Below are 66,618 nucleotides of genomic sequence, written 5' to 3' on the forward strand. Positions count from 1 at the left end.
TCACTCTCCAATATAGTAGATCCCCAAATCTCCACTCGCCGGTAAGTGGATAGGCAAACACCCTAGGTCGCTTGCTAGCCGCACTCATCGGATAGCCGATGGGCCTAGTGCATGTAAAGTGCTCAAATATCCACACCTGCAGAAGTGTGCATGTCATCAAGCTACAACACTGTCCAAACGCATACTCCTCGAGGTCGTGATAGAGATGTGCAAGCATACTCCGACCCCAAGCATATACTCTCCTATGTCTCTCCATAGCTCTGATGCACCATGTGAGACCCCCATGCATGTGCGTACCTCGCCCATTAGGGAAGACGGCTAGTGCAATGATGACAATCATAAGACATCTCACAAGGGGCACCTCTCCTGTAGGATGTAAGAGCCAACTGATCATGATGCGACCTCTCGTCTCACTCGGCATGACTCTCCCTATGTAGTAAATCTGCTCCCTTTGATAGTCCTCCGCTGATCGATCGGTCGTGTATGTCACGGTGGCTCCTCTGATAGGTAGGTGAAGTATGCGGTACACATCCTCAAGTGTAACCATCATCTCTCCTACTGGGAGATGGAATGTACATGCGTCAGGATCCCATCGCTCCATAAGTGCCATCAACATCGCAGGATGGAATTGAATGGCCGGCATGAGGATCGCATACCATAAACCCACTATCAATAACGTATCCCTCTCTGCCTGAGTCAGCCAAGGAATCTGATCTTGCAGACTGCGAAGAATCTCCCCCGCAGTGTGCTCTCTCATGTATGGGAGACCCTGCAATGCAAAAACATTAGTGTAATCAGTACTCAATCATCAAAATCATCTATGCGAAAAATGAAAACTATCGAACATCGAAAGCTAACCTTGACACCCCTTGCCAAGTCCTGATTGGGACCATGGCGCTCTGTCAGGGACCATGGCGCCCTACGAGGACCATGGTGCCCTTCAGGGACCATGGCGCCCTGAGAGGACCATGGCGCCCTTCAGGGACCATGGTGCTCTGATAGGACCATGGCGCCCTGGGTGGGACCTAGGGTCAGATTCTAGGGCTCGCATTCGATCACAGAAACTCAAAGTCAACACAAATACAGAAAGTCAAAGTCAAAGTTCAATCAACTCACCTCGTCTAGTGGCTCGTCACCGATCACGGCCTGTTGCATGATCTCCATCCTCATGGGACGCTCCGGTCGTCATGAAGGCATGATGATGGCTATGTGGGCTCCGCTACAATGAACAATACTCAGAAATCAACAAAGTGACAAATGCAATAGTCACTTTCGAGGTATATATTTTCATTCCTTTACCTTTGATTTCAAAACCCTAATTTTCCTCTATCACTCATTTCATCATAACTTGAGTTTGGGAGATGCGATTTTCGAACCGTTTGTTGTGTAGGAATCATATTTTCGTTCCCTTACTCCCTGGATGTTCCAAAATGTGCTCTGATGAAGCCTCTTCAGTGAACATTTCTCATCAATAATCTCTCACACAATTTGTCGTAAGTAAACATGCTATCCTGTTTCACCTCCCTAATAAGCAAGCCGAAACAGGGGGCATATAGCTACTCACAAATTTCATCACTTTCCTTAGTAAGAATTAGGTGATTTTGTGATCTAACGTGTGTTTTGTAGGGTGCAGTTCCTAACTGTGTATTGCAGATACCGCTGGGGGGCTTCGTTCGACTGACTTATGGATATATCCTTTTTCAAATAATGTTTACTATCTTGTACTTTAGCTTGCATATGCACGTAGTACTCATATGACGGCTAAAGTGGGGGCTAAATGTAGCGTCAAAAATTGTACGCACTTGCTAAAGTGGTACAATTTCACACTTGGTTTAGCTCCCGCCTTGGTGCATCTTGCACTTTGCATCGCATTTTCCTTTAGCACTTAATTAATCAAATTAATTAGGTCTAAGGTCTTATTTCATCATCTTCCAGTTGGGCCCTTTCATTAAAGTGTGCCCCTTTCATTTTATTCCTCCAATACATCATTTAATCAAAAACCCTAATTAGGTCCTATTTTGAACTTGGGGGCTTGATTTCGGGGGTCAAAACATCTCGAAATCACCTATAACTTCGGGATTCTCTCTAAAATTATCATATCCGACGACCCTGAAAATTTGGTGAAAAGTTGTCGGGACCATGGCGCCCGGAGTGCACATGGTCCCCGACATTTTTCCCGAAATTTTAGGAGCGCAATTCAATCATAAAATAAAGCTTAACCCCAAGAAATTGGCTGGAGATTCAATCTCTAGGTCGGCCAAAAGGTGAAATTAAGACCTATGGTTTCATATATAAGAGCTCTCTTTCTTCATTTGAAAGGATCCGAATTTTGGTTTGAGGGACCTTCTATGCAGTGAAAGAGCAGATCTTTGAAGACTTCAACAACATTCAACATCCACCCATCAAGCATGCATCAATTTCATTCATCCATTTAGGGCTTTGAAGACATTGAAGAGCAATAGGGGATCACCAACTGAAAATTGGCTTGTACCCCTCCCTTGGGGTTGGGTATGATTTCATGTTGTTTTCATGTCTTTGCATAAGCCTTATTATATCATTTGTATTCATGCTTTATATCACTTTGCATCTTGATTTGGAGCATTTACATTATCATTTACAAGCAGTTAGGGTTTACTTTCTAGGTTGCTCTAGTTTGCTTACTTGCATTTTAGGATCTTGCACACACACAAGGTCTGCACACACACTACTTTTCAATACAACTTGGCTATTCGTGGAGGTGGAAATCACCAAAGCGGGGTTTTGACTAAGGCAAAACCCTATATAGCCGCCCAACGTACCTTTTCAGATATAAGTGCAGATTTCGGGATTCGGACAACGCCGCAAACTGCAGATCCAGCAGAAGCAGACAAAAACTGAGCTACACACCAAATTTCAGGGCAAAAGACCAAGACAGAGGCATGGGGCACTTTGGTCCTGATAGGACAGGGGCGCTAGGTGCCCTGGTCCTTGGGACAGTGGTGCTGGGCGGCCTGGTCCCTCTGTTAGACAGCAAGTTTCAGCATTTCTGACAGCTTTTCAGGTTGCAAAACAGCAGTTCCAGGAGTAGAATCAGGACAGTGACGCCTGCGCCCCCATCCCGAACATTTTCACTCAGATTTTAACTCCGGGTACGCATCTGCATTCTTGTCTTGTCCTTGTGTTTACAGCTTTCCATTGTTTAATCTCAATTCTGCAATCTTGTTATTAGTTCATACTTGCACTTTGGGGTTAGGAATTGAACTTGCATCATTTTATCTTTCAATTACAACAAAGGAATATAAACCCTAATAGGTAGCTCGTGGCTCTCTCTTCAAAAAGAAGTAGCCAATTGTGTGATACCTCTAGGCTCTTTCGTATTCCACAATGTGTGTCAAAAGGTAGGATTAGGGCATGTTAGCCTAGTCTCGCTTTTTCCCCTACACAATTATGTAGTGCAAAAGTGACAAAGAATTGATTATAACTTAAGATCAGAATATGGGATGAAGTTGTGCACCTGGATCTGGCAGTAATATGTCGAGACAAAGTCGCCCTGCGAATTTGAGGAAAAGTTGCTCGGACTGTGGTGGGAATGTACATGATCCTCCTAAAAATACGCAAAACAAACATGGTTTTTTCACCTTTGCAAATGGAGCCCAAATCTGAAAGTACAGTTGCGCACCTACAACCTACACATAGAAAAGAGAGTAAAATGGGTTGAGATTGGGGGCTTGCCTTTAGGTCAAACCCTAGTTTTGGAATTAACCAAGTAATGAAAGAAAGTACTTGCAAGTAGATGTAAATGAAAGACTGAATTATAAATCACCTCAAGGGAGGCTACAATAATAATGTTGATAGAAATGCTTGTGTGGAATTGAATGTTGGAACCAATCTACTCTTCAATGGTTGAATCCTTGACTTGAATGCAACACCTAGCCTGAAGGGAGACTTGAGAATGCTCGATGTTGGAAAAGAATGTTTGAATTCTCTTGAATGCTCGATCACTTATGCAACTTGACCAACTCCCCCTTATGAAAATGAGAGGACAAATTCCCCTTAAATACATGTTAATGGATTTGATTTTCATCATAGGCTGACATCGAGGGAGTTTCCTGCTCACTGCACAACCTACAATGCATGCTCTAGGAAAGATCCTGCCCCAAAACAGGGCAGGGACAGGGGCGCCATGTCCGCAGAGTGCATATAGGGTGGTGCAGAGGCCAAGGGAGAAGCAGATTCCAAGGGTTGAGTAGTCTTTGGTCTCTGATCAGGCTAGAGGATTTGATCTCGCATGCGTGAGGACCCTAATATAGTCAAAAATTGCTAGGGTCAATGACACTACATTGACATATCATTCACCCTTTTGTATGCTCCATTATTATGGAGAACCTGCTCCTCTATACATCCCTGCAAAGCCCAATGGTCAAATTGTTACAGGTGGAATGGTTGATCCTTCATTCAGAGTTGATGTTATCGCAGAGGAAACTTTGTTTGTAAATGGATAACATAGGCTGAGATATGATGAGTGTCATGCTACTTTGAGAATGCATAATGGGTTGTCTCTTCCCCCTTTGGTCAATATTACCTTGATGATTCTTGTGGGACCCAAGGCCGTTTCAACTACGTTTGTCATCTTTCTTGAATCAAAGCTATTTAATGATAAAATAGGTATTCCCTAGTTGGTATCTATGGATGCAGTCCCTTCAATAATCTATAAGTGTTTAAATTTCCTCATGAGAGTTTGGTGCATGTCATTCAATATATTGGATATCAACCACTGGTAACTTGTGGGGATTTTTCACTAGATTATTTTTGGCTTGCTCCAATTGGGCCTATGCTTCCTCATGGTGAGTAAATATATAGAGCTTATTATCAATATAAAACAAGGGAGTTGACTCCTAAATCAGTTTAGCCTGGTTATTCATTGCCTCTTCTTGCATCAACTTTTTCTCCATCTATTCTTGTGTTGCAGTAGGTCGTACCTTTTGTCCCTTCTTCATTGGGGGATGAAGTTAAACCTACTCCTCCTAGTAGACCTCCTCATCTGCCTAGAACTACACAACCTTCAATAGTGTCTTCCATTCCTATGACTGTATCAAGTGCAGACAAGGGAAAGGCACCCACTGTCAAAGTCTGAGACTCACACTCCCTTTCATCTCTTGATCTTGGTAGATATCTCCCATCCTAATCAATATGAGAAGGGTAAGTTCTCCCCTCATGCTTGTTCCTCACCATTGGCTCCTAATTCATAGCCTCTAAAGGAACCCCCTATTCCTCTAGTTGCTTCTCGAGTAAAGTGAGAAATGACACCTGTGGTCGTGAATGTAGTACCTATCTCAAGGGAACCTCTTGCTTCATCAGTGGGGCCTTCTCTTGTGTCAGACAGTCTTGGAGGCCTTCTCCTATGGAGCACAATACTCCAGAATCTTTTCAGGCTTCAACCCCTGGCCCCCATCTTCATTGCAATCAACATGCACATGAGTGTAAGCACCATTGTCGAGAGATGGCTAGAGAACGTGACACTGCCTTGGAATCTGAATATGCACCTTCAAAATCCATTCTTATTGCCTCCATTCTTGTTCCTTCCTAAGTTCCAACATCTATATCATCTTTGGTGTTGTTACTGACCATTTTTGGGACTCTTGATGAACCTCCCCCCAAGAGGGTGCAGGTCTTCATTACTTCATCCCTAGAACCACTTCTCATCAGCTCGTTAGTTGAGGTACCTCCGTTATCTCAACCATTGGATATGTTGCACACATAGGTGGTCTCTAGTGTTTCTTTGCTTGGTCCTCCTATTTCATAGCCACTTCTTCATCAAAGCTTTCTTGGGATCCTCCAACCTACTAAGGTTGACTTCACAACCTAAATGCAAGTTTGAGCAAGACTCCATTCGAGAGTTTCGTCGATGCAAATTGGCTTAGGTATGTTACTCAACTATATCTTTTATTGCTTCAGTGTTTGTTTCTTTGCCTATTTCTATTTGCATTGTTGAGAAGGCCCTACCTTCTCTCGAGTTCGTCACTGCCCCTCTCATGGAGGTCAATAGATCAACTCTTGTGTCGCCTCCTCGACATGCATCACCTACTTCCTCTACAAAGGCATGCTTGTTCGACTCCTTAAAGGATATCTTGACGCTATTTATGATCTTCACCCAATCATTGACTCTTCCCTCTTTTGAGCTTCTAGACGCAGATGTTGAAGTTGCCTCATCCCTAGCTCTAGCTACCGATGAGGTGCTTGGAGTAGCCCTTGCAGTTGTTCCTCTATGGGCTCGTCCTCCCTCCCCATATGATCTAGATTGGGAGGACGATGATAACCTAAGGGATAACCTTCATGACAATACCTTTCTTATCTTGTAGCTTAGAGGGTGTGCATTTTTTTGTTCCCGCTTACTTTACATGTTTGATCCCTCTCTAGGGACCCAAGTTACTCTGTTGGTGCTTGGAAATGGGAGGTTGAGTGTCTTTCTATGTTGTGCTCTCCTAGAGGACCCTAGCTACTTTGTAGATGCTAAAAAATAGGAGATTTTATGTTGTGCAACTTCTTCTATTTGTTAATCTCTTTCTTCTCTTTGTCGTGTATTGCTTTTCGACATTCGAAGATGATGCAAAGTATTGGGGGCATTTAGGCCTTCTTCCATGTTGACTTGAATGTTTATTTTTTAATTTTCATGTCTCCTTCAAATCCAAGAACTTTGGCATTGTGATCTGAAACACCCATTTGTAGCTACACCATTTTATTTTATCTTACGACTATGGGTTCTAAAGCCAAATACTTAGATCCCCCTATGCTCTTGCATTTTTGTTCATGTTGTGGGTCTTATGTGTCATCCATTGAAGATGAAATTCCACATAAACATCTCACTATGTTGACGTGCCACAATATTTCTTCTCCTTAGAATTACATGCCTTTCATGCATACCATTCTAAGGGGGGGCTATTATATCTACATTTGCATCTATTTATCTTGGCATCATGTTTGCCTTGGTGGGGAACAAACCAATTGATCTATTTATCTTTTTGCCTTAGTGGGGGCCAAACCACTTGATCTACCTATCTTTTTGCCTTGGTAGGGGCCAAACCACTTGATCTATTTATCTTTTTTTCTTGGTGGGGGCCACACCATTTGATTTATTTATCTTGACACCTTTTGTAAGGGCTAATTCACTACTTATCAAATCAATCTATGGTTGCCCTATTGTATGTCTATCTAGCATAACACAACTTGCTACCCATACCGACGAAATCTTGTAAATCATCCTATCGTATGGCTATATAACATAACACAACTTGCTACCCATATTGGTGCTATCTTGTATCTTTCGTAATAGGGGTTCTCCTCCATTAAGCAGGGTCTACTTCTACTACACTATCTTATTTGCTTCATCACTTTATTTTTGATTTCTCATCCAACACATTTGTCTGCAGTGAACGTATTTGTGATGAAACAACCTAGAAAAATCTAATGCAATTTCAAGTGTATCGCACTGGGGCAACTTCATTCGATTGACAGATTCTGCTTCCCCTGCATAGTCTTGGTAACATATCTCTACTTTATCTTCACATCTTTTGATAATGATATGCTTGTTAAAGTGGGGGCAAATTGTAACATTATAAATTGCACCCCATGCAATTCCACGTCACATAAGCGCCTTCGCTTTAAGGCGATTGGATTCTTTTGTCTCTTTGTCCATTTATTTGCATAGACTGCCTTGTCAGCTTAGCATCTGACGTTTTCCCGACCATGATGACCATTTGACTTATGAACACTAGCACGTCGCAGAAACGTCCACACATCGTGCAAGTGTCCCGCGAATATGTTAGCTTGCAAGTGGTCATTTGAGCGTTATGCCTACATCTAGAAGAGTTTGTAACACCTTTGTCCATGACCACCAACGTCGAGATTCTTCCCTGGGCTCTATATATCTTTTTCATTTGAGCCTTTTTAGGCCTTCTTGATCATTTTGGGAATTCTTGCGCTCTTGGTATTCTATTCTTCATCTTTCACAGGTTCTCCAAAATTCAACATGGACCATTATCATAGTTTTGGAGAGTTCTTGGTGCTCAAATTCATTCCTTCGATTGATAGCTCCTCAAGTATTGAAGGGGATTTCCCTCTCTCTTTGTTCATTTACACGTCCATTGTTTTCTATCAAGTATATCTGTCATTTTTATTATTTATTTGTTTCTTTATCATTTTTCCTTTATCCATGACTATTATCTTGGTTGTCTGTGGAGGTGGAAACATCGAAGCGGGGGTTTGACTAAGGCAGACCTCTTAACACAACCCCAACATTTTTTATTTTGCTTATGTGGAGGTCAGTTATCGAGAGAGGAAGATTGCTTTGTTGGAGGCTTCAATTGTGGACTACTTGTGATCTTTCTCTATCTTTCCTTGTCTCTCTTTAGCTGTTATCATTTCGTATAATTTATTTTACTCAACATAGTATCTTTAGTTCAATAGTTTTATTATATTCACATTCGTTGTATGACTTCTATACTCTGTCTGTACATGACATTAGCGCGCTGCATTGGTGTCCCAAATCTGTGCACTCGTCTTGAGAACAAAGGATTAGTAGAGATCGTTCAGATGTCTCTATAGCTTGCCTATTAAGTATTATAGTTTGTATCCCTTGGCTCACTATAGTGCCAGTAAAGTGAGGTAGAGCGAATGTGGGTTTTCTCTTTGAAGTTCATCACTTCGAGAGTAGAAAATCCCATCCTTTACAAGATTAACATAGACACAAACCCTCTTCAAGGAAAACATAGTTTGAAAAAAAAACTTTTGTTCAATATAAACAACCTACCTTAGAATTCTAACAATGTAGTTCAAGAAAGGCCATAAAGTCAAGGGAAAACTAAAGAATTCAACTTAGATTTGAGAATGAAGATATTGTTCCATAAAGACAACAAAGTTTCAAGTTAAAGGGGAGAAGATGAACAAGGAAGATGAATTGTACTAGTGACCATGCTTGAAAATGGCCTTAGCAAACTTGACCTTAATAAAATGAAAAAGGAAAAGTTTCTTAGCAAGTTTTTGGATGGCCTCTATGTGGACCCCATGTAGGACCCAAGTAGAGTTGGCCCAACTATGCAATATGCTCAAATTCATGAGTTTCCCACAATTTATGATGATGATAATATTGTGCTTCTATATTTCACTATGTGTTTTATGTTGCCAACATTTCAGGTCAAACTCTATGATCCATCATCAAGGTTGTAAACAAAGCAAGAGAAGATAATTGATATGATGCACAAAATATCCAATAAGAGTATAAATTTTTAGCCATTTATATGCATTCTTAAAATCATGAGCAACTAAGAGAACATTAGGATTGATGACATTACATCATGCAATACCTTCAATATGAACTTTTATGACCATTTGGAAGCCAATTTCCTACACAACGTACCCTAAAGTAGCTCCAATATCAAATGTGAGTCCTTGTTTGAACTAATTACCGTATATTAAAAAAAATCAAATATGAAAAAATTTAAAATCCACAATAAATACAAAGTTTTCCTTCTTTAATATATAATGTGTAACAACAACAAAAAGACAAACATGTACATACCAAGCCTATCCATAAACCCTAAGAGAGCAAAATTGTCATCTCTTTCCTTATTTTTAGATAGCCAAAGTATAGTTTTTAATATTGAAAATCTATTCCACTTCAGATTTGTTGAGTTACAAGTCTTGTTGAATTCGAAAGGACAAAACTCACAAATTTAGAAAAAGAAGTTCAACATAGGGGAAAAGCACTAGTTACCACCCATGTTTCAATTACCATTCACTCTTTGCTCACCTAACCCCTCAATTACCAACTTAAAAGAAACCATAAAACATGATAACTAAAGCCCACTAATAAATTTCATATGTACCAATAGCCGCCCACTTTGCCTTTGTAGTTACAATTTTTGGATTTTAATTGGAGGAGTTTAATTAAAGTTTTTATGCCTTTTTTGACATCACGTGCCAATTTGAAATTACCACTTTTTGACTTTTGTGTGGATAATGGATCCCACGACATACTTATTCTATCCAAAAGTACATATAAAAATAAAGAACAAAAAATGATCCAAAATGATTCAAAATCTGGAAGGCGGCTAAACTGGCTCCAAAAAAATTTATAAAACTCATATTAACTTTTCCATAAATTTTTGAAAAATCAAAGCAGCTGTTAAATCTACTGATCACGATGATCTTAATTTTTGAAAAATTTCATGTTATTAAAGTTTTCGTGTGCGATCTTAGAGCTAGTTTAACCGCAGCCTAAAATCTGTAGGTATGCCACGTTAGCTAATGAATAATGGCACTTCCCCTATAACTAGACATCCATTACTGAAATACCTAAACCCGAGTGGAAAAAAAATCGTGCAATACATAGATTCCCACTTTGTTATTTTTTGATTCTCTACAGCTGCGTTTTGGCCGTTTCTGTAATGAAGCCATCAGATTTGTGGAAGATGTTTATGTCGAGGTACAGGCAAGTGTTCATAAGAATTTTAAATACTATCTTTTATCTTTCTTAAATCGACTAATCCCAAATCCCATCTGATTAAACCGAAGTGTTACGGGGTTATTCTTCAACATTCATAGCGAAGGAGGGTTTCAGTATCTGGCAATGGAAATTGATGATTATAGTTTCTGTTGAAATGTCCTTGTACACGCTTCCGAAGCCTCCTTCCTCTTGCTCTTTTATTTCCCTTCAATTTATTTCTTTGTTTGATTGATGCAAAGATCAATTAAATTTTTAGGGCAATGAAAACCTTAGATGAGGATGCTTCGAAGTCTGTATAAAGACATTTAACAGAAATCGGGGAAAAGAAGGATTTGGGTTTCACGAAAGGGTATGTGAAAGCCTTTCAGTCACCGGCACGGATCTGTTAGATAAAGCGCCTGAGCGGAATGCAGCAGAATGGTAAAGGTATGCTATCTGTTTGACAAAATGTGCTTAGTTTCTTAGAGGACAATAATGGAAATTTGTTATGAAACAATTTCTTGCATTAGGCGAATGGTTTTGTTTTTGTCTTTTTGAACAATTTAGTTTATGCTATCCTTTTGCAGTCATATAATAAGAGGGATATGGATAATCTTGTCAATACGGTGATTGTTGATTGCAACTTTCCTGGAACGGTACACAGAATTTTACCGTCTTTCTTAGAATTTATTTTGACTGAAATTGTGTCTCTAAATTTTGATGACTGAACATAAACATATTATCTAAGTTTGTTTAATCAAAGAGATGACTGAATGCACCCACCTTCTTTTAAGTGATGATTTATTGGGATTCAGTTGTATTGAATAGTGATATCAGTTTTTAACAATTCATTATATTTTTTTATTGTTTTTAGATTCAATTGTGTGTTTATTTGTTTCAACATTTCAGAATGTGATTCATGATCAACATGTTAGAAAGTTCAGAAATGGAAAAATTATTTAAGATAATCTGATCTATCTGAATGGTGGTTTATATGAATCCATTTCTTATAATCATGAATATCTGGCACTCATAACATCTAAATAATGTTCAATTGTAAAACACTATAATGACTTCATACCACATTACTATGTTTAAAACATGTTTGACTATAGAATTTCCTCACGATCGATCATGCCTAGCTTGCTACCTCATTTTGCTACCCACCTTGGGTAAATATAATGAACATAACGAAACAGATAATTTAAACAGGCAAATTTGATTGTCAGACTTGCAGCATAAAATGTTCTAGCTCCTTAGACCCCTTTTGTGTTATATGATGTTCTATTGGGTAAGAAGGAACAACCCTCATCACAGACCGATATTATATGCATTCACCACATTTCTCATATGTTTGTTATAAGGGGATTGGAGAATCCTTTTCGTTTAAGAAGTCTTACTTCTTTGAGCTTCAAACCTTGTTCTATCTTGATCAAAAATAAAATGAGATTTGATATGCTTTTCATTTTATATAGACTTGAAATATTGATCTGGTAATTCATTTGGAAGTTCAAATGGTTTGATGTTTTTCGTTGACTATGTAATGGCAAACAAACCTTGATTTGATTTATTTTTCTGGGAAGTGTTATTAGTTCCTGCCTTTCAAGGAACTATTGTCGAGGGCATTCGTTATCTTTCCAATAGTTCCTATTATCTCCTGCCAATCACATTGCAGATATAAAATGTTTAGTTCCTGCAGTTTCTTAATTTGCAATGTTTAAGTTGTTTGATTTAAACAATTTTTAACCGAAATGCATAAATGAATGAATTCTATGGCTTCTCATTGGATTAAATTTTTAGAGCGATATACTTGCCTTCACATGGACGAGGCGGGCTTTGGCTGGTGCCTGTAGGGCTGGAGTGTTTGGCATTGTGTAGATGGCGGAGACGGACAAAGTGCAGAGCCCAATGCAAGAGAACTGTAAAGTAGTGCCGTCAAAACAGGGCAAGCAGTTGGCATTTGGAGCTGAGGCCATACGGCGTGGAGGTGAGTCTGCAGACAGATGGCTATGGAGGCTTTCGTTTTGGGCATGCAGGTGAGAGCAACTGTTGCTGTGCAGGTGGGAGATGGTAGTGTAAAATAATATTTATAAACACATGATGCAGTATTTTATTAGCATTGGCATTTACGACTGCACATGTAGCTTTGGCGGGGTTTTGTGGCGAGGAACAAGGGCTGTAGACAGATGGCTCTTAGGGTTTCTGTTTGCATGCAGGCCAGAGAACACGTTGCTACGCAGGTGGAAGATGATAGTGAAAGAATATTGATAAACGTATAATGCAACATTTTTAGCGTTCAGCTGTCCTGGAGCTCGACGTCGCCTTTTTACCTTCAGTGATTCTTCAGCGAAATCTTCTCTGTTCTGGTATTTGCGAAACCTGTTGAGCAAAACGTGTGTATAGATTATTTTTCTCTTTGTAGGCATCGATTCGATTGTTGAATATTTTATAAAGGGTTGTTGTTTGTTTGGCGGGTTGGGGTTTCAAATTCTTAATCATATTTGTGATACCCACTGCATATATTCAAGTTTTGGCCATCTGTGTTGTATGTTTGTGACGATATAGTTGGCATTTCAATTTATTTTTTTAATCAATCTGCTAAGTTGTTTTTAAAACCCTTTTCTCGAATCCATTCAAACATGAAATCCTTTTTTTGGGTTAAAATGATGCTCTCTTTCTGCAGCTTCTTTGGGGTCGCTTGCTTGAATAATAGCAATATTCTCAATCTTATCTAGGTTCAATGCAGATTCTAGTTGTTGAATCATCCTAGTTGAAAACAATTATCTGAAATTGCAGAGTCTGGTTATTCTAGTTTTTGAACAGTTTCAACCGTATCTTCTAGTTGTTTTAACTGTCTCTAGTTTCGAATGATTATCTGAAATTGCAGATTCTAGTTTATGGTAATGCAAAAACAACTAGGCTAAAATATGCGGCTCTGATTTAGAAGTCCGACTCGACCGTTAGTTTGCTCATTCTTAAGCCCCTGTAGAGTGATCTCTCTGCATACAGAGCCCCATTTGCATAAATAACAGGGGGTCATTAGAATGACAAGCATTAAAGGGTTTTTGACAAATTTTGACTTGACAATTATGAAGACATGTAATTCTGAGAAGTACTGTCCTATTGGATTAGAGACTACCAAGATGCCCATAATTCACAAGGGATTTGTAACAAAATCTTCACCAGGCAAGTCTTTGAAACAGTTGCAAGAACAAGGGTAGAAGAAGAATTCATAAACATAGGTGGGTTGAATATTTTTTTATCAACAGGCTAAAATTGGCAGGTTCAAGTTGCATGATTTGAGTATTAGTATCTTTTGGAGTGCTGAGGCTTGTGGAATTTTCTCCACCCGTGATGGAGTAGATCACGATCCTGGTTTCATTCGAGGAAAGAACTGATTTTAGTTGGTTAACAATATCCAGATCCCTTGTTGTTTGATCCAGATCATGCATAATATGGATAGAGTTATACTTTGTCTTCCCAATATGAACAAGATGATGTAGATAGGCTTCTGCCCCTGCAACAATCACCAAATAAAAGTAAACAAATAATTTGCCCTGCAAATCAACTAATCAAAAGTACCCTGTCCAATGATTCATATTCAAGACCGTAAACATTTTTATTAGGACTTGCAGAAAACTAAATCAAAATAAAACATGTTCACGTTATGCCCAAAGAAGATACAGATATATTCCTGTTATTCAAAAGCAAAATCAACATTGAAATGGAGTACATAGCACAACACACGTAGGATGGTAGAAATGTCTCCAACACTACTTAAATCATCATATCTAAATAAATGTAAGTCTCTACCAAAGCTTTTTTTCTAGCCCACTGATTCTCAACTTGCAGACAAGAGAAACGCCTTTGTTTATGTTTATGTTGATCATTCTTTATGATTTCAAGAAAAGGCAATTCAGTAGACTGACAATCTGGATGATAGCAAGATAAGCCTTCGATTTAGTGGTTTAACATATACCAATTAATTGTCATCATGCACTACACAGAAGCAGTATGAATGCTCTACCCAAATATATGAAAATTTGAGCCAGAGAAAATATGTGATAGATATAAATTTATGTATAATTCATCAAGCACATTATATGGCATTTGCACATGCAATGTCACTGTAAAGTGTGACTTTTGAATGTAACATTAAGCTCCAGCGGACGCTTGTAGTCAATAAGCTGTCAAAAAGTTAGACATTAGAGTAGTTGAAATAGAAAACCTGACCAGAAACTTAGCCACCTCTTATATTATTTCCAAGATTTATGAAATTTTGATTAAAGGATGGAACTTATGTTTGAGTAGCTAGACTGAGTGTTTATAACTAAAAGCGTCAACTTGAATCTGCATAAAGAAATATGCTAAAGTGGCTGATGCACGTAAAATGATTTTTTGTAGATACCAGAAGCAGGAGCAAGATTGAATCAAAATGAAACCACAACTTGAAAAAAAATAACACATACAACTTGTATATCATTAAATTCTGGTAAGGCTAATCTAATTAGCATTGTCAACTAATGCAAGTTCAAGGAAGTCTAACGAAATAAACTAAATATGTTACATGCAAAATCAATTTGACAGTTTCAACTCTGACTGTAAAAGTCCTGTGAAAGTTATTGAAACTTCACTAGAGTGAAACTTAAAGAGAGTCTGTTTTGACTGACATGCCGGTTTCAAACCAAAGAATAGTATTTAACTTCATCTAATTGATGATGGACAAGAGACATTAACTCTACATGGTGGTTGCAGTCCTTGGATACAAGAAAAATAATTAGGTGGATGAAACCTAGTTGAATATATTTGATGCCATTCATAGGTGCAGGCTACAGCCTTAGTCCTATTAATATTGCAAGTTATTTTTTATTGCTAGATCTAATTTGGGGACCTTAAAATTTCTTCTTTTTCTCTCCTAGCATTTCACTATGAAATATATTCTACTTGTTCTTGACTGTGGTGTATTCTAAAATAGCTAGAAAAGTGTTTTTGGTTTAAAGAGTCCTGTTGCAAGCTCATTTGCAAGCCTTATATTTTACTTACACTTTTAATAGAATTTTGAAATTGGTTAAACTTTTACTTGAAGTGGAAGAATTGAAAAGATTGTTATCATTTACTTCAGAAAGGAAAATAAAATGGATTCAAACACTTAATGAATCTCCTAGCTTTTTATGTATGTGATCTATTTTGTTATTCTACATGTGGTCTAGTTTCTCATTCAGCATAATGGATTCAACTACGTTAAATTTGGTTTCCACCATTTGCTGGTTATTGCAATTGAATAAATAATCTTAAGCTATCATAGCAGCTTGTACATCTCTCATTACTAGCTAAGTTATTCACATTTATGTTTTCCATTTTAACAATTTATACATATCTTGTGTTAGAGAAGAGACGGATATAGTTGATTATCAATTAACTACCAACATTCTTGCCTACATTTTTATTTCTAAGGTTGATATTTCTTAAATGGGCGTCCATAGTCTTTTCTAAGACTCCCCTGTAAACAGAAGAAAGGAGAATGATAGTAACAATTGTGGTATTTATCTTTTTCACCTACCAATTGCCTCTTACTTCCCTCACACGATTCCACAACCCTTAAACATGGAGATGAAGAGTGGCACCAGGTAAAACCATTGGTATTTATGCACGTGTTTGTATTGATTCTCTAAGAGCCAAGTAGTCAGGGTAGCATTATGTTTTCTTTTCTGTTGATGTTCTAGATGGTAATAATAATTTTGTGTTTGCTAATCCCTCTTGATAGTACAGAAGCATGTGGGGAAATTGAAAGAACTGATAGTTACCATTGCTGGAATTTTTTGTGGATTGTGTTCTGACCTCTCCTAAATGGTATTTGGGCAGATATACTTGGCAAATTACAGCCACAGTGAGTTGGACGAATCATTTCTCTGGAGCCTAAGTCCAAATGTTGGGTATGGGTATCGATGCCTTAGTCCGCTGAACAGCATCCATGTAAATATGGATGCAAAACAAACTGACAGTGAAGCTGATGGAATCTATGATGGAAATGATCTCATTCTCTTATCTTAAAATTTATATACTAGTCTTTAAAAAAATGGAATTTACCTAACTATTATCACATAGCCATTAGAACTATATCAATTCCCCTGTTTTCTAAACTAAAACTGCACTGCCAGCATTTGGCAGGAACTTCGCTGCACTACAGCTCTTGTTTATTTGTTTGTTTGGGAACTTCAATAGTAAGCCCTTTTTCTGTAAGAATTGATCGATTCTGCCTCTGCAAATTGCCCATTTGTGAAAATAAAAGTGAACCCAATGTAGACGGGTATACAAGGATCACTGTGAGATCAAGTTGTGTCCCAGCCTATTCAGACAACTTTTAGTTGTCAGCTTTTGCTAAGCAATATTTCCATAAAGTGATATTCTTTGGAGCTCAAAGTAGAAAGAAATGTGGTAGAATAAAGGCCATTTTTTGACAAGAGCTCTGATACAGCAAGACTACAGGCTTAAAACCGGCTATAAAATTAAAAAAAAAAAAGTGGGGACATGCCTGTGATAATAATTTATAATCTGATACGTTCCAAGTATCGCTAATAATATAAAGGAAAATGCCAAAATTTAAATGACTCTTGACTACTGTATATAATGCAATAGCATTTGCTGCTCTATATGCTCCAAATTCGTTCGGAGCAGTGGTAAATGTTCACATTAATTCAGGAAACTCTCCATAATCATATGTATAGCTATGTATAACTATAAATTTACAATATGCATACAGCCATCTGATACTATAGTAAATTTACAATATGCATACAGCCATCTGATACTATAGTTCTTTTTGCGTATGAAAGTTTATACTTATAAAATTTATTATTTAATAATTAAATGAGAGTTTTTTAAAAGATCCTTTAGTAATTATTGTTCATCTTTTACATTGGTCTTGCTTGTCAAAACGCTAACTGTATCTTACTATCTTGCGATGTCAATTTGTCATCTACTTTGTTCTACTGCACCATCCTCCAAATTCGCAACACCCTGTCAAATGAACATAAATATTCTGCATTAGACCAACTTATTTACGAAAAAATAAGAGTTACTCATTGAATAGACTAAAAATGCATTTTCACTTGAAAATAAGCTCACATGATTGTTCTTTTCATTTTGAGGCTTCACAGAGGACCATTTCTTCAATTTATTTTCTATATTTTTTGCCTACAAATGAAGAAAACATGTTAGTTGAAAGAGATAATTTCTCAAATATTAACCTTGGTTTTATGAAGGAAATATAAATAAAATTCAGTGAACTATTATCGTCTAATAAATAGTTAAAAAAAGTGACTTACTTCCATATCCCAATCTACTCGCCATGTGATAAACATTAATGCTAAGGTTTGGACTCCAGTCCCACATATCATTCCCAACCATATTCCCTAAAAATAAATAATAAATATTATAACAAGTTATTACATAGATCCACAATTAATTTTACCATGAATTCCTACTCACCGTGACTCCAAAATTAAATAGATAACCAAGAATCATGCCTAGAGGAACACCGATTATATAGTAGCATCCAATGTTTATATATGCTACAAAAGCTTGCCAACCCAATCCCACAGCAACACCTGAAATAATCCAACAAATAAAATGATGCTGAGTTATTAGAAAAAAAATGGTCTTTTCTTGAAGATAATGAAGACAAACTATAAAAAAAAATTGGAACATAGATGAAGATATATAAGATTTTGACATTTCTCACCTAGAAGAACTGGTTGTATGCTATTTAGTAGAATAGTGAATGCTAGTAATATTAGTAATTTATAAACAGCCTTTTGTATGATAATAGTGTCTGTGAAAACTTGAGCCAAATCACTACGCAAGGCCAAAATAAGAACTAGGAGCACAAGTCCTATAATTGTGGAGTTTATGACAGAGACAATCACTGCAAATTTGGCCTCCTCAGGCCTCCCTGCTCCAAGTTCATTTGCAACTCTCACACTACATATACAAAACACTTTGTTAGATTAAAGAAGAATAAGTTTTATCATACAATATTGTGATTAAAATTGTATATACACCTGATTGAAGCAAGAAAACCAAGTGGAATGGCCATCTCCCATGAATTGATGTTTAAGCTACACCAAAAAAAAAATATTAGTAGATTTAAAGAAATTCAAAGAAGTGTTCAAACATGTATACATGTCTAAACATTTAAAGAAATTCAAAGAAGTGTTCAAACATGTATACATGTTTAGAGATTATCTATTGACCAAGTTTCTAGTAAAGTAAATCATTTACAATCAAGAATTATGTAGTTGCAATGTTATATACTTTTTGTTTTCAAATAATTTATATTTCTACATCTTACCAAATAGAAAGCGAATCAACAGCAACTTCTACATCTTTTATATTTCCTGTGAGTAGAACTAGTAATCTATAATACCAAATCTCTAACCTGTCAAGGAAAAGCATTCAAAATTTTAATGGTTATAATCAAAACTTATTGAGAAATTAAAAATTAAAAATAAAAGAAAACTCACCAAATCATGACACCAGAAGCCACAGATAGCTTTAGAAAGGGCCAAATATCTTCAAATGCTTCCATTGAGTATCCAGTCCATGCATCCGGACACCACCCACATGTAACATATACATATTGAACAATCACAGGAGTCCACCATCCTACATTTAAGGAAATAAGAGCGCCCTCAAGGCCCATACTCCATTTGGACACAAAGAGCCAACATGAGAGAACATTGAATACAACCCCAAGTGCTGATGACCATGCAGTTACAAAATTCTTTGATTGTGATTGCAAAAATCTATTAAGAGTGAAAAATAATACGAAACAGAAGAGCATAGGAATACACCACAAAGATACTTTGCCCGATAACTTTGCAATATCATCAGGTTGGCCACATAACTTTAAGATAGGTGTGGTAAAGAAATAGAAGGGTGTAAGAGCCACTGTGCTACTAGAGAGAATAATCCAAGAGCGTTGCATATAAATTCCAAGTATCTCTTGTCTTTGTGCACCATAAGCTTGTCCACATAATGTACCAAGAGCTGTACCCATTCCTATCTACACCAAAAAAATGTCAAGTGATGACTAAAACTAAAGAAAATGTATTTGGATAAATTAGTTTTCAAATTCAATATTATATCTCATAATTGAAGAGTTATAATTTTTTTTTTATAATAGTGTCTATATTACAATTCATAAAATAGTGTTGCATGTATTCACAAAAACAAGGTGGGTGCAAAAATGTCGCATATTTAACTATTACAACATATATACAAAATTATTTGAAAGTTATAAAATCTAAGGAACCATCACTTGGATATGGACATGAGTTCATTGTAGAACCGAGAGGAGACTATTCTTGGAGAGTCATTATGACTTGGTGTATCCTAATGAGAAATCTCTTTCCCCATTCTTTTGTCTAATTTAAATGAAGAATCATTTGAGAGCTATTCCCAATTTATTTTCAAATGCACTATTTTTCATGCTTTTTCTTTGTATGGATATGCATGGATCTTGAGCTATGCTTGTTAGTTTTGGAGGGTTAATTTGAGGAGTGTTTGGCATATTTATCTCCTTGTGCATATAATTTTTATTTATAATGTCATTTATAAGGATTTTTGGAGATGTTATTGCTAGGATAATTTCTTAGTTTAGAAAATGGATTTATGTTTGATCTTACATGGTCTAAGAGAGGCTTACATTCATGTTGGCTACATGAGATACACATGTTTTTAAGGGCTTTTAGTTTTGAAGGAAGTATAACTTGGCATAGCCTAGCACTTTGAGGTGTTGGTAGGATATGTTATGTAATATGATTTGCATGTTCTATCTCTTTATTCTATGGATACTTCTTGGAGGTTTAGGTTCACATGGTTTGGTGCAAAGAACTTGGGAGACTTAAGGTAACTAGTTGCGAGGGAGTATGTGGTAGTTTTTATTGCATGATTTGTGATTGTTCTTTGTTAGTACATGGTCTTGATTATTAGCTACACCTTAGTTTTAGTGTTGATTGGTAGACTTGGATATGTCTTGCTCTATTTTTATATTTGACATTACTCACGCAATGGGAGTTTCTAGTTATGCATGTTCTCCATTAATAAGTTTTATATAAGGATCTTGTAATTCTAGTTTATGGGCTGGATATGTCAATGGTATGAGTTATACTAATAGTTTTGAATGCCTTTAGAGGTATGGAAAGTTGAATGTATTAGCATTTACTGTGATTTCTATTATGTTCATGTGAGTTGTTTCCTTGTAAATAACTTAAAGCTTTTGTTATCACTCATATTTTATGTTTGTGTTCTTTGGATTTGTGTATCTTCACCTTAGCTTGAACTCCTTTCTTTCATATATGACATGTTGGAGGATGAGAGGTGTTCTTTATTAATATGACGACCACCTTGGATGTTTTTTATTAAGCCTTGGATGTTAGGTATCTTGATAGAGTATGAGAGCATATTGGATATTCATGTTTTATGGATGACTAACATAATTTATTATATCGATTGAATCTTATGCAATTTATACAAAAATAGAAAAATGTTAGGAAAAAGGGTGTTGTACACCTTGCTCAAGAAAATAATTATTTTAACCATATTTGTGGTGCATATTTGAAAATGTGTTTAGACACATTAAATATTTATTTGGGTTCACTTGTAAGTTGCACATATAATTTTTTTTAATATTGGTGAAACTTACCAAAAAGTAAATATTGGGGTCAATAGTTTTGTGCTCAACATGGTTTTGAGACACAAGGTCCAACCAATACCACTAAGTGGCTTTGCGTGAGCTTGAATCTATAAAATCAAGCACATGTTTGGTGGTAAAGCTTGGTTGTCACTTGTATTGAGCTCTCTATAGAGTACATATTTAATCATATAATGGGATGTGTGGTTATATGGTTACTTATTATGACTAGACACATGTAGGATGCATCAAGGAGTTTAATGTGTTAAAAGTATTCATGCAAGCTTTGTAAGTGTATTGTAATATTTCATTGTTGAATAAAAAATTGTATGTGGATGCTTCTAGAGGTTTAATTTCTCCATAATGAGAGGATTTTATACGGAATATCTTCTGTAATATTGTGGCATATATATATATATATATCTTTTTATCTTTGATGTTTGTGTTTTCCCTTGCTTTACCTTACCCAAAAAACTCAAAATGCAAATGTCCAAACTCTGGCTTAGTATCTAGATCTTTTAAGCGCTCTACCTTGTAAATCACCTAAATGGGTATTTATTATTCAAATTTGGTAAATATTGGATCAAAACCAGCCAAGTTATGTCCAGTCAAATCTTTCAATTGTTCTAGGAACTACTATCGATATTAACAATGATTCCTAGAATAGTCAAAATTACCAACAATGCTTCTTATTCCTAGTGGAGACCTGATCACCAACAAAGGAAGAATTTAGATTTTGAGGGCAAAAATGACCAAGGAAAATTGGTCTACAATTCAAGTAGTTCAAGGAATTGCTACCATGGATAACTTTAAGAAACCCGACCTCAAAAAACCATATAAAACTAGGCAAATATTTCATTTTTTTCAAAAACTTTCAAACAAATATTAATTTCTATTGACGAATCTCTCCATTTTTTTGAAAAAAATATTCATTTTATTGGCAATTTTTTTAAAATAAAAATTATTTGTAGAAAATATTTGCAAATCTCATACAACAATAAGAAAATGCATTAACCATTATGATGAATCCTTCCATTAAAAAAAAATAAAAATTCTTATAGAAAATTATTGGCCTAAAGGTGGAAATCATTGATGGTTTAAGGGGTAGACACTAATATTTAGTTGCTACCATTAATTTAGATTATAATATAGCAACTCTCATTATATTTTATGAGATAAGTGTACTTATATTTTGTAATTATAATAGGGCCAAAATTTTCTTGAAGACCATTGATTTCCATTGAGATCAACAATCCAAAAAATATTTCAGCCCCCATAAGCATTATAAATCAAATAGGTACATCTTTACCTCATTAAATACAATTAGGATCAGTAGATTATATTTTAAATTAATGGCGACAACTAAAGATTGGTGATATGATAGTAAAGTAACTAATAATTATGATATATTACTGGTGAATTAATTTAGATATCTACATAACTTGTAAAATCTAGGCAAATCTAATCTAATAATGTATTGAATATTGTGGCTAATCTTTGAGTTAATTTTTTTAATAAAATAATTTATTTGGCGATTTAAGTAATACTGAAATAAATTTTGTTCAAATATGGTAATTTAGGTTTCCTTAAATCTTGAATTATTAGCCAAATTTGGATTCCCAAAATTCAATTATTGGCCACTAAAAAAATCACTCATTGCTAGAACTATTGACATGGTTTTGAGATTTGTGTAAGGGTTTGACTGTGAAAAAATAAGCAAGAGGAATAAAAAGCTGCAAAGGAGAGTTCATACCATGATGACATCAACTTTCAATTTCTGCTATCATCATTTGTACATGCTGGCATCTTCTCATCCAAGCCATTTTTGCTTTATAGTAACATCATGCTACAATCATCATTAGTATGTGTTGATGTCAACACTAGGTTTCATGTGAGCAAGGGTAAAAATTATAAGACAAAGATGACATTAGAATGTTCTTCCCAACCACATATTAGATTTGTTCTCTGCAAGTGTCAAATTTTGTAGGTGGTGGATAGGGTTTTCCTTTCAGTATGTTTCTCTCTCCTTCTAGAGTGGACCATTGTGTTTTATATTCTTTATAATTGTAACTATATTTCAAGCCTTAGATTCATTAAAATTTACTAGCTTGACCTTTCCTTGTATCTATCACTAAATAAAGTATTTACCTTTGTGCATAAATAGGCGTTTGTTGTTATTGTTAGTTTATATGATGTGTTAGAATTATTTGTAGATTTTACCATGAATTATTCTCCTTCCTCTTAGTATTAATCCTTAACCTACGTTCAAATCATGAGCAAGGTTGCAATAAGGGACTATGTAAGCCTTTAGAAATTTTATTAATTCTTTGTGGTGTAATAAGCAAGAAGAACCAATCTAATCTTGGTGCATCACCTCTTTTCATTTCTATTCTCCTTCTCCATTTCCCTAGTAAGTCTAAATAGGCTTATTTGCAGAATTTCCATTGTTGGGTTGGACCAACACTACTACACATAGATTAGACAAGGAACCCACCCTTAATTTGAAAACTTGGCTTCGTTTAACAAGGTCTCACACCATGAAGCCATTCCCATGTTTCACTGGGAAAATGGATTTGGTAAATAGATAAGGGTGCATTTTAAAATGACAACATACACTATCTCTATTTTTCCAATATAAGTCACCATTTGAAATAACATACTCGATGGCCTAGAGTTTTAGAGTCTTTTTTAGGTTCTCAATCAAATTCTATATACAAATCATATGTTGCATGTATTGTATTATATCCTATACCAAGGAGAATTATTCAAATTACACTCTTGCAGATGGTTTTCCTCTTCCAAAGAGTTGACTTAAATAACCTCCAAATTAGATTCATCCATGAATTTAGCTAGTCTTTGTCCTGTAGCCAACTTAGTGATTTTGATATCAATATTAAACTCCTAAGTATTTCAACAAATCCCTCCAATTCGAAAAAAACTAGTATGAATCCATGGAGAAATGAGTGTATGCTCTAGTTAAAATAGTAAAGAATTTTAGACCTTACTTGGCAGGGGCTAGGATTATTACATGCATTCCTCATGCCCATGAAAATATATATTTACACAATAGGTTATTGAAAGAAGATGAATCTCTATTAAAAAATTTTAGGAGTTCAATATTGATATCAAAACCACTAAGTTGGTTATAGGACAAAGAATAGCTAAAGTAATGGATGAATCTAATTTGGAGGCTATTTAAGTCAACTCTTTTTATACAACAAAATAACAACAATTGCATGGAATGATTTAAAAGAAATAAATGAAATGGCTTGGAAAAATCAAGTGATTTCAACACAAGTCTATTTAATTTCCTCTTTTATGCTTGGAAAGCTTCAATAGGCTACTTAATCCAAGATATGGTTTTTGAACCTTCTTTAGAATTTTGGAAATAGCCCTAGTCTTCTTTGCAAAATTAGCAACAAATCTTTTGACAAATTTAATCTATCTAAAATATAATCGTATACCTTTAACATCCTTTTGCTATGGTATCTTGTCTATTGCAACTACTCTTTCAAGGTAAATTATAATATCTTCCTTAGAGATAATATTACCCAATATTTTGTATAGCCTGAGTTGGCTTTGTGGTGGAGAACTTGTGCTCTTGAAAGAGAGGTCATAAGTTCAAACCCAACAAGGGGGTAGGGTATGTACACCTGAATGACTTTGGCCGATTACCAATCAAAAAAATATTACCCAATATTTTTTCCTTTGTTTATCTAAACATATATTTATTTGGGTTGAGAGAGATTCCAAACTTTAAGAGTTTAGAGAAAATCTTTTCCAAGTACATCAATCATTTTCCTCCTTAATTAAGGTAGTCAATTCATCTTGATAAAAATCATTATATCAATTAGATCTGATAAGACAACATCCATGGCTCTTTGGAAATTGGTGCTGGCATTTGTTAAGGAAAAATTCATCTGGACATAAAAGTATGAGCCCAAAGGTGAGAAAGTTGTCTTATACTATTTTGTTTCTTTATCTTTCATCTGGTTATAACTTGAAAAACCATCCATTATAGATAGCAGGTCAACTAGTCACCTTCGATAACATAGCTTCCATTTTTGGTAGAGGATAATTATCCTTTAGGGATGACACATTCAAATTCTTGAAATCCACACATAGTCTAATGTCTCCATTCTTCTTCCTAATATGAACTAGATGAGAAACCCAAGTATAATGTGTAATTGGCATTATTATTCTACCATCCTTGAGTTATATCAACTCTTGCTACATTTTTGATGTTAGGGTAGGGCTTATAGGTCTCTATTTATGTCTAAATGGCTTGGCTTCATGCTTAAGAAAAATCTCATGCTAGAATAAATTCTCTATACTTTTAAATCATCATAATATCACACAAAAACACTTATATTTTCTTAACAAAGAAATGAGCATATATCTTACCTTAGGGTTGATCTTCTCAATAAATAGAGATTCTATGGCTATGCACTTGTGCCAAGATTGATATATTCTAGGTCCATTTTATGCATAGTGTCTAGTTTAGTTATATTTCTATTAGAACCATTAAAAGTTATTTCTAATGCTACTAGTCCCTTTGGAAGTTTGTTTTGATCTATATAACCTCATTTCCAAAGACAATAGATTTTCCACAAATAACTTCAACAATTTTTTGTAAATTAATCTCCTAGTTATGATATTTAACTACACAATATAAGAACTTAATCATGTCTTGACCATCATAAAAAAAACTTTCCAATAACACACATTTTATAGGAATAGAAGGTCTAGTTACTAGTCCCTCCTTGGAGATCCTAGATAAAGTGATATCTTTTGACCTTATGGCCATGTTAGCAAGAAATTAAACCATGAATGAAGTGGGAGGTAGGAGAGAAAGGAGGTGGGGAATGATCCATTAATATTCTATTTGTTGATTGAGCTTAGATGGGTAGGAGAAAAGTAATCAAATAATTAATTGGTGTCCTACATAGTATCTTTATATTGTTTAAGCCTTTTATTCCTAGAAGCATATTTTTCTATAACCTAGGAGGTAAGAAAATTTGAATCCCCTAGAACCTTAAGATTTTTTATACCAAGATTTAAATCCATAATAATCCTAATGGTAAGGTTTCATGCTCAAGTATATTGTTGATACATTACAATAGTATTGAGAAATAAAATTTGAAGGACTTACCAGTTGGTGAAACAAGTATCACCCCAACCCTTGATCCTTCTTTAGAACATGCACCATCAAAGTGCATTGACCATATACCATTTTCATCATTGATCACTTGAACATATTTGGATAGAGAAATTTTTTTCTCTTGTTCAGGTCAGGAAACCTCAACCCCAAAGTTGTCAATGTCAGTGTCAATAAAGCAAACATATTCAACAAGCTCTAGATATTTTACAAGGGTGAAATATCCTTTCTCTCTATCTAACTATACATATTATCCATTAATGGAGATAAGAGACTATGATGAATCCATTTTTTATGTTCCCTCCAATCACTGTAGACCATCTTCTAGATTATAGGATCCCATAATGAGGTGGGATGCCAACAACTATCATGTTCATGCTATATATCAACCAAATTGAATTAAACATATTCTAGAATTTCAATAATAGGAACCTCCCTTGAATCCATAATTTTCTTTCCATATACTTTAATGACTTGTAAACCAAGTTGTTTCATAATTGACTTTGAGTTCATTACATTGTTTGAAGCCCTAGAGTCAATCATGCAATTTTAAACCAACATGCCATTTATCAAAATACTTACATAAAAAGGATTCACTTGGGATGAAAATTTGGTTGGTACAGTTCCCAAGTAAACTTTAAGAATTTCAAGATTGGTATCCTTTATATTAGTGCTAAATACATAATTCTTGGTCTTCATAGGTTAATCAATATCATTTACAACAATTGAAGAACTATAAATATCACATATCAGTGCCAAAGCCCTACCTTTATGGTCTTCAATCATAATTATTTCAAGTAAAGGCACTAAAACTTTGATTAGAGTCAACATTTGGGTGATATCCATTGAAATACATTTTGGTAAAGTGAAAATGGGAGCATTAGTCTAAATCGGTGGATTTAATTTCTCTTGTTGTTTTCACTATGACTTTTATAAATAGCTTTTAGAGACAGATGGATCATCTTTACAATTTTGAATCTTGCCTTTATTTTTTAGATGAGATGTCTCAACATGAGGTGCTTTGTATTTCCAACCCTTTCCTTTTACCTCATCACTTTTGGATTGGGTTGGATTATTTGTTTCATTTTGTTTCTCTTTGATGAAGATAGTACTTGTGTTACCTTGACTAGGAGTGCTCCCTTTACTTATAAAATTATAGTTGTTATTCACTTGAGTAGTTGTAGTAGCTATCAAGGCTCCGATTTATTCACATAACAATATTCTTAATTGAATTATGGGCTAATGGATTGAAAATAATGCACATGGTGAGATTCATCTTCACCATAAGAAAGTGTTTCTTATGATAATTATCTATGATATATCTTTTATCATCGATATTTGATTCCATACCACACTCATTTTATGAAGAATAATTATCAATCCTTGAGTACAATCCAATAGACATCATGGTGCTCATTATCTTGACCCATACCATTATTAATATCATTAAATTCATTAGCTGTATTAATTTAATCTTTAAGAGATTGAGCTACCATACATTGCAAAGGAGAATGAGGCAACTGCCAAGCAAGATACTACATATTTTCCTCTACAACGTTAGTACTAGGATGTTTAAGAGGATCAAGTGTTTCTTTGTTTGAAGACACTTTTCTATTATTATGCACAAGCTTTGCATTGTGTCATGTTGTATTATATGGTTGATCAAATAATTTTGGCATTTTTCCTTGCCTATTGTGACGTGACTCATTATGAGATAAGCCTTTCTCATTCTTATCTATTTTTTGCTCAATTAGTTTAAGTCACCCACGACCTTGTTTGATTTATCCTTTGATGTAGATATTTTTTTTTGTTGTTTTTCTTTATCACAAGTTAGAATATTTATGTACATTAGTTCTTTTGTGTAGTTTTCCTAATGCTCTTTGATTTCTTTCAATATGTATAACTACCTTGAATGCATCCCTCAAGGTTTGGGGATTTTATCCCTTATCAAATAACCCAAATTAACATCACATGCATTACAATATAGTATTAACCACAAAAAATAATTAGGTCTCAAATATGAAGGGATTTTATTCGCGACTTTAGCAAATTTAGTACTGAAATTAGAAATGGAGTCACTTGGCCATTTAATAATATTATTAGACTAATATATAGTAGATCTATGCAATTTTATCTCCATACTATTCTTTGAAAATATTTTTGAATTCATCCCAAGAAGATACCCAAGAAGATATACTTGCATCAAGCAAGATTTTGTACCAATATCTAGCATCATTAGTCAAATATTACATAAAATTTTCATGAGGACATCTTCATACTAAGTTTTAAAATCATCAATCAAATTTATAAAATCTTTTAAATGATCCTCCCCAAACAATGCATTATTTCCAAAAAATTTCACTAAGGTAGTTATTAAGTGCAATTGAAGTAGGGTGGCTATATCATGGAATATTAATGAAGTCCAACTATTTGTATCTTTCTAGATTTATAGGAAATCAAGTAGTGCATTCTACCTCCTCCAATTGGATTTTTTTTTCCAACAAGAATAAATCTTTGATCATTTTCTTTCAACCCCTATTGTAGTACTAAAATTCAAACATTTATAATTAGAATATTCTAAGATCAAATCCCTCGATTAAAAAAATTACAAGGCTTATCCAAATTTCTCAAAACATGAGTTCTTCTTTCCAGATCACCTCTTATCCTCTTAGCCTCCATTCTAGTCAATTCTTCTTTAACACATTCACTTATTCCAAGAGACCTTGGTCTTTTGAATCCTTTACATTTTTATTTCTATATTTGTATGGCTTTGGTGAATTATCATCTTGCACCACCTTGTTGATATTTTAACCTAGAGGAAACAATATCCTTGCACATATATGGAAGATAGAACAAGAGAATCAAATGTAGCATCTCTAAGATTAGACTTAGGTGAAGTAACTTCAAACAATAAATTTTCTCTAATATCAACTTTTATTTGTAACTTATCAGTCCTTTTCTAAATTACTAGGGATATCTTGATACTTTGGAGCCATTGAAATATTATCATATTTATCCAAATTTACTCTACTTGTATACTTATTAACATTTTCACTAGAATATGTATTTTTATCATCAACGTTTTCATTTTGTTTTGAAGAACTAGTATTGGGTGTTATAGGCCTTAGATTTAATTGTTAGCTCTCTAGGTTTTCTTATCTTTTTGTAAATGTTTAGCCAACTTCTTGTGAGGATTATTCAAGAAAAATGATCTTCTCCCATCCATTTTGAATTATTTTTTCAAATAAGTATAAAAATTGGCTTGGAAATATAAAATAATTTCACCTTTGGAGGGAAATAGACTTGAAAGATCACTCAAAAGTTTGACACAATGATTAGACTTTACAAATTTTTGACAAAAGACAACAAATAGCATAATAATTTGTGAACTCTACTCAAAGGAAACCAATAGACTTAAGAATATTTAGGTTCTAATAGAATTAATCAATTTTTTCCTAGAGAAGAAGCCAATATGTTGGTTCCTCCAATTGATTCGTCAATATCCTTTGAAAATTAGCCAAATCTTATACTTAAGGATATTAGGAGATTTTAAAATGAATAGGAAACTCACTTTAAAGATAAATTTCCTCTACACTTTGTTGCAAATATGATTTTGTGTTCTCATTGATGTCAACCAAGGTCCGGAAGTTGGTCCGAAAGTATGTGTTTAGTGGTCTTGTATTAGGTTTTTGCTCCTATGTTCGTATTGATGTATGGAGCTTAATGGTGATGAAAATAGATGGTATATCCAATTGTCTTATGGCTATTTTAGAGCATTAAAGATTTATTCAAATGTTTTTGTTCTATTGAACAGTCTATCAAATTAGGTTTAATTTTCTAGTTTGTATTGATTCATCTTCGTTTGGAGTTGCAATATGATGTTGGTGGATGCAAGAGAATGTTATATCCAAGGTTTCATGTTCTCATTTGATTCACAACTGATTTGGTGCCAGTCTGAGTGTCGGTTCTACAATGATAGTGCACCTATTTGTAGGAATGTTTTGCATTCCTTCACCTTCTAATGTTTCTAGTGTTGTAGTTCTTTGATATAGTATTGTTAATTTCAGGTGATGCTATGTTGTGCATCCAAACGTGTTGTGCAGGTCCACACCATATTTTGAGTATGTTTGACTTGGTTGCACTATCGCTTCTATCCTCTGGAGCCGACTTGAGTATTTTTGGTCCATGCGATAGCGTGTGGAGGTGAAGGCAATGATTTGGTGGTGGGTGGAAGGTTTTTCGACATGGTGTGATGATTCGCACATCTTCTTTCTCTTCCACATTACTTTGGAAAGTATTTGGGTCTGACTATTTATACTCTACATTTTATCTCTGATTAGTCCGACCTAATTGATGTATCATTTTGTTGCGAATGATATATAAAGGATGTGATCTTTTGGAGCAGTGTATGTGATTGTACATGAGTTGTATGATAAGTTGTGTATGGTGTATGGTGTAAGTGTGAAGGTGTTCAATTACAGAAGAGTAATGGTGAAGTTAGTATCAGATGTTTAGAACAATGAACTATAATCAACGTTTAAGAGGATGCGCTTCTACTCAGTTCAACAATAATTATGCTTTGTAATCAGATCTATTGTATCTTTCAATAAAGAGGTAATCTTTAGTGTTTTGCAAGTCCATTTTATCTTTCCCTAAGGTTGTGTGCCTTATCCTACAAGTCCAAATCAAGAGCAATGAGCTTCCTTGGTCTAGAGCCTAAAACTTTGTAATCAATTTTCATATAGTGAGATAGTTCTCACTGTAGTTTTTCCATGTAAAATGTCACTGTCCTTATGTGATTGATCAGTTGTTTGCTTCTGCACATATGATAATTGGAATGAATGATAAATGAATGATATATGTTGATTCACCCCCCTTCCCCTCCCCCTCCCCCCCACAACATTTGGAAGTGTTCAACACACTTTAGGCTATGTAACTCCTAGGTGGATTTCCCTTGTGGAATTTCTAAAAGATATACACTATGACTAGAAAGTGATACTTAACAAACAATATTTCACACATAATGAAAAAGATTCACACATTGTAGTATAAAAACATCCATAATCTTTGTATAATTACATATCCTTGGATGAGAAGATAAAATAATTATAAATAATTAATAATTATATTTTTGTTTATCATTTTGAAAATATTCTAAGAGATGAGAAAATATTTCAGCCAAACTAGCATGCCTAATAAGGGCTATAGAATCATCCAATATTGCAAATGTTATTTCACAATAATCTAAACATGTTGTGATACTTTATTAGACATCATTAACTTGTAATAATGAAACCTCTCAAAGGATAACAATATGATCCTACTTGTGATACTTTATTAGACATCATTAACTTGTATTGATATCTAAAAAAAGATGGCTCTCCCACTTCTCCCCAATGAATCTCCAGCCTCTCTCAATTTGAATGTTGTTGTCGGTGCCTTTGGTTCAACGATGGTTTCTATTGCTATGGTGTTATCTATTACGAACGTATGTGACGTTCCCTCATCTTTGGACTTCCCCCCTCTTCCTCCTCTCATGGGGGTTTTTGCTCCTATCATTCACGATCTGTTTGATGCCGCCGCTATTGTTTGGTCTGATGCTCCTCAGGTGGTTGTTGTTGCAGATCCCCTTTCTCCCCATGGGATTTTTCCTAGTGCAACAACCACGCCTCCTGGTTCTCCGGCTGGGGATCCTATTGCTATTGGCCTATGGATTATGGGGTTGCAGCTTTGGTGACTGTTGCTGATGTTGTTGGTTCTTTGCCCAAACCTGTTGGCAAGCATAACTTTTCTCGTGTGGCCAGATCTTCCACCCAACCCTCGAAGGGGGTCCGTCCTCTTCCCTATGCTAAATCCTCCCCTGTGGTGGTTTGTGGACAAGATTTCGTGGAAAACATTGGGTTCTACCAATGCTGTGCTCTTGTGTACAGATTCTCTAGGCTTTGGCCTTCGCTACTGGACCTTCATCGCTGGGTAAGTGACTCTTGGCAGCCTTTGGTTGCTTTCAATATTAAGCTTTTCCTTTTTGCTAAAGTCTTTTTTGTTGCTTCCTTCACATCTTTCGTTGATCGGGATTTGGTCTTGGGAAAGCTGTGGGCTTGGGGAGTGCACTCCCTCTCTATTAATCCTTGGAAAAATTCTTTAAACCCTCTCACTGAACCACTTAATGTGCATCTAGTTTGGGTTTGACTCATCAATCTCCCTCTTCATTTTTGGGAGCACTCTTGTTATGAGGCTATCGATAACTCTATCGGTCATTTCCTGAAGGTCGATGAAGCTACGTCCTCAATGGACCACACTAACTTTGCCTGCATTCTTGTGGACATTGAAATCTCCTCTCCTCTCCCGAGAGATGTGGTTCTTATGGTGGGAGATAGGCCTTGGTTGCAACTATTGTATTTTGAGGGCCTCCCCTTCTGCTGCAAGAGATGCTTCTCTACAGGTCATCTTGCTTCAGATTGCTCTATTTCTTGCCACAAAGGTGTTTCTACCTGATGGAAGAATTCTATTGATGATCATTTAATAGTCAATGCCCTTGACTCTGCGTCTACTGGCTCCTCTTATGAGGATGATGTCGATGTCGTACCCCTCATGGCTACCAATGCTCCTGTTGCTCCTTTTGTGGCCTCATCACCTGAGGTCCCTACCTCTGCTTCTCCTATTCTGCAACCATGATCCCTTGCTGTTGGATCTGCTTCTACTGCTGTTGTTTCATCATAGCTTATTGCTGCTTTATAACAACCTCTTGTTGTTCTATTGCAAAACCCTGTTGACACCACTATTTGTAACCCTATGGGGTCCCTTCTGATTGATATCTCTTTTGATGGACATATTGACAACATCACTTGGACTGTGGTTGCTCACAGGCAGAAGGGGAAGTCTTCTCCCCTGCCCCAAACCCCCCCTTTTTGGGGTTTGGGTGGCTTCCCCCACCTTGAGTGGGATCTTTTTGGTTCTCCGGTTGGATAGGATTCCTTGCCTGTCTGACTATGTTTGTTTCTAATTGTCTTTGGGCTGTTGTTCTTTTTGCCAACATCATCTCTCTTGATGTTGCTTGTTGTCTGTTGATGGTTTTTGACTTTGTTAAGGGTTAGTGCCCTAGTTAATTCTACTTTACTAATAAAAAACAATATGATCCTACTAAAAAATGCAATTGTAACAATAACATCCTTATCATTCTTGTGAATTTACCCTGCTAATTAAATGGTTATCAATGAAAACAACATAATGCAAGAAATCTATAGTAATGAACTTAATAATCCTTGATTATTTTATTCAAAATAATGTTGAATTATAATATGAAGATGATGACATGTTGAATTATAAAAGGGAGATGATGACATATACCTTTTGACAGTAGATCCTAAAATAATTTAAATAATAAGCATCCCACCCAGAATTACATTTATTAGAATCCTTTACAAGAGTAATAGCTCTCTCTTTTAAAGAAAAGAAAAATCATGTAGGTTTGAGGAGAATATTGGTACTTGTCATATTTTATAAACCAAAATATATTAATATTGAATGATATAACAACCTGTTATTAAAATAGTTTCCTTATCTATAACTAAAACCAAAAGAATGTCATTGAATCCAATGGAGGACCATATAATTCAAACTATTAATGGAGATAAAATTTGGAACCCAATGTAGAAAACTAGTGACCTCAAAATGATGAAAGAGGAAAAACATAATGATGATTGCTAACAAGGAAAGATGACTCATCTATTGTATTTGTCTAGCCAATAAGCATACATATCTTTACAAGTCAATTAAAATTCAACCACCTTTGCAACATTGTTGATATGAGAATCATATCTTGCATCTAAAGTTGCTTTCATTTCCTTATTGAATCTATCTAAACTTGATTCTAGCTTTATCAATTTATCCATGCTATTGTTTATAATAACTTAATTAGGCTCCATTGATCATAATATTTGATGTCACCATTTTTATCTAAGATCTTTGGAATAAATTCCTCTTCTAGTGCTTTGAATTAATTCAGCTTACCCTTGAGATGTATATCCAATATGGTTTGATAAGTTGAATATTACCTAACAATTCCATCGTTTTATTAGTACTTCCTTATTGTATAGAGAAACTAGAGTCATACCTTTTATGCATACATATTCCACCCATTGTGGATACTCTAGGAATTCAAGTAATTGATATTTATTTCAATATCTCTTCTTGTTGCAAGTAATTGGAATTAATGGATTCCTCAAATTATTGTATCATTCAATTTGTGCATAATACATGACAATCTTGGGCCCCAATAGGTCATGTATAAGACTGATCATATTCTTCTTTCCTTCCTCCTCTACTAGGTTGGTTTACTTTAACTATTACTTTATATCCTTTATTATCAAGGATAAAGTCTCCCTATCTTGAATTGCAACCTCAATTGATATTGGTTGAGGAGAAGTAGGTTGCATGATAATGCTTTGAGGTCAAGGAAGTTGTGATTACACCTTGTTATATTCCTACAACAATATGATATGATCCTTATATAATTTTTCAAAGTCATCCTACAACATTTTCATTGTTGATTTACTAAATGGAGTAGTTCCAACAACCAAGGATGTTTCTTGGGGGTAAATTGTGTCTACAAGTATTCTCACAATAAAATTACCTATGAGGTCATTAATATATCTAGTCACCTAAGGCTTATTTTTTTTTGGGAAACTTCTCATATTGCTAAAGTTTTATACTTATAGATCATAAAAATGGCTATGGAAATATACCGACTTGAAAATTTAAAACATCCACTCTCTTGCATAATTTTTCTTTCTTCCTTAGTAGTTTGACATGAAAATCAACTTTTTCTACTAATTTATTTGTTACCTCCTCAAGCTCTTGAGCTGAAGTCATTTTTGTCACCTCTTTCTTTCTCAGAAAGAAGTGTTCCATTTAGTTCTTTGTCAAAAAGCCATTGAAATATTTAGACTTAAAAAATTGGCCATCAAACACAAACACTATACATGCAGGGTTGCAGATGTCACTAACTTCATTTCCACCCATTTTGAGGTCAATGATCATTATATATTGTGGTGTATCATCAATATAAACCCTTGTGGAGATGGTAAGACTTGTTTCACCCCTTCTATGTCTGATGTGTTCTTCCAGCCTCCTCTATATCTTCATAATCTATTAAATAATTAACTAGGGGTTGAGAACCACTTGGATTAATTGGAGGTGCCATTAAATGAACCTATGATGTTGGTGGTAACTTAAGCTATTATATAGGCTGATCAACTTCTTCTTCTACCTATTGTACCTCTTTTCTAACTATTTAATTGGGGATAGAATTGAAATATTTTTCAACTTGGTTTGTATCCTAATAATAGGATCCCGTATCTCCTTATATGCTCCACCTTAACTAGGTTTAATCCATTTTCTTTTCTTTTCCCCTTTCATAATTGTACAATGTTGACTATTATTTTATTTCTCTCAATTATACATTATAAATAGAGTTCCTTATTATATTTAATTTATTTAATTGATGATAAATATTGGATCACTTTGCACCCAACCAGATCTGGTTAATATAATGCTCAAGGTTACAATTCCTACTTGAACATCCACCTTCATTCTATATGATTGCACTAGAGGATATAACAATTCTAATCCTTCTTTGGCTATGATAAAAAAGTCATCAAAAGGAATGAAAACTAACATAAATGATCCCTTCTTATGTGTCCTTGAATGAAATTTGTTTTCTTCATCTAGCTACCACATAATTTCTAAAAATGCAACCTTGTCAAGTACACTCCTTGGTATTGCATGGGGTTGTACTGGGGCATCATAAACCTTGATAAAAGTGGTAATGGAGTGAAGAAACGATTCTCCCAAATTATATTTTTTTCCAAGCTTTGGCTCCATATCCTTTGGCCTTACAAACTTCATCTCTTTCTCAAACAACTTGTTTTTTTAGAATCCTAGATTCCTCAAAAATACTCGCAAAAACTATTCTTCAAACACCACATAATTATAATATTGCCAATACATATCCCACATGTGATTCCACCTAAAACCTTGACTACCATGCAAAATTTCAAATTGGCCTTGTACTATAAATAGGAGGTGACAAAGAAAAAAAGACCATTTGAAATGAATTGTTCTATCATCACCCTTTGTAGCCATCAAATCCCAATGTATCCCATCTACAATAAATGTAACAAAATCAAATTCCCTATTTAAATATTTATGTTGTACATCAGCTATCATCACCAAATGCACTATCATTTGTGTTGTAACATCAACTCCCCAAACTTGGCATAGTGCATAGTAATTTTTTATTTCAAAATATTCCTCAAAGAGGTCTACATCAAATGACTCTATTTGCACCCTTTAGGTCATGTTGTGTGGAAGCCAAACAAATCTATAGTGATGTTTATCCATTCCATATTCTCTATATAATGATTTAAAATTGATGGGAACATTTGCAGCCACATTTAGGATGAAAACCTCACATATGTATCTCTTGTCTAGCCTCACTAGAAGACCATCTTTGTTGTTTAGTATTGCTCTAGATTCTGAATAATATATTTTTACAATAGCTTTGATTAGGTACATGTTTATTATGCTGAAATAGAAAATCTAAGATTGAAAAGAAATCATCTTAACCATTGATTTGTGTAAAGCTGTATTAAATAGGGGTCACTTCTAGCATGCATAGTGGGATTATGTCTCCTCCTAAACATGGACCCTGCCTAAAAAATGTCATTATCTTTGCCCAAAATAGAGCTATAATGGCACTGGCACTACTACGTAATATGTTTTGACAAATTCTCATGTAGCCCAGATGGGGGGGCTATAGTGGGCATCAGATCGAATTGAGTGTGGTTTCCTCTTCGGCTCTACTGACCCAACATATCTCCTTTGAGTTGAACAGAATCATGTAGGCTCCTCCACCCTAGCATCTTATTTGTTGAATCTGGTCGTACGTTAGATATTAGGGGGATGATGGGTGGAACAGAGAATTAATCCATTCCTTAGTTCCTTGATCCATTCCGTCAGACGAAATTATCTAACTCAAACTCATAATCGACAGAATCAAACTCAAGAACGACTGAGCTTTATTTTAATTTATACAATATTTATTCAGTTCATTTTGGATATGTAGTAAGAAAAAAATGGTAGACAAAGATTGCAAATCTCCTTAATGAATTATATAAACAATTCAATGTTTATAGTCTATGATCTAATAGAATCAACAACTGAAGGGATGTGAAAAACTAATCCATCACAAAGAGAGCTCTCTTTAAACTTGCACTCTCATTTGAATTAGACTATTGTGATTGATATTCCACTTACCAACAACCTCTTAATTCTGCACTTTACTTGGGTAGAGAATCATTCAAAAAGTATTTCATATCACCACTGTTCGTACTAGAATCATTTCCCATTTCTATGTCACCTTCTTTTTCTCTCGCCCATGTCTCCTCTATGTCTATCTCACTATATCCACCTCCTCTCAATCTATATCTCCACATCTCTTTCTTATTAACTCGATCAATCTTGCTCTATATCTCTATCTCACTACTATCTCTCACTCCTTTCTATCTCTTTCTATCCATATCTCTCTAGCTCTGCCTACCTCTCTCTATCTCTCTATATCTTCATTTTTATATATCACTCCCTCCCTCTCTAATTAAATTTATCTCTCCCTTCATCTTCCCTACTCTATATATTTCTCTCTCTCTCTCTCTCTCTCTCTCTCTCTCTCTCTCTCTATATATATATATATATATATATATATATATATATATCATGCTTCCTTTATATATCTCTATCTCCCTATCTCTCTCTATCTTTATCTCCCCATATAACTCTCCCTACATTTCCATCTATTTTATCGCTCCCCCGGTCTCTATCTTTATAAATTTATCTCTTCCAATTCTATCTATTCCTCTCTCCTCCATCTCAATCTTTATCTTCTTAGACCATCTCTCTCTTACTCTTCCCAACTTCGTTTCTCCCTCTCTATCTCTATTACAAACATAACATAAGCTCGATTATCATTTTAGTCATCTTTGGATCCCTGTAAGTGGACCCATAGTTGATTTGAATCTATCATTTCTCCATTGAAACCTTTCTTGCACAAACAACATCATTTGCTAAAGGGCCTACTAATTGACCTCATGTACTACACACATGTATGGAAAACATAGATCCTTTTTTTCCTAATTAATCTTCCAAACCTTTTCGACGTACCTATTGCACACCACAAGTGCAATTTCTAGTATCAAAATATTTGGGACCACCAATCTCCCAAGATCCAAATTCCAAATATTTGAAATAGGTCGGACAACATTACTCCTGATAAGTAGGAGGTTCATAAGGCACAACACTTGTTGAAGGTTTTGCAAATGGGGTTGCAAGCTAAGTGGGTTTAACATTGTAGGGAACTCTGTGGTTAAGAGCGCTTGAGTTGGAGTAGTATTGGGATGGGTGACCTCTCGGGAAGTCCTAATGCTTCACCCCTATGAGCATCACCTAGATGCAATGAGTGCTAAATGGACCATTCATTCTCATGAGAGATGGGTTGTTGTGAGCCACTACTCATGAAACATGGGTCAATGTCTTTGACTCAAAAAAACTACACAATTGAACATTGATAACAATATCATAACATTACTCCTTATAAAGTATAAATCAAATAAATCTCATCCTTGTGTAGGGGTAACTACATATCCCATGACTTCTTCCCTATGAATTAGTCTATTAGATAGGATTTCAAACCTTTGGGCATGATTTCCCCTCTTCGAGGTGCCAGGAACTTGGATTATAATGTCCTATTCTAATCCCCTCTTTGTTCTTGCAGGTTACAAGGTTGTTTTGCTCATTTAAAAGTTTTTGTAACAAGTAGGAATTTTTAAGATTGGATACAACTTAGGAATGAATCTAGACAATTTGAAAGTATTTCAAATCTCTAGCACATGTGTATTAATTCACAATTGAAAAAAATCATAGTGTTGAGTGGAAAGTTACACTTACCAATTCTCTATGTTATGAAACCCTAGGTCACTACTGCAACTTCTAAAATAGCTTTAATTACTAAAATTATTCGTTCAAGTTGCCTTTGAATGTTTTTAAAGAACAAAAGAAATGTATTTTATGTAGAGTCCTCAAAGAATTTGGTATATATTGGTCTCCTTTTGTAGTAACATTTCTCACTTGAGAGAATAAGGTGTTCATAAAGAATTGTTTCTCAAATTTAGATTTGGTTTGTAAATCTTACATGGCATGGGATGATTGTTAGTTGCCATATCTTTAATTATATAATCCAAAAGACATTTAAAAATTTTCGGTCAAAATTGCAATGAACTAAAAAAATGTGATCTAATAAAAAATTATTACTTGAAAATATGATTACAAGTCATGGTGGCACCCCCAAACATGTCATCAAGCCTTCATACAAGGATGTGAATCGCTCCTATTTGCAGATGGCATGCATTAGCAGGGTGCATGAGCACAACTTAGAATGGCTCTCACTTGGATTAGTTAATATCTCACATGTCCACTATATAGTTGGTCACCTAACTTTCAACTTAATTATTGTTAATTGTATTCCTTCTTTGTTTGATTTCAATTCAAAAATATTTACATGGTACATTAGTCTTAAAAATTTTGACACATTAAATTAACAACCATTTAATAAATATTACATTTCTTAAAAACCATAAAATGGCTTTTGGATATGCTACTATTATATTTAAAATATATTAAAAGATTTTTTTCCTTGTGTTAAAAAGTCAAGAGGGAAATCCTAGACATATTTTTTTTTTAAATATCATTTATTTAATCATAATGAAGAGAGAGAAAAATTTATCTTGCATTTATTTGTTTTAAAGATCATTTATTTTTCTTATTTATTTTAAAATAATATTATTTATTTAATCATAAATAAAAGAGACATAATTATTAACCTTAATTTTTGTCTTAAAAATCATTCACTTTTGTTTGTTAGATCCTTTCAAAATAATATTCTTTATATAAAATAGTTTACATATCCCTATCATTATTTTTTCCAATATTCAAACATACACTTATTTAATATTTATTTACACATCTATCACTTATTTATATCTCCTTATTATTTATTCAACTTCTTATCTTCTTTATACATATGGAAATTTTAAACTATAAATGAATACATATTTAAATCAAAAGTGGTCCTTGATAAGAAATTATATTATTATATGAGGGAACATATATTCAAATCAAAAGTTGTCTTATATAGCTAAAGTGTTATATGAAGGGGGATCTAATCTGTCAAAGTTACCTAAAATTCAAACTTAATTCAATCATGCTTAAATATTTTTTTTTTGACAACATAATCAATGAATATATTGTTCACTTGAAATTAAGAATTAAATTTGATATTTTTATAATTATATTCAAATATTTTTCTAATGAAAATTAAAAACTTAAAAAGATCATATCACATGAAAGTGAAGAGTATGAATTTTTATTTACACATCTATCACTTATTTATATCTTCTTATTATTTATTCAACTTCTTCTCTTCTTTATACATATGCAAATTTTAAACTATAAATGAATACATATTTAAATCAAAAGTGGTCCTTAATAAGAAATTTATATTATTATATGAGGGAACATATATCCAAATCAAAAGTTGTCTTATATAGCTAAATTGTTATATGAAGGGGGGTCTAATCCGTCAAAGTCACCTAAAATTCAAACTTAATTCAATCATGCTTAAATATTTAAACTTTTATTGACAACATAATCAATGAATATATTATTCACTTGAAATTAAGAATTAAATTTCATGATTTTATAATTATATTCAAATATTTTTCTAATGAAAATTAAAAACTTAAAAAGATCATATTACATGAAAGTGAAGAGTATGAATAAATTATCAAAGATTATATAAAATATTACATATATACTATTTTTTTATTAAAAAACTTGAAAGACAACTTTAAATAAAAAACATCACACAAGCACTATGTAAAAACAAGAGAGGCAATGCGTCAAAGCTCCTGCCAATAATTGGATAGGAAGGTAGAAAGAGATATGTTTAGAGGGTGAAAGCATACATTTAAAAATGTAAGTTTGAATGATTTGAAATATTTTTTTAATAAATTATCTTTTATAAAATCTTTTCCTGAGCCATCAGAAGAACAACTTTGGCGGAGCTCTGCAACCAAGGACGCACACGAACGGTCCTTGGCAGCAGGTCAGCTCTCCACCCGGGGGCTCCCAGACCTAGTGGGAAGCCCCCACATTTAGTCCTGCTCGTGCCTCCATTAATGGAGAAGGAACCCGACGGCGCTGGGATTAATACCCACAAAGTCACCAACAATGGAAGAAAAACGTTTAGCCAAGCCATCCAAGGGCTCTGCACGACCTTCCCAGACGAGGCAAGGTTCAAACTAGAGGCGGCCCAAGATGCAGCAACAACCCAAAACCGCGAAGAAGGTGAGGTTGCCTCAGCCCCAAGAGTCATCATTAAACCTAATTCTTCTATGACTGAATGCATTTCTAAAGAGATTGCTAGGCTTAGGGATTCTGTGATTTTTTTAGCAGCCCTTGATGTAGATAAAATACCACCTAGACAATATTTGAATAAATGGTTTCAAGATACTTGGTGTATTAAATTTGGAATTCAGTTTTTGTTCTATAGAATGTTGCAAAAAGGACTATTTCTTATTTTTTTTAATGATAAAGAAATGCAGAGGAAGGTTGTCGAGAAACAATTTTGGAGTATAGGTAACGCCTGTTTTAGGGCCGTTCCCTAGACCCTTCTTGCATGTAACGAGGAAATAATGGCACTCTCCAACCCTAAATGGGTAGTTATTAAAAATGTCCCCCCATTTTTATGGAACTATATTACTAAAATCACGAAACCTCTCGGCAAAGTAATTAAAATTGACTCCTCGGCTGCTTTACTACCCCATATGGATGCAAGGGTTCTCATTGCTTTCAACCCTGGATTAACTTTTCCCTCTGGAATAGATATATGTATTGAAAACCAGTTATTCTCATGCCCCTTATAATATTTGGGAGGGATGAATGCATGCCATAGATGTAGAAGAAGTGGACACTTCCTTAAAAACTGCCCACTGATGGTGAAGAAAAATGGTACCTCCTCCAAGAAGACCTCCGTTCGAAACCACCTTCACCCGGATTTAGAAGAATCTAAAAAGAATGATCCTACTCCTCACCCAGTGCACTCTGCATCTCCACCTCTTGACCCATCTTCCCAGCCTATTGAATCACTACCCCCATCTGAACTTACCCCCCCAACTTCTCAACTACAAACCCACCCCTGTCCTGCCAGTACTCCTCCCTTAATTGCTGAATCTTTACTCAAGTACCAGTTGGCCTTGAAAAAAGCTAATTTGGCTGCCAGTGAACCTAAATCAATGGAACCACATGTAGTTAAAAACTCCACTAATACAGGTGGACCCAGGAAGCAAAATGCTCAGCAAATTGTCTTTGAAAAGTTGAAAATGGATGCAGAACGTAGAAAACAACTTGAAATAACATTAAATAACCAAAAAAAGAAGATTGAATCATGTACCATACTCTTCCTCCAAGAGTTGATCGAAGGGGAAGATGGTGGTACTCATGTTACCACCAGTGCTACCGAGGTGGTTAGTCACTCCCCTCATGGACCTAAAGATAGTAAAAATGACCCTTCCAGGGATATGAGCACCCCTCAAATTGAAAATACTCCATTGGAGACTAAGGATGGAGGGGATACATCACCACACCCCAACAATCATCCTGAAATGACCTCTGATAACACTGATGGAGAGGTGGGGCCTACCACTTCTCCTTCTGACCAGCCCCTAGAGAAAGGGCATAGTACTGAACCTGGGTTGCAGTTTGATGAAATTGTGACCAACAACAATGAGAGGGAGACTTCATTTTCCCCCGATCCTAGAACCTTTGAGGTTGGAGCTAATAATGGGGGAGAAGACCTAGCTGGTAATAAAACAAAAACAAAAAGCAGGAAAAGGTCTCCTAAGGTAAATAAAGACAATACAACTAGGAAAGAATCATTGGGACCTGAGCAGCTCTCTGAACTCAGGAAGAAGAGAGGCATACCACTCTCAACTATTGCCTTTGATGCCAACCATCTTTCTAAACCTGAGGAATGGACCAAATATTTTGAAGAGTTTAAATCCCTAGTGGATACTCCTGAAGCAGCTTCCTAATGATGAAAACCATCTCATGGAACATCAGGGGATTAGAGGCCCCTGACAGAAAATATATGGTCAAAAGATTTCTAAATATGCACAAGGAAATTGATTGCCTTATGTTCCAAGAACTAAAATCAGTGGGATTTTCTCTAGAAATTGGGCTAAAACCCATCTGGACGGAGGCCACCCCCTTCTTCACCAATCACCCTAAAGGAAAGGGTGGAGCTGCAATATTGTTAAACCCTAAATGGGCGAATAAAGTTGTCAAATGGGGACAATCCCCCTGTGATAAAGCAATATGGGCTATCATATAGAATGGAAATTCTACATTTGGTCTCTGCTCAATCTATGCATCAAATGATTACCGAGAAAGGGGGGAGATGTGGGCATGGATTGCAAAATTAGCAGACATCCCTTGGCTCTTGGGAGGAGACCTTAACATGGTAATCAATGCACAAGATAAACAGGGAGGGAACATGGTGGAATGGAAAGGTGCTGAGAGAATACACTAGGAAAGGATGGTTAACAAAATGAGATTGACTCACCCAATAGCAGGAAAGAAGGGAGAACATAATTCAATATGGTACACCTGGTGTAACCACCAACAATACAGTAAGAGGGTCTATTGCAGATTAGATAGATTTTACTTCAATAAAGATTTTTTTGAAATTAAAAATAAGGAGGGTGTTCAGTATGCTATCATACCATATACATTATCTGATCATCACCCTATTATGATTGGGCTAAAGGTAACTAATAGTAGAATGGCCCTACCAAGCCCTAGCTTGAACTTTAGAATGAACACTAGTTTGCTAAAGGATGGTGATCTAAAATGTGCACTGTGCCTGGTCAGAATGTATAATAAATATGGAAACAACCAATTGACAAACATTGATAGATGGAATCAAAATATTACAACCTAGACCTCACTTTGTCAGGTGGTGGGTAAAAAGAAAGCTAAAGATACCAGAGCATCTGAGATGCAATTGCACAGTGCCCTACAAATGACAAAGTTTGAACTTCAAGGGGATCCGAAGAATGTAACACTCACCAGTCAACTAATTAAGGCCAAAAATGACCTTAGAAGGCTGCAAAACCAGAAAATAAAAGGTTGGAGAACTAGGGCTAAGCTAAATTGGTTAGATACTGGGGATCGAGGATCTAAATTTTTCTTCTAGATGCTTAAAATAAAACAAGCAAGAGAGAAAATAGACACCACATGGGAAGAGAATAAAAACCTCTCTGAGCCAAATGAGATTTTGGAGTGCTTTGCTCAATTCTACAACCAATTGTTCTTTGCAGAACCAGTTAGGGAGGAGCAGGAAAATGCAAGAAAATTAGTCATGTCTTTGGTCCCCAAACTTCTTGATGAGGAAGATAGAAGGATGCTTGAAAGAACTATTTCTAAAGAAGAAATAAAGGAAGCTATATTGGCCCTCAATAATGACAAATCCCCTGACCCTGATGGATTCCTGATAGAATTCTACAAAGAAAATATTGAATGGGTTGTGGATGATCTTCACGCCCTGTATACTGAGGCTATTCACATTGGGTCCCTGGGAGCAAACATTAACCAAGGTCTAATCAAGATCATCCCTAAAGAGGGTGACATAACCCTAGTTAAAAATTGGAGACCCATTACATTGTTAAATGTGTCATATAAAATCTTAGCGAAATTGACAACAAGCAGATTGGAAAAAATCTTACCTAAGATTATCAGTACTACACAAACAAGGTTTGTCAAAGGATGGTATATACTAGAGAACCTAATCACATGTTGGGAATCACTCCATTGGGCAAAGGAATCAGGGTAGAATGGAGCTATGTTACTCATAGACTTTGAGAAAGCTTATGACAAAATAGAATGGGAATATATCATTCAGATGCTTCAATCACTAGGTTTCCCCCCTGGGTTTTGCAAACTGGTCAAGGCACTATTATGTGATGCCAATGCCTCCGTTGAAGTGAATGGGATAAGATCCCCCAATTTTACACTGACCAGATCTATCAAGAAAGGATGCCCCTTAGCCCCAGCCCTATTTGTTCTAGTTGTTGATGCAATGCTCTACCTACTCAAAGACTCCTCTATTACTCCTCCTGTCAAGGGCATATCCTTACCTAATAAAAAGGAAATCTGTAATGTCCAATTTGCTAATGATACTGCAATTTTAATTAAACTTGAGGAAGAGAACCTTGCTACTCTGCTGAAAAATATAGATATATTTTGCCTAGCCTTTGGCAGTAAGATAGCTATGCACAAATCCAACCTACTTGGCTAGGATGACAACCCCCTGAACTGGTTTTCAAAATTTTCTCTCAACTAGCTGGGCCCTACTCATATTGTAAAATATCTAGGCATCCCCTTCTCTGTCCTTCCAAATTTAAAAGAAATGTGGGAATGGGTAAGAAATAAGATAGAGAAGAAGCTCTCTAAATGGAACATGAACTATCTATCTTTGGTTGGAAGATTTCAGGTTTGTCAAAAGATCTTGGCATCATATAACATTTACTTCTCCTCCGCTTGGCTCTTCAAAAACTATCAATTCAATCATATCCAAAAACAGATTAGGGAATTCCTATGGTCAGATAGAAAAGGTACCAGGAAGCAACATGCAGTGAAATGGGAGTGGTGCACTATGCATAAGCTCTATGGTGGGATGGGTCTAAAAGATCTCAAACTACAGGGCATTGCCGACGCATCCAAATGGATCCTCAAGGCCATGGATGGAGATGAGCCATGGAAAATCCTAATAAGAAACAATATTTTATCCTCAATCCCTAAGAAAGACAAGAAATGGAAGGATCTCCCCATGATTGACCTTCTTCTTGGATAGATAGAGGTGTCCCTAGCTGGGTTTGGGGTCTTTAAGTCCCTATGGAAAGCTTGGGAGCAGGTGAAACACTTGGTACACTACAATGTAAATGGAAATATACAGGGGCAGATTATCAGTAACAAATCTATATGGTGGAATCTATTTCATAATGGGAAATCATTAGCAGCTCTTCAAGGCTGCTCAACACTAAAATGGCACAATATGGGAATTAAATGCTTTGATCAGATATTGGAGAATGGCCAATTGAGAACGTGGGAGGATCTGAAACTTACCTTCTCTATCCCGATTTCCCAGAGAAGAACCTATAACATCCTTAATATGACCTTAGCTTCTACTTTTCCCCCCTCACACCCTCCTCTCCCCCACTCCCCCATCTTTGCACTCTGCTGGGTTGATGGCACACCTCTCCCCTCCCTTAAAGCCAAATGCATATATGCGTCACTCACCGAGGCTGATACCATTTTTCTTCACTTGAACAGATGCTAGGATCTAAAATGGGAACCGAAGGAATGGAAAGATAGGTTGGGTAAGTTTTGGATGGCTCAAAATGACCAAAAAAATAGTTCTTTGGCTGGCGCCTGCTATTAAATAAACTCCCCATAAAAGATAAGGAGGGTAACTACCTAAACTGCAAAATATGTAGAGTACCTGAAACTGTGAAACATATCTTTTTTGAATGTCACTTTGCAAAAGATATATGGAATTTGTTGGGTCTTAATCTGGAATCTAATTTTGTTGAAATCATAAATGTTGTTTTAGGCTACATTAAGGGCTGTAGGAAAACGACAAATATCTTCTAGTTGTGTTTATCTTTAGAAGTTCTTTGGCTCATTTGGAAAGATCGTAATGATGATGCCTTTAATAATAGCACCAGGCACCTCACTAAGTCTCTTAGGAGACTCATTTTTTATACTGTTTCGATGCAGGTTACTATGGTAATAAAGCTAGATTTAGATAAGTTTGATAGATGGATAAAGGAAGGTGCCACCACTGTATACATCTGAGAGCTGTCCCACGGCTTCACGTGGGAGAGAGATGAACCGGGAAAGGCCACATTTGAACAAGCACTCATGGCCTTCATGAGACAGATGGACCGTAGACACTTACACATGGAGATCTCTCGGGAGGAAGCTGACTTGTTTCATGAGTGCACCTCACACCCCCACAAACAGGACATACTTGATGGCCGAGTGGAAGTATGACAGGATGGAATCATGGGCTGGGTGGCATGGATCCCTCCATTGGGAGCCAACTTTGCACCAGAATCTGAAATCTCTTTTTCATAGTCCTTTATTTTGGTCTTTTTTGCTGTTATAATTAAGATGTATCTAATGTAATCATCTTCCCAAAAGTGGAGGTGCTCGTCAAACTGTATATTTTTTGTGTATGCACCCTCCTTCGGTGCCTTGATGCTACTAAACTCAGACACTCCTGATGATATGTAATGTTTATATGATATCTAATCCAAAAAAATATTTTCCTTGCAAATGTTATATATAGACAAATAGAATGTTATAATTAATTTTTTTTAATTTAAACATATATTTTTGGATAAATTATTTCTTAAACAAATCTTTGCCCCCTTATACATATAAATAAATATAATGTTATAATTAAAAGAAATCTAAAAAATGTAAATTTAATTAAATATTTTTTTAAATAAATTATTTTTTGAATAAGTTACTTATTAAATAATGATTTATATGGTAGATCATGAATCTTTATTTAATTATTTTTATTACTTTTTAATATTAATCATTTACATTATCTTATCTTATTTATCTAATAAATTAAATTAATTATTAATTAATAAAAATTGAATAATTTAATTTAATTTTAGCCCAAGGGGTTGAGCTTAGTTGGTTAAAGCATTGAGTTATCAACGTGGAGACCCAATTTCAACTCCCATGAGGGACACCTTTGTGTAGAATTCCAAGTTGTGACTCTTGGTCTTCCATTGGTTGTATTTGTCACATTGTTTAAAGTGGATTTCTAAGTTGTGACCCTTGGTCTTCCAATCATTGTTTCTAGTTTGGTGCTTGAAAGGAGCTTGTAACGTGGATGCTCGAATGAGCAAAAATGAGCTTTGTGATTCTATGATAATCAATACAAAAAAAAATAATTTAAAAAATTTACATATATAAATAAATGAGAAGACACTTAACTAATTACAAATATATTATAATTTCAATTGTTTATTTCATGTATTTTAAAGTAAACATCACATATAATGGTTTTATACATATAATTATAAGAAAATTAAATCTATCTAAATAAACAAATAACTCAAAAGAGAACAATATGAAGCTAAAAAAATTAATGTACATAAAATCAATATTAAAAGTATTTTAAAACAATAAATAAATAAATTATATTTCAAATATTATCAATTAAAATACAATTCAAAAAATAAGACTTGCTTATATCTACCATAACCCAATTAAATTTATTTGTTCTAAATAATAACTTTTTAAATTTAATTCTATTACTTACCTACTAGAGAATTGATAGAAAAGACCTAAATTAAGAACTTATTTTTTAGGACTTCCATAAACCCCTAACATTCGCGTGGTTGTTCATAGGAAATCAAAGAAAATCTGCTAGGGGAAGAGCACCAATAGCCATCATAGCTAACTTCACGCACCCACAAATCCTAAATGGTACATAGGATTTTGATTTTGGGTAGTAACGATGCACGTCGTGGAATCAATTATGCACACAAAGGTCAAAAAATACACATTTCAAAGTGTCACTTGATACCTAACTAAAGATGTTGCAGTAACCGTCAACTCAAAATCGCTAGTACTTGTTGACAAATGTCCCAATAGTGGTGCACAAATGCTCCAATAGTGGTGCACAAATGGGCCAATTATGACAAAAAATGTTCGACTATTGGTACAAAATAAATTTATTAATAGTGTTTTCACTATGACGGCTATTGGGGCGTCAACATGACAATAAAGTGATGATTATTGGAACTATGTTATCTATTGGTGCTCTTCCCTTATTGAATATGTCCATATTCCTCTTTTTACGAGACGTAGCCTGAAATATTATAAAACATGTGCATTTATACCAGCGTTGGACCGATACGTGCAAAATTAATGTATGAAAGGTGTCCTATAGTTTAAGAGAAATAATTTTTTAATGTAATGTATTTAATAATGACAAATTTTTTGGTATTATAAAATGTGAATGATTTAATAGTAATAAATGCATCTTAGATAAATATATTATTTTTCATCATAGAAAATTGGATTTTCTACCTACTACTTTTAACATGACCCAATAGAAATGAAAAAAAAATGGTATTTTTATAAATATGTAAATTATAAAATAAATATAGAATAGAATTTTTGCTCATAAATTTTAATTCTAAATGCTGATTGGTTCAACTAATTTAAAAATTGAACTACATGAATGCAACAATAACCTTTGACAGGAAGTAATAAAATATATTATTATGAAAAAGATTTTGTAAATTTTTAATATTATTGTACATAAAACATAATAATAAAATAAAATATATTATTAGGAAAAAGATTTTGTAAATTTTTTATATTATTGTACATAAAACATAATAATAAAATAATTAGAAACAATACTAATTTTCAATCTTTGTCAGTATGAAGAATAAAACATCGTTATTTAACCGTGGACCACATCAAAACCCTCACATCGTATACAGTGATTCGGTTGCCTTTAAATTTTCATTGATATCACAGCCATGACCTTGCTTCTCCAGGCTTCTCTACAGTCTAATTGGAGTTGTCCTCACCATCTTAAATGAAATCTGGTTAAATTTATTTCTTGTATTGTTCTGTATTCAAGACTAAGATCTCAATAATTAGACTCTGGGTAAACTTAATGGAAGAAATTATTAATGGAGGATGGGATGTTCTTCATTGTCATTTTGGATCTTGTTGATGTACGGAACAAATTAAGTGATCGGATCCACTTTCTTATAGTGGTACTGTTTTCACAGTGTAGCAATTTTGTTATTTGGATGTTTTATTCCAGACTCATATTCGTATGATTTCAGAAATATGATCTTGTATATCGTTTATTATTTTTTGGTGAATATGTGTACTTTTATTTATTAATTAATAGAAAGCTCACATATATTCATAATAGAAAATTGAGAGTGTAGAAGCTTAAGATCTGCAAGTACCGTGTTCAACTTTTTGAAGCACTCATAGATCTTAAACTCTCTCTCTATTTTCTAATGGTGGATTATAGAGTACAATCTAAAACAACGATGAACAAATTGAACATAGATAAATCTAGAAATTAAAGCGTAGAAGTTTAAACATTGGAGGGATTCAGATAGATCTTAAACTTTCTTGTTATCTGTTTCTTAATGATGAATTATAGAATATGATTCCAAACATTTTCTTTATCTATTTTCTAACGGTGTATTCTATAAGGATTCAGATAGATCTTAAACTTTCTTGTTATCTGTTTCTTAATGATGAATTATAGAATATGATTCGAAACGTTTTCTTTATCTATATCTAACGGTGGATTCTATAATCCAAAACGATGATTTTTGACACAGATGAATCTAGAAACACCATGACATGATGTTATGATCTTGTTCAATCTTTATAAACTTGTATGCTATCATTTATAGATTATAAAATTTGATCTGAAATGATGATGAAAAAAACTCGACTACAAATTCACTTATATATGACTAGATTGGATATAACTCTCCTGTAACTATGGCAGAAATCCATTTGCAACCAAAAACTAAGGAAAAACATGAGAAGTACAGAAGGATTTAAGTCTTAAATACTCACAATGATGGCTGAAGTGAAACCCACAACAACGCTAATGACCATGGAAAGAGCAGCAAGCTCCAAATCACCCACATGTCCTACAAATGCCTGAGTAATGACGTTGTAAGCATAGATTGCAAGCCTGCTGAAGATTGCAGCTCCTGCAATTTTCCAGAGAGCTTTTGACTCGATCCAAAACCTTGAGAAAAAACCTGGGCTAATGAAGAAGGATCTTCCTCTTCCTTGAGCAGGTAACAGATGACTTGTAACAGACTCTTCCTCCATTGTTTTTTCCTTCTCTTTCAATTGATGGCCGACAGTTTAAGAACATACAAACGCAACTCTTTGACGCACATGGAACATATCAGGACATATTTATAATGATTTGGATTATTTAAGTCATATTAATTAACCTAATGATCATAAGATTATCTGGTTATTTGAGCTTCTTTATTGGATTCGGTTTCACTAAAATGATCATTAGATTATCTGGTTATTTGAGCTTCTTTATTGGATTCGATTTCACTAAATATGGTTTAAGAAAAGTATAATTCCCTTGAGAATCACGTGTTTTTCTTATTCTTATTATTGTTAATGTTGTCACCATAGTAAAGAAGTGATGAAAATCACATGCTTTTGTCTTTATTATTATTTAAATGTGTGTTGGAGAAATAAATGCATTATGTATTTATTTATTTGAACAAATTGATGTATACCAATAAATTTGGCTATACTAGTAATATAGGGAGCTACCCCTTCTATAGCACTTAAAAAAAATGGCTATACTCAAATTAGTATTTAAATGATGGTGGGAGGAAATAAATACATCATAAACTTATTTATTGCAACAAATAGATGTAGAACAATAATTCAGTTATATTTAAATGGGTGTGGAGATTTGTTTTAGGTTAGAGAAAAGATTTTGGAGTTGTATTAAATTTGTGTATATGTTGAATTTAATAATGTAATTGATGATGTAAAGGCTTTTGAAGTAATAAATGTTTAAAATAATTTTTGTGAAGATATGTTTTCAAAATATTTTAATATAATAATGTATTATTTAGTGAGTTTTAATGCTATTTTTTTTTTATAAATACATGTTTTTAGTCATTGAAGTTGAGATATATGGTGCATGAAATGGGATTAAAAATAATTTTTTGAAAGGGTTGGTTGAAGAGTAGGAAATTTCAACTTTGAATTTATTGGATTAGGTTGAGTTGTGTGACCTACTATAGGTTGGTAGGACATCTAAGGAATAATATTAAACCTAGTTAAGATAGTGGATATGGAGATTTTAAGTAATGGATTCTAGATTGGGATCAATTTGGTTGCTAAAGACTTTTAATTGAGCATTACAATAATATACCCTCATAATATCCAAAGTGGTATAAAGCCAAATATGTAAGATGCATGCTATGCGTTTTGATCTTTTAAAATTTCCCCTCACTTTAACATGCATGTGAATCTACAACAATCATGCATGGCAAAGTATTTGAAATATGTAGTAAATGAAATAAACAACCTGACATAGGGTACAATATTTATTACAATAATGAAACATTGTATTGTGACTCAAATGTGAAGTGAACAATGTGTAAAGTGATGTGTATGGGGGAAGGGGGGATAGAATTATATGCAATTAGAAAAATAAATATAAGGAAAAAAAAGGGAGAAATGAAGGACGTTAAATAAAAGTATATTTTTGTGACCATTTGTATCAACATGTACCAAGAAGGTGGATTCACATCATTCTTGTTGTTTTAAATAATAAGTGACATAAGCAAAAAAAAATAGAAATAATAATAATATATGTATTAAATTCACACTTTTGCTAAAAAATAGATTTTCTTATGAAAGAGTGTAAGATTTATCTATGAAGCCACCCAAGATTGCAATGATTGAAAGGAAATCATTAACATAAAATAAAAAATGATGAATAAATTATTTTCTATTCCAAAAGAATGCAAAGAATACAAGCATGAGTGATTATAATAATAACAATGCGTAAGTATATATAGCTTATAACATCTAAGAGACTATTAAATATACAATGAATGTGAGATAAAGTAAAAAAATCCCAAAGTAAGCTTAGCTAATTGTGAAAAGGACTAAGTAGAGAACTAGACAGGAAACACACTAGTTAGGAAATATACCTTGTTCCCATTAACATCCACTCTTCAATGAAACTTAAAGGGAAAAAATATGCAAAAGATGTGTCTTGACTATAAGGCTTAATGAGGTACTTATTTACAATAAAATTCCCCCCCTCCCCACCCCCCAACAAAAAAAGTAAAAAAAGGAAAAAAGAAGAAGATAAGGAGAAAACCTACTCTAGTGGGAAAAAACTCATCGTTGTGAGATGATGAAGTAATAATGGCTAAGTAACCTCCTAGAATGAATGATGTCCCTTATTCCCATAGTATCTCATAGATGGGGATAATCTCAATTAAGGGTTTGGTGAAAATATTTTCAACTTGCTCTAATGTAGGACAAAAGAAAGTGCATGTGGATCTTGATGTGTTTGGTGCACTAATGATGGACTAGATTCTTTGAGATCTAGACACTTCTTTAGTTGTCATAGTAGATGATTGACATATTTGAAAAAGAAATACCAAGCTCTATGAGGATATTCTAAATCCATATAGCCCCAATAGCTACATTAACAAGCCTTGATACTTCACCTAAGTTGATGATAGAGCAATAATGTGTTCATTTTTGTACTTTCAATAAATGTAACAAGAACCAAATATGTAGCCATATTTGGATATATAATTATGGTGTTGGGAAAAGCAAGATCGGGTGACTAGATCCTAATCCCACTTTTCCCAACACATTGGGAATACGAAAGAGCCTAGGAAGATAGATCACTTTGGCTACTTCTTGTGGGAAAGAGAGAGCCAAGGATTATCTCTTAGGGTTTCTTTTCCTCTTGTTGCAAATGATGAGAAAAACTAGGGTTTGAATGATCAATTGGACTAGGATATAAAGAATGAAGCATAAATGAACTTGAAATTGAACAAACATGTAGATTTGAAACTGAGATACTAAAAGAATGAAAGGGGGAGGATTCTGCATGTGTACCTGATGCTGCAAATTAAACAAAACTAACCAGGACTAGGGTGCCATGCCACTGTCCCTGATTGACTGACAGGGAGTTGTAACTGAGAAACTGCAAATCTGAGATCCTAAAGCTGCAACATGTCAAATTTCACTTCAAAGTGGAGGGACCAGGGTGCCACACCCTTGTCCAAACCTGCCTCTAGGTACCTATTCTTGTACCTACAACTGAAAAGGGAAGGTTTGGGTGGCTATATAGGGTTTTGCCTTAGTCAAAGCCCTATGTTGGTGATTTCCACCTCCACAAATATCTGCTAATGTACTGAAAATGTGTGTGCTAGAACCTTGTGTGTATTCAAGATCCTAAAATGAAAGAAACTAGAGCTACCCTACACAAGAGAGTAAACCCTAAATGTGAATGTAAATAACAATGCTTCAAACCAAATATGCTAAATGATCTAAAGAATAAAAGGAAATATGCAAATTGATGTAAAGAAGCTCATACAAAGACATGAAAATAACATGAAATCATACCAATCCCCAAGGGAGAGATATTGCCACTAGATCTCCTATTATTCTTCAATGTCTTCAAGGCTCCTCATTGATGATGAAAGCTTGACAAATGCTTGATGAATGTTGTTGAAGACTCCACATAGGCTTCTCTTTCACTACATAGAAGGCTCCTTATGCTTGCTAATCTAAAAACTCCCTTAGATTAGATAGATCTTAGTTGCCTTCAAATGAAGAAAGAGAGTTCTTATGTATGAAACCCTAGATCTTAATTTCAACATAATTTAGTCTTTAGGCCTGTTGGTTCCCAAAACCACAAATTGGAAATCCTAGAGCTTTGCCAAATCTCTTACTGATTTCTCAATCAACCTTGGCCAACGAACAAGAATGGTCGAAGACCAAATTCCTCTGCACTTTAGGCTCCACTAGACCTAGGTGGGTATACCTTAATCTCCAAAGAACAAAGAGACTTCTTTATAGTGAATTTAAACTTGTCAAATTAGCTGTTTGCAAGAATGGAAAAATGTTTCCTGCAACTGTGCTTTATTATGTGCTTTTAACTTTACTTTAATCTGAAAACTTGAACGTAATTAATAGTGGATGAATGCTTATAAAATAATGTTGTTGAAACCTTAAGTAATTATGAAGAAACAACACTGATAGGAATAAGAAGTATGTTTCCCTGATGAGGACCTTATGCACACCTAATTTACTCACAAAAACTAACAATAGACCAGTGCCTTATCTGACAATTTATATGTTATATAGTGGATGAATATTTGCAATCAACTTTGGAGACAGTTTGAAAAACTTACAAATATGCAAGACTATCAATGCAATGGTTTCATTATGTGTTGCAAGAATAACAAAAAAAACTCTGTTTCCTACATAACAACATGTGATAGCACACAACAACAACTCTTAATTAGATTTATCCAAAAAAATTGATTCATCAACACCATGTAACATAAAATGATCTGAAGATAAAGACAAAAAATCTTATATATTAATTCTAGAATAAAAAGATATACAAAAGCTACAGACTCACAGGTACTTCATGATATTCTTGCTTGCACAAAAATGACTTTTCATTTCTATACACTTGCTTTAACATAACACTATTAGTCCCAACAAACAATCTGAAAGATAGGATCTTGTAAATTTTGTACCCCCCTTTTCCTGTATAAAAAAATGACTCCCTATACATATGTGACTTAAAAGACACAAATGAAAGGACACACCCTTTCATCAGTACAAACTGAAAACTGACAAAAACCTAACTAATAACTCCCTAACTGCTATGATAACTAAAATATTACAAAACACATTACAATGGACACAAGATAACCCTAGCCATCCAGGACCAAGCCATATTTTTGAATATGTCAAAGGTAGGCATCATCATCCTTGTAAATACTGGAGTTGAATATGATATCCCACACTGCCATCTCTATAGTCAAAAAGTTTTCCAATTGGTCCACTGTCTCTGCCATGTCCAAAGTGTCAGCTCGTGCAATACCTATGGAAGCATTAAGTAATGATTGACATTTGGTAATCCATACATTCTTGTCCTTAATCTGCCCTGTTTCATCTATCACTTTTGGAATACTGTGCTGCACAATTCCCTGACAATCATCATATTCAACCTTCAAGTCTGCATCAAACTTCTCATGCTTTTTCATTAGTCTCTGGATTTTCTCAATAATTGCACTGTCTATCTGACTAGCCTTCTTATCCTGCAGGAGAATATATAATCTGTCAGAGATTATTTTATGTGACATATTATTATCCATATTCTTCTGGTAAACTATCCATAAATCTTCAAGAACTACATTTAACTTTTCAAATCTCCTTGACAATAAGACACATGTTGTGTATGCCCTTATGTTTTGCATTTTCTCTTTCAACTTCTTGTTTTCTTTATGCAATTCCTCTCACTTCTTCTTCAATTTTGACTCATCTATTATTTGGGGTATAGATTGACCTCTACTTCTCAAAAGTTCTTCATACAATGACTTGTATTTCCTTGCTTCTTTTGGCAACATCTTCATCTGTGCCTTATTTAATCTGGAAATATCAATTCCCATATCCGCTGACCATGGGATCCACGTCAGCAACCTTTAACTTCATCATGTGGCCAAAGGCCTTGTCCACATCTATAATATTTGGCCTCTTATTAGGAGGATAAAGGGCCCACAACAACATAGCTTCCTCATCTTGGTCATACCTTGACCCAATGAAAATATCATCCACTCCTTGAATATCCAATTTGAATTCTTTATTTTCTAAATTTAACAAACTGTCAAAAATGTATGAGGCACTCAAATCCCAGCCAGGAAAAAGGATAATTCCTGCCTCTAAAAGCAATTGTCTCCCTCTTTGAGGGGTCATCACAACCATCTCCGCACTGATCTCAACTTTCAACCTCCCATTTAACTCTGCCTCATTATCTGGGGTGATATCAGGGATGGCATCCCTCAATCTCTTGCCTTTGAACTGATACAAAAAGGTCCTAAACTCTTTAGACTTAACAAAAACATCATCAGACACAAAGGCATTATGCTCCTCCAATCTAGCATCAACATCAACATTTATCCTTGCAACAATTTGATTATGTGCTTTAGGTTCCTCTTCTCTTTTAGGCATTCTAAATCCCAAGACAACCTCACTTTCACTTGATTCACCTTCAACTCCTTCTTCTTCCTCCATTTCATGTAGTCTCTATCTTTTTTCTTCTAATTTCTGATTTAGATCTCAAAAAATCGCATTGCTTCTTCAGACCCCTTATTTATGAAGATATCCAGAGCTTCAATATGCTCATGAAAGTAATCACCCAGATTCTGCTTTTTCTGCGCTGGTATATATAGCCCTCTGGGTCATAATTTTTCCCGCTTGTGTGCTCATACAGATTATAATATTCTATTAACCTCCCATCGATAACTTCATAAGCCTTTGTTGATACAATGGTGAAATCACCAAAATGCAGAGTTCCAGGTAAGAAGACTTGCTTGTGGGCACCCCCAAAGTGATGTGCACTAGAGACACTCATTTGTCTCACAATCTCCAAGTAAGCAATTTGGTCCGACACAGGCTTTGGTAGCACATGGGGAGCACCTTCGAATCCAAAAACCCTGACATATGAGACATATTGGCATATGTATCAATCACCCCAATTATGATTCACCCTTGTATCTCCATGCTCATGGGGTCTAAGAAATATTTTAATTTCTTCTGAGAATGATCCATCACAAGAAACCCCAAAAGCTCTATATAGTGGTTGAACAAAAAACTCTTCAAACTTGACATAATGGGATCTCATGAACCGAGAATCTCACAGTGATACCCACAGTAGTATTGGTTGCTCTTGCCCATCTTTATCATGAACATTTAATTTCAATTATTCAGGCCACAACCCCTTGGGTCGTCCGTAAAACAAGATAATATGCATCAATAATTAATAAAACTTAAAAGATTTATCAGGGTTATTCTGAAGATTTAAGAAACCCTCATGCATTTTTTCGACAATGTAGGCAACATAATCAAATTGTCTTGTCTCATGCATTTGTGTATCTGCAGCAAGTACTAAAGGTCCTACTCGAGCCACATCTGGAACCTCAACTCCTCCCACTTGACCACATGCCATGTATGTATATTGCAAATACTGTCTGAAAATGTTGATGTCAAATGGGGGCCCATCTTCATCTGTCAAATTCCCTTTCTTAGCCTTATGTATGGCCAAATTCCACTCATTGTATATAGTATCTATCTTTTTATATTCTTCTTCCAGCTTCTCAAAAGACAGAGGCACATCGGATTTTAAACCAAGACCAAAAACGTCATGAATGGTAGCTACTGAAAGACGGATTAATGCATCGCCATTTGGTAATTGGATATATCTTTTTGTGGAATGATAAGCCCTAGCTAGGGTTTTCAACAATTGAATATTTACAAAGACGTTAGGGACCACTAGCTTACCCAACCCAGTCATCCATGGGTTTGAGACTGGGGACCACTAGCTTACCCAACAATTTGTGGCCTCTAACCCTGGTCCAAACATCACCAATATCCTTAAAATCATCTTCTAGCTGGTCACAGATAGGCAAATTAGCCTTAGACCTTTGAGACTTGGCTCCTGGTGAGCTCATCTGATCAATCATGTCCTGATTTAACTTCCGCTTCTGCGCACTTTCTCCACCTTTAGACTTCTTTGAGGCACTATTAAAAAATTTAGTGACCTTCCTCTTGCCTTTGGAACTAGAACCCTCCATATTTGAATCCTTCAAGCTTTCTGAAATTCAATTTTCTACAGTTTAGTTTCACTTCAATCTCTGTTCGCTTCAATCTTTTATGGAAATTCCTTATACAAAATTTCATATATAGATTTAATACATCAGGAGCATTTACTCAATTGAAATCATGCTATGATTTTGTTCGTGCAAACATAGATGTATCTATTGCCTGCATTTAATAATGGTAGGTGGATTCGTTAAAATCAAATTTTGCAATGGCTAGTCGGCATAACTCCTCCCGGTGATTCAATCGCTTGGTGCCATCCATCTTTTTGATTGGCATAGGTCTCTTCGATCATTCCATTAGGCATCGGCGTAGCTTATTTTCCCTCATTCTGATGGTTATAACTTCCCCAATGGCTCCACCTTCTGGCTACGTTTTACTTTCACCTTTATGTCACATCGACGTATGTCATTCCTATTCCTCTGTGGCATTCTTCTTGTCGGGTATCGGTATAGCTCCAAAAATGTTCCTCTGATGGTTAGAAGTTATCCCGATGAATCCTTCTTCGAGGTCTGTATCTCGTTTGTTACATCGGGTCACCTTATTGGGTATTGAAACAACTCATTTTATGTTTCTTCGATGACCCAATGTCATCGACTTCACACTTGTGTATCTTTTTACTTTCTCCGGTCTATCGGCATACGTTTCCCCGATGAGATCTCTTTGCTCGCACCCATATCTACTTTCTCATCGAGTATCAGTGTAACAAAAAAATGTTTCCTCCTGATGAGTCGATGATATCCCGATGACTTCGACTTCGATCGGTGTAACATATCCTGATCAAGTCTCCCTCTCTGTGCCCAACTTGTCTTCCTCATCGGTTATCGACATAACCTAAAACACCTCTCCCCGATGATTTAAGTTACCCAGATGACTCAGTATTTTCCTCCCTTTGGTATCGCCTCGTCGGGGTAGGTCAGGCTAATAAAACCGCCTTCGCCACCTAGTCCATTGGTTATCAGGGTAGCGTAAGATGACACTTTCCGATGACCCGATGACATCGCCAACAAGTGTTCTGCTCCATTCAACATTGGCATAATTTCTGCCGATAACCTCATTGGTTATCGGGGTAACTTTTTCCCATGCTTCCGATAGTGAACACTATGTCGATGACTCCGCCTCCTTGTTATGCTATCGATGTAGCTCTTCCTGATGGATTACTAACTTTCCAAAATTCTTCTTGTTGATTGCACCCTGAGAAAACGACATTGGACTCATTGGTGTGAGTTTTGTCTGTCGACATGCACCTTTTTCTCCTTAGGCAATCTTATTAGGGTGACTTACACTGATAAACATAATATTATGTTTTATGAAGAGAAGGCTTTATTTCACAAATGTAACTTTTCACAACCATGCTAATGGACTTCTAAAGCACTGAAAACATCTCTGAATGCACTCATGAACTTGCTTCTGTGATGAATCCTAAAATATGCTCTTGCAATGTAAAGGCTGTCATGGTGGAGGTTATCAAAATGTCACCATACTTAATGCCATCCCTTAATATGCCCAGGTGATACTTGTTCATGCAGATTCAGGCTATAATTGGATTTCTCTGACACAACAACATATCTCCTGCACATGCAATCCATCAGTAAATGCTCTTATGATGAAAGTATACATATAAAGCGTCAATAAATAGCACAAAATATTTCACAAAAATATGTGCTAACAGTGGCTCTTTCTGGGGATGTATGTCCTTTTTAGGGACATAGCAAGATCTCAACTATCTATGGAAAGTAGACCAATAAACACAAATAAACAAAAACGGAAAATAAAAGCTACACTACTACAGTACAAAGATACTCCCTGTTCCTTAAGAGAAGAAATGCTTTAGATACTATGCATTGATTGGAAATTCCTGAACTTCACCATCAGTGTTTTGCAAAAAGTATGAATTTTTTCCTCCTTTATCCATGATGATGTATGGTCCTAGCCAAAGTGCTTCAAACTTTCCATGCTTGCCCTTGTCCTAGTCTTTTGCATTCCACTTGAGCACCCACTCTCCCTTTTTAAAAGTTCTATCATGGACTTTCTTGTCATGCAATGCCTTTACCATTTTCCGCCTCTGTATATTTTGTTCCTGAGCCTCTCTTCTGTACTCATCCAATTCAACCAACATGACCAACATGTCTTCCATGAAATCAACTTCTTCTAAATATTCCTCTGAAACAAATTTAGACACTGGGAGCAGGTTGTTCAGAGGAAACCTTTCTTCTTTACCATAAACAAGCTGATAAGGAGCAAAACCTGTGGACTTCTTGACTGTTACCCTATCTGCCCATACTGCCAAATTCAGCTTTGAGTCCCATGCCCTTTTGTTGTCACCTAACATCCTTTTAATGATCCTCAACAAGTTTTTGTTACTAGAATCTACTTGTCCATTACCTTGGGGATGATAAGGTGATGAATATGACAAGGTGATTCCATAACTTTCACAAAAGTCAGCAAATTCTTTGGATCTAAAACACATCCCATTATCTACAACAATCTTGTGGGGTACCCCAAATCTTGTCAAAATATTCTGCAAAAAAAACTTCGTTACTACCTTACTTGTAGCCTACCTTGTAGGAATTGCCTCTACCCATTTGGTAAAGTAATCAATGGCTACCAAAGTCCATTTGTACTCTCCACTAGATTTATTTGCAATTTCCCCTATAAAATCAATACCCCACATTTGAAAAGGTTCTTTAGTTTTCATGGGTCTAAGTGGAAGAGCTCCATCATATTTAAGCTTTCCTGAATTTTTTTGGCAAGCCTCACATTTTCTAATATAGGTATGACAATCCTTAAATACTTGTGGCCAATAGTAAGCAACATTAAGTATTTTATGGGTAGTGGTTTTTGTTGAAAAGTATCCCCCACATACACCTTCATGCAATTCCTTTAAAATAGATTGTGCTTGATAAACATCCAAACAAAATAAAAGGATATCGTCCCTGTTTTTCCAATAGAAATCACCCTTAAGCAATACATACCTAGATGCTTGAAGCTTAAGTGTTCTTTTCTGATTATCATTCAAATCCTCTGGACACTTCATGTGTTTTAAATAATAGACAATATTCTTGTACCAAGGACACATTTCAATGCTTATTTGAGCTTTGTCCAACTATACCTGATTTATTTGTGTTGCCTCCAAATTTGATTTTGTCATCAGTTTAGCCAAACCTTGACCTGTTACCAGCTTAGTAATCTGGATGTCAATGTTGAACTCTTGGATTTGATTGATCCATCGGCATCTTCTCCCAGTAGTTTCAGTCTACCTGAAAATATCCTTGATTGTTGCATTAGGAACATAGGCAATGACATTAGCTCCCACTAAACATGGTCTAAAAGATTTTACAACTTTTACTAGGGCATATGCTTGTTTCTCATTTATATCATAATTTAACTCAGAAGCTTGTAATGTTTTGCTAAAGAATGCCATTGGTTGTTCATGACCTTCATCATTCTTTTGTAACATAACCACAACAATAGTATGAAATGAAGCAAAAGAAAATACTTGAAAAGGTTTAGAGAAATCAGGAGATTTAAGTACAGGTGCTTCCTTGATGGCCCTTTTAATGTTCACAAAGGCCTCAATTGCTTCATTAGTCCATTTTATCTCTCCACCCTTTTTCAACATCTTTGCAATAGGTTTTACAATCACAGAAAAATTTGACACAAATCTTCTCACAAAATTAATTTGTCCAAAGAATGATTGAATGACTTTGACTATTTTAGGAATATGAATTCTATCAATGACTTCAATTATCTCAGGGTCAATCCTTACTCCATCTTTAGATACAATATGACCTAGCAATTTACCCTCAGTGACTCCAAAGTGACACTTTTTTGGATTTAGAGAGATACCATATTCTAGTGCTCTGATGAAAATCTTTTCTAGATCATTAGAGTGGTTTTCTTCTTTCTTGGAGTATGTTGTCAAATCATCCTGGTATACAACTAGAATGTAATCAATGAGGCCTTCAAAGGCTACATCCATGGCCCTTTGAAAAGTAGCTCCAATATTGGTAAGTCCAAATGGCATCCTGGCATACACATATGTGCCCCATGGTGTAGCGAAAGCTGTTTTGTATTTTTTTAATTCCTTGACCTTCACTTGGTTGTAACCAGAGAACACATCCATAATAAAAAGCATCTCATTCCCTGTTACTTTCTACAACAAAGCTTCCATGTTAGGCAGAGCATAATTATCTTTTAAAGATGATATATTTAAGTTTCTAAAGTCTACGCATAATCTTATATCACTGATCTTCTTTCTAATAGGCACCAAGTTTGACACCCATGTGGAATGCCTTATAGGCTCTATAATCCCTGCATTCCTCATCTTCATCAACTCTTCCTTCATTTTGGGAGCCAATGTGGGATTTATAGGCCTTTGTTTTTGCCTAAATGGTTTTGCATCTAGCTTCAGTAGGATTTCATGTTGGAACAAATCCTCTTTGTATGCCTTAAGGTCATCATATGACCAAGCGAAAACATGTCTGTATTTTCTTAATAGATTGACCAATGCAGTTCTAATTTTTGGTGTAAGCTTCTTCCCAATGTAAAATTTCTCTGGGATTTTTTTCACTTCCCAAGTTTATTTTCTTTACTTCTTCACAAATTCCAGTGTTGGGCTTGTAATTTTCCATGTCTTTATTGTCAAACAACCTCTCTAGTTCCACCAACCCTTTTGGAATCTTGTTTGTTTTAAGCTGGAGAATGTATTTCCCGAATAGAGACCCCTTACCATTCTCCTCTTCCACATATGCATTCCAATCCATGTGTTGGCCCTCATACTGATCTTCACAAAATAAGAACTTCAGAAGGTCACTGTCATCATCAAATATCTGCCAGTTCTTTATGTTATCTGGTAACACAGGTCTAGTTTTTATTTCAACTTGGGTAATGTCATCAAAAGGAATATCATTATGTTTAACTGCTAGGTTAGCCATAAAATCAACTAAAATATTGTTAGATATTTCAATCCATGTTATAGAAAATGCATCAAAAAATTCGATAGAGTCCCACACCTCATTTTTGTAATTTCGAAGCCTTACATTTTTAGCAACAAACTTTTCCCTTACTTGAGATACAACTAACTCTAAATCACCATAAATTGTTAGTAGTTTGATACCATGTTTATTTTCTATTCTAAGACCTAACAAGAGTTCTTCATACTCAGCAACATTGTTTGTACATTCAAAGGCTAACAAGAAAGAATATTTGAATGATCTCCCATTAGGAGAAATAAAAACCACACCAGCTCCATTTCCTTCTTTACCGCAAGCACCATCAAAGTACATTTTCTAAATTTTATCCTCATGTTCTTCAATAGTATTTTCAAGCTTATTAGTTTTGCATTGAATGGGTTTAGAAATACTTATCTAAAAGTTATCTATATCTGATTGGAGGAAACATGTTGTCTCATTTGCATCAACTTCTTCTATCAGGTAGAATGATCTTGGCTCTCTATCAATCCTTACATTTTCCCCTTTTACTGGGATGGTTGCATATGAAAGATCTAACTGAACATATCCCCCTACCAAATTTGACCATTGCCTTGATAGTAACATCCCATAATTTGGAGGCACTTGAACAACTATGATGTCTGTTTTATATGGCGCATCTGGGCATGCTGGAAATCGAAACTCCACATTCTTCATAATTCCAACAACTGGGATTGATCTATTATCCATAGCATAACATTTCTCATAGGGAGTATCTAAATGCATCCCAAGTTCCTTCATGACATCTTCTGGCATTATGTTCAAAAATGCACCTAAATCTATCATACAATTCTTAACCATTTTATTGTTAATCAACAAGGTTAGATAAAAATGATCAACCTGGGTAAGATTCTTAGTGATAGAAGTTCCCAAGTAGACAACATGTGGATCTTCAATGCTTGGCCTATGATCCTCTTTATTAACTTCACCAACGTTAGACAAAATCTTGATTGTTTCATTTTTGTAATCAAGAAATTTCATTACTTCAAGTAAGGGCAAAGATACTTTCACCTGCGATAAAGCCTAAGACATAAATGATCCACAATTCGAAAGTGGCTTACTAACTTGTTTCCTTTCAATAGGCTTTGTCAATTTAGGAGGTTCTAATTGTTTGACTTTTTTTGCTGGACCTCCCTTTTCTTTGTTGGCGATGGTGTCTTTGTTTCCACTAGCTTTAGGAACCTTTGCAAATATCCCAGATGGCTTACCTTGCTATGGGTTCACTGTTCAGTTCCTTAGATGATAATTGCTTTTTACCTGTGATACTACTGCCACCATATAAGCTTTCTTTTCTTCATCTGTTAATTTTCTCAAGGAATGCATTGGCTATTCATCATGGAACAATCTTCTTAAGGTTGGGGTGTCCATATCATCATCAGTGAAAACTTGTTGTACATTGTACTGCTGGCTCTATCTCCTCCATTGCACATCTGATGACCACTCATCCTCGGATGAATCCTCATCCCTACCCCAACATGGATCTGATGAAAGTGCATTCACTGTGGGATCATACTTATCCTCATGGTCATTTTCTTTTACAAAAACTTGAGCAATCATACATTGTTCTGCAACATGGGGTAAATTGTAGACTTCACACTATGGATATTCCTCCACCAAATTGTTTACTTTCTTCAATGGGTTAGGAGTTTCTTTGTTTAGATTGGCATTCATTGGCTTACCATCTTTCCAGTTTGTGTTATGTGGCATGTCGTGCAAATTTGCCCTATTATAATTCATTGGCTTGTTGCTTCTATATGGGGGCAGCTTCTCATTGTGATTTTTCTTACCCTTCATATCTTTTAGCATGTCCATTATTTGGCTAAACTCATCCTTTTTTGTTGCTCCGGGATTATATAATTTTGGATCATCTCTCTTGCCAATTCTCCCAACAACTTTTCTGTTATTTTCAATGGTAGTGGTTGTCTTAAATGCTTGCTGCAAGGTGGTAAGCTTATGAGATAGAATCTCATAGTGAGTCTTGCTGTCAAAAGCACTCAAATAAAAGTCAATAAAAAATGAATCAACAGGCCTAATATCCCTTCGTATTCTATTAAGCACCTTATTAAACCTCTTATTAAATTCAGAGACTGGTTCATTTTGATTATTCTTTATGCTTGTCAACTCATGAGATGCAAATGAAGTATCATTATGGTCTCCAAACTCTTCCAAACATTGTGTCACAAACTCCTGCCAGCTAGCTATGCACCTGTCGGGAAGATTTCTATACCACTCTCCTGCATCCTCTGTTAGAGACTAAACAAACAGTTTCATAAAAACATCTTCATAAGGGACTTGAAATTCTTCAATGGTATTTTTTACATTTATTACATGTTCTCCAGAATAAATTCCATTTCCCGTGAACTTAGGGATGGCTGACCTTAAATCATTTGAAATCTAATTCAGATATCCAGTTATCCCACTGAAATCCAACTGTTTATACCTTTCAATGGTCATAGGTGGTCTGCCACCATAGTTGTTAGTTTGATAGTTTCTATTTCCTCCATTATTACCATTGTTTCTATTGTTGCCTCCACCACCATTTTGATTATTTTTATTTCTATTTCCATTGTTTCCATTGTTGCCTCCACCACCATTTTGATTATTGTTATTTCTATTTCCATTGTTTCCATTACCATTGTTTCCATAATTTCCATTA

The 66,618-nt window shown here is 35.0% G+C and overlaps 2 protein-coding genes across 6 annotated transcripts; one reads left to right on the top strand and one right to left on the bottom strand.

Annotated features, from left to right (window-relative positions):
• The first annotated feature begins 10,220 nt into the window (after positions 1 to 10,220).
• Positions 10,221 to 17,067, top strand: LOC131044965 (ricin B-like lectin R40G3). 3 transcript variants are annotated; one of them, XR_009105744.1, is made up of 3 exons: positions 10,221 to 10,906; positions 12,260 to 12,825; positions 16,322 to 17,067. XR_009105744.1 is itself a non-coding variant. In XM_057978462.1 (3 exons), the coding sequence occupies exons 1-3, from the start codon at positions 10,898 to 10,900 to the stop codon at positions 16,508 to 16,510; spliced, it is 267 nt and encodes an 88-aa protein (XP_057834445.1). In that variant the 5' UTR covers positions 10,221 to 10,897; the 3' UTR covers positions 16,511 to 17,067. The 3 variants fall into 3 exon arrangements, 1 of the variants encoding a protein (XP_057834445.1); XM_057978462.1 differs by lacking the exon at positions 12,260 to 12,825 and adding an exon at positions 11,047 to 11,115; XR_009105745.1 differs by lacking the exon at positions 16,322 to 17,067 and having other exon boundaries at positions 12,313 to 13,644.
• LOC131044963 (protein DETOXIFICATION 27) lies at positions 13,689 to 51,570 on the bottom strand. Of its 3 annotated transcripts, none has more exons than XM_057978460.1 (10): positions 51,133 to 51,570; positions 18,982 to 19,523; positions 18,810 to 18,896; positions 18,520 to 18,576; positions 18,201 to 18,439; positions 17,948 to 18,066; positions 17,785 to 17,871; positions 17,585 to 17,653; positions 17,412 to 17,476; positions 13,689 to 13,976 (listed from the first exon to the last, which is right to left on the bottom strand). In XM_057978460.1, exons 1-9 carry the CDS (start codon positions 51,394 to 51,396, stop codon positions 17,432 to 17,434), a joined length of 1,509 nt encoding a protein of 502 aa, XP_057834443.1. In that variant the 5' UTR covers positions 51,397 to 51,570; the 3' UTR covers positions 13,689 to 13,976; positions 17,412 to 17,431. The 3 variants fall into 3 exon arrangements, with proteins under 3 accessions (XP_057834443.1, XP_057834442.1, XP_057834444.1); XM_057978459.2 differs by lacking the exon at positions 13,689 to 13,976 and adding an exon at positions 14,511 to 14,646; XM_057978461.1 differs by lacking the exon at positions 13,689 to 13,976 and having other exon boundaries at positions 17,192 to 17,476; positions 18,982 to 19,519; positions 51,133 to 51,268.
• Positions 51,571 to 66,618: the final 15,048 nt, after the last annotated feature.

This window comes from Cryptomeria japonica, chromosome 1 (genome assembly GCF_030272615.1).
Source record: "Cryptomeria japonica chromosome 1, Sugi_1.0, whole genome shotgun sequence".
NCBI lineage: Eukaryota > Viridiplantae > Streptophyta > Pinopsida > Cupressales > Cupressaceae > Cryptomeria > Cryptomeria japonica.

What these genes read in the sequence shown, in the direction of transcription:
- LOC131044965 (XM_057978462.1), top strand. An exon ending in ATTGCAACTTTCCTGGAACG is followed by an intron (nt 11,116 to 16,321) that starts GTACACAGAATT and finishes GTATTTGGGCAG; the next exon opens with ATATACTTGGCAAATTACAG.
- LOC131044963 (XM_057978460.1), bottom strand. Translation starts at nt 51,396, where the DNA reads ATGGAGGAAGAGTCTGTTACAAGTCATCTGTTACCTGCTCAAGGAAGA. An exon ending in GTTTCACTTCAGCCATCATT is followed by an intron (nt 19,524 to 51,132) that starts GTGAGTATTTAA and finishes TTTTTGGTGTAG; the next exon opens with ATAGGAATGGGTACAGCTCT. An exon ending in AAAATGAAAAGAACAATCAT is followed by an intron (nt 17,477 to 17,584) that starts GTGAGCTTATTT and finishes TTCATTTGACAG; the next exon opens with GGTGTTGCGAATTTGGAGGA.